At 44.6% G+C, this 72,089-nt stretch overlaps 1 long non-coding RNA gene across 1 annotated transcript; it reads left to right on the top strand.

The window, feature by feature from the left end:
* Nucleotides 1-24,576: 24,576 nt before the first annotated feature.
* Nucleotides 24,577-42,904, top strand: LOC309366098. The gene is made up of 3 exons (XR_014166501.1): nt 24,577-24,780; nt 25,536-25,725; nt 42,820-42,904. It is a non-coding gene; the product is annotated as an uncharacterized lncRNA (long non-coding RNA).
* The last annotated feature ends 29,185 nt before the right edge of the window (nt 42,905-72,089 follow it).

Here is a 72,089-nt window from a genome sequence, read left to right as displayed (position 1 = left end):
AATGCCAAGTAAAAAAGCTTCTGGTTTCTTAATAAATTTATATTTCAACATCTTTTTCATCTCATTATATATCATTTCCCAGAAGCTTTTCACTTTTTTACATTCCCACCACATGATAAAAAGTTCCTTCCGGAGCTGTAGTTTGTTAAGGATGCTGGGAAATACTAGGAGACCTTCTATTCTCCTCACAGAGCTAAAATTCCTAGAGTTTTCCAGGAAGAAGAATTATTAAACCACTCTAGGAATTACAGCTCTGTGACGGGAATAGGGGGGTCTCCTATCACCTCTCTGCAACCATAACAAACTTCAGTTCCCATGATTCTTTGGGGAGAGCCATGACTATTGAAGTGTCCTATAAGTGCTTTGAATGGCACAGAGGTGGCCACCCCTGGCAGCAGTAATAGTGAAATGAATCAGGGTCAGCCCAATGTAGTGCTAATATAGGGTTGTGACGTGTTTCTCAGCTCAAGGGCCACATTCTGTCATGGACAACCTTTTGGGGGCTATAAGCCTTTTGTAGGTGGGTCCTGAACCAAAGCTGAGGGAGACTGGAAGCAAAAGGAAGCAGAACAACAAATGATGTACTTCTTACAGCAGGCCACATCCCTGTCACATGAAAGCCAGAACTTTCTACCCCACCGACATGCATACACATTTCTCCATCCTCCCTCAAGGAAAGCATGAGGCATTATCACAGTTCAAGGACACATCCAGATAGGTAATAATAATAATAATAATAATAATAATAATAATAATAATAATTTATTATTTGTACCCTGCCCATCTGGCTGGGTCTCCCCAGCCACTCTGGGCGGCTTCCATAGAAACCAAAAATACACTAAAATATCACAGATTAAAAACTTCCCTGAACAGGGCTGCCTTAAGATGTCTTCTGAATGTCAGGTAGTTATTTATCGCTTTGACATCTGATGGGAGGGCGTTCCACAGGGCAGGCGCCACTACCGAGAAGGCCCTCTGCCTGGTAACCTGTAGCTTTGCTTCTTGCAATGAGGGAACCACCAGAAGGCCCTCGGCGCTGGACCTCAGCGTCCGGACAGAATGATGGGGGTGGAGATGCTCCTTCAGGTATACTGGGCCGAGGCCGTTTAGGGCTTTAAAGGTCAGCACCAACACTTTGAATTGTGCTCAGAAACGTACTGGGAGCCAATGTAGGTCTTTCAAGACCGGTGTTATGTGATGTTGGCGGCCGCCCCCAGTCACCAGTCTAGCTGCCGCATTCTGGATTAGTTGTAGTTTCCGAGTCACCTTCAAAGGTAGCCCCACATAGAGCGCATTGCAGTAGTCTAAGCGGGAGATAACCAGAGCATGCACCACTCTGGCGAGACAGTCCACGGGCAGGTAGGGTCTCAGCCTGCGTACCAGATGGAGTTGGTAGACACTCAGGGCAGGGCCAGTGAAAAGTATGGTCTGGGGAAAGGCCTGGTGAAGGCCACAGGCTGGGGGTTCCTCACCTCTGATGTGATGACATCAGGTAGGCAGAAGAAGATATTCAACATATTTATTAAATTTGTGTCCTGCCCTTCCTCCTGAAGGAGTCCAGTAGGACAACACATTCAGGGCAACACATTTAAGAAGCAATACAAAATGAAACTTTACCTCAAGGTGTTGAAGGAGATGGGAAACATGACTCAGGGACTCCTGTTTTCAGTATTCTGTGTGTTTGTGCTTGAGGGTTTTGCTTTGTCCACATCCAGAGGAGGGCAACCAAAATGGTCAAAGGCCTGGAAACGATGCCTTATGAGGAACGGCTAAGGGAACTGGGCATGTTTAGCCTGCAGAAGAGGAGGTTAAGGGGTGATATGATAGCCATTTTCAAATATATAAAAGGAGGAGGGAGAAAGGTTGTTTTCTGCTGCTCCAGAGAAGCGGACACGGAGCAATGGATCCAAACTACAAGAAAGAAGATTCCACCTAAACATTAGGAAGAACTTCCTGACAGTAAGAGCTGTTTGACAGTGGAATTTGCTGCCAAGGAGTGTGGTGGAGTCTGCTTCTTTGGAGGTCTTTAAACAGAGGCTTGACAACCATATGTCAGGAGTGCTCTGATGGTGTTTCCTGCTTGGCAGGGGGTTGGACTCAATGGCCATTGTGGTCTCTTCCAACTCTATGATTCTATGATTCTTTAAGCCTGATTTGCACTTCCCAGAGCAACATGTGGCTTAGAACCTCACAATGTGCATCCTTTAATTTCCATACTTCTCTGAATTTTGCAGCACAGTTCTTGGTTCAAAGAATGTACCCAAAACAGACATTGAAAATGAGTATTAGGACTTCACATGTGTACAAAAAATGTGTACTTGTGGGGGGGGGTGTTTGGAATACTTCCAAAACTGCTAAATCTGTGGGTGCATCTTAGGATGAGGCAAAAATGGCCTTGCAAACAAATGCATGCAAAGCTGACAGGGAATAAACAGGAATCACTTTATCCCTGGTATGTGGATATTGCCTTGGGTTTTTTTTGTCGCTCTGGCCTTAGTTTTCAAGATTCATTAAAAAAATTAATTAGCCGAGAGGCCGTCCACAAAAATTGGCAGGAAATTTCATCTTATTTACTATGTAATTGCCTTTGATTTCACATTAAAACAGTCCCTTTGCAAACACAGGAGCTCTTACTGGCCTAAACAAACACTATTGAGCTTCATTGAAGGTTTAAACTGCCCAGAGTACTTTTGTTATTTGGAGCACAATATAAATACTGAAAATAAATAAATACAATCGTGAACAAGGTTACTGTTTAACTGCAATCTGAAAGTGCTATTCTGGAGTGAATTTCACATGCTGGGTTGAAAGGGGCACACTTTAAGCCCGGCTAAGGCTGGGGAGGGCGGGATATAAATAAAAATTATTATTATTTAACTCTAGTTAAAATTGGTGCCACCAATTAAGAGCTTATGGGCAGGAGAGAGGGACAGAAATCTGCTGCAGGAAAGGAAGGATCTTTGCTGAGAGTCTGGCGATGGTTCCTGATATATTAACCATGGTTAGCAATGAGTCCAGTGAGAGATTTTACTTTCTTGGGCTCCATGATCACTGCAGATGGTAACAGCAGCCACAAAATTAAAAGACGCCTGCTTCTTGGGAGAAAAGCAATGACAAACCTAGACACCATCTTAAAAAGTAGAGACATCACCTTGCCAACAAAGGTCCGTATAGTAAAAGCTATGGTTTTCCCAGTAGTGATGTATGGAAGTGAGAGCTGGACCATAAAGAAGGCTGATTGCCAAAGAATTGATGCTTTTGAATTATGGTGCTGGAGGAGACTCTTGAGAGTCCCATGGACTACAAGAAGATCAAGCCTATCCATTCTGAAGGAAATCAGCCCTGAGTGCTCACTGGAAGGACAGATCGTGAAGCTGAGGCTCCAATACTTTGGCCACCTCATGAGAAGAGAAGACTCCCTGGAAAAGACCCTGATGCTGGGAAAGATGGAGGGCACAAGGAGAAGGGGACGACAGAGGACGAGATGGTTGGACAGTGTTCTCGAAGCTACCAGCATGAGTTTGACCAAACTGCGGGAGGCAGTGAAAGACAGGAGTGCCTTGCGTGCTCTAGTCCATGGGGTCACGAAGAGTCAGACACGACTAAATGACTAAACAACAACAAAGCAATGAGTCAGGATTATAGTCTTCCTTTGCAAAATAACCACACACAGAGACAGAGACATTTGCATTCAGCAAATATCCACACAAACGTACGACAATGTGATCTAAAAATATGTCATGTGCTAAGTGACACGCCATATGTTCTCTCTGCCCCATGAAAACAGGTACTTTTCATTGCACAATAGACTTAAATTAACGCGTCAGAGCATCTGACAAGCTTTTAAGTAGATATATACATCAAGGACTTGCATTTCCCACAGCCAGCCTGTCATCCTTGATTATATTTTGCGAGACTTTCCCCCCCATACAAAGATGGCTTTGTTTATTAAACCCAAAATACCAGAGGCAGTTTGCTGTTGCAGCAAATTGCTTGAATTTTTATTTGTGGGAATTTATTTTCCATAAAACACATAATGGAAAGTAATTTAGATCAGTGTCGCAGGCATTACCTGCAGAAGGAGATCTGGAATAGATATCTTTGCAATATGCATTAAACCTGACAAAGTCACCCAGGCAGAGAGAGGACACAGGTATGAGGACACATCCTTTGTTGCTGATCTATGCTACATCGCACCACACTGCTCCTCTAGAGATGGGGACTGTGTTAAACAAGGCAAACCAATCAATACAAATGCATGAAACTGCCATGGACCAAATTGAACTGTTGGCCCCACCTAGCACAGTATTCCCCGCACGGGCTGGCAGCAAAGAAGCAAAAGTGAGCAGAGCAATGGGTGTTTATTTTGCATTTCTGCACCATGCTTGCTTTTAAACACACACCCTTCTCTAAACTTCACCCAAGCAAGCAAAGAAGAATTATCAGAATCCAAGGACACATTCCAGACCAGGGGCGAGGGGAAATACCTGTGGGGTTAGTGAGGGGTGCAACCTGGAAAGAAGGAACGTGGCTGCAAAAGAATATGGCCTGAAGAGACTCCAGATATGGAAGATATCACACAGATACGGAAGGCCACATTCAGAACCTGGGCTCGAGAGTCCCCATCCTTTTCATATAGTGCTCCCAGTATATATGTGCTCATATATGTGCTCCCAGAACATTTCCGAGCACAATTCAAAGTCTTGGTGCTGACATTTAAAGCCCTAAACGGCCTTGGTCCAGTATACCTGAAGGAGCATCTCTACCTCCATCGTTATGCCCAGACACTGAGGTCCAGCGCTGAGGGCCTTCTGGCAGTTCCCTCGCTGTGAGAAGCCAAGTTACAGGGAACCAGGCAGAGGGCCTTCTAGGTAGTGGCACCCGCCCTGTGGAACAACCTCCCACCAGATTTCAAAGAGAAAAACAGCTATCAGACTTTTAGAAGACATCTGAAGGCAGCCCTGTTTACAGAAGTTTTTAATGTTTGATGTTTTATCATGTTTTTAATAATATTTTAGGAGCTGCCCAGAGTGGCTGGGGTATAAATATTATTATTATTATCATCAACATCATCATCATTATTATTATTAGATTGTTCCTCCCTCCCCTCTAGCGTGTGTAGCTGACCCCTTTAAGAGATATGCCTGATCTGTAATAGAAACTGCCCTCTCTGGAAGTGCCCCCCTCTATAGCTACCTGGGGACTGATTGGAGTCTTTAAGACCCCATTAATCTAAATGGGAGAGTTAGGCTGAAGTCCCATGCACACTTACTAGGAAGTAAACCTACTATACACCACCCTGGAGTCTGCAGAGGAAGGGTGGTTAAGATATACGTTGATAAAAAATAACTCCAGCATAGGAGTACTTACATCTCAGAAAACCCATAAACATTTGCACTGGTATGCACATTGCTAAAAGCTCTTTCATAGCTAGAAATATCATACCCAAGCATAATTGTGTAGCCAGAGCCTCTCAAGTTGCACATATTTTTAAACTCTGATGCAATTACATCCACCAGGAATGTAATATATGGTATTCTATTAATAAATGACTTAAAAGAGATTGGATATAGAGATTTATGTTCGTTTCAGCTCAGAAGGGTTATCTCCAGATAAATCATACTCAGAGTAAACCCACCGAAATCAATAGACATTTCTAACTTAGGCACGTTGATTTCAATGGGACTGCTGAGAGTTTGATTTAGTTTGAAAAGAGCTAGGTCAGTGGGACTTGCTTTCAGGTAGATGTCTATAACAGGGGTGGCAGATCCTGAGGACCTCCAGATGATGGTCATCTCCAATTCCTACTAGCCCTAATCAGCATGGTTGAAGGTCAGGGATTATTTAGGTTGGACCATCGCTGTCAATTTACAGATTTGAAAATAAGAGACCAGCAGCCTCGAAAATAAGGGATCAGCAGCCAAAATAAGGGATTTTCCCAGCACAGGTATGTTTGACTTCTGAGCCCCTCCAAGCCAGAGGCAGAAAGCCCAGCCAGCAGCCAAACGAAGCCTCAAGCTGTGGTTCCCATGGCGCAGCAACCTGGCAAAGGGGATGCAGCAACGAAAACCACCATCACCTCTCCACTGGGAAGTGCTGAGCAAAGGCGAGTGCCCAGGCAACGCGGCCGATTTGACTTCTGAGCCCCTCCAAGCCAGAGACAGAAAGCCCAGCCAGCAGCCAAACGATGCCTCAAGCGGTGGTTCCCACAGCGCAGCAACCTGGCAAAGGGGATGCAGCAAGGAAAACCACCATCACCTCTCCACTGGGAAGTGCTGAGCAAAGGTGAGTCCCCAGGCAACGCGGCCAATTTGATTGGCACAAGGCATGCAAGCTCCACCCCCCAGTCATTCTTAGACTCCTTATTGGGTGAGCAACGCAGCCAAGCAACACAGGTAGGGAGGGAGAGGAGCTGCTTCCTTTGAAACCCGGGAAATTTAAGGGACATCATCAATAAGGGACAACAGTGGGACACAGCGTTGGGATAAGGGACTTTCCCGCCAAATAAGGGACGGTTGACAGCTATGGGTTGGACCCACAAGAACATAACACCATTCTAGTTGGCACCCATCTGTCTTGAGAGACAATAGAAGAGTGAGCCTTCCGGGGTGAAGTCAAACCATAGGAGGGTTACAGTGCCTGCTGTGGCTGTAGAGACCAATATGGAAGAGGCATGTTTTGTTGCAGCTGGGGAGATTAAGGTGTCCAGTTGTGTTGATGCATGTGTACCATGCCATTTCTTTCTTCTGCACTGCTCCCAGTGCTCCCACCTCCTCTGGTCACGGTTATGGACCACAACCTGACTGTCTGTCTCCAGGCATTGTGGTTGTCTGCAAGGAATTTCCACACAATGGGGTTGATGTGGAGACTGTCTTTGTAGCACAGAGTCGGTCTGCCAATGAACCTGGTGCCTGAAGTCACCTCCCCTTGGAGCATGTCCTTGGGGATCCTGCCATTTTCCATTTTGTGGACATGACCATGTCAGCATAGACATTGCTGAGACAGGAGTACAAAGATGCTGGGAATGTAGGCTTGGGAGATCTCATCTTTGTTTGAGACTCTGTGCCAAAATCTTCTTGGTGCAGTGCATGTGGAAAGTGTTGCGGTGTCATTCCTGGTGAGTATAAGTTGCCCCTGTCTCACTACTGTCAGATTCATCAACTAGCTGCCTAGGGAAAATCCATCAGCAATGTCTAGGCAACACGATGACCATGTACATACGAAACAGACAATCTTTTATAGAATTCCTTCAAACCATAACAAGTCCAAAATGAAATCTTTAGTCTCAAAGTCTCTGAAAATCTTTAAATGAAGCGAGGTACCAGATTTTGTATGATGAAAGACAAGCTGTGAAGCTTTGTGTATTCAGCAAATATGATGTCCAACACTGAACAGTGATTCCGGATATTAACTACTGTTTCGTAGAATTTAAAGATTTTCAGAGACTTTGAGACTAAAGATTTCATTTTGGACTTGTGATGGTTTGAAGGAATTCTATAAAAGATTGTCTATTGCGCACGTACATGGTCATCGCTTTGCCTAGACATTGCTGATGTTCTCTTTGCAACACAGGGGTTTGTTAGGGAAAATCAATAATAATAATAATAATAATAATAATAATAATAATAATAATAATAATAATAATAATAATAATTTATTATTTGTACCCCGCCCATCTGGCTGGGTTTCCCCAGCCACTCTGGGCGGCTTCCAACAAAGATGAAAGATACACTAAAATGTCACATATTAAAAACTTCCCTGAACTGGAGATGTCTTCTGAATGTCAGGTAGATGTTTATCGCTTTGACATCTGATGGGAGGGCGTTCCACAGGGCAGGCGCCACTACCGAGAAGGCCCTCTGCCTGGTTCCCTGTAACTTGGCCTCTCGCAGTGAGGGAACCGCCAGAAGGCCCTCGGAGCTGGACCTCAGTGTCCGGGCAGAACGATGGGGGAGGAGACGCTCCTTCAGATAAGCAGAACCTGAGCACAGCAGCTTGTGGTTTGCACCAACTGGTACAGAGAGGCAGTAATATATCCATCATGGCTAGTAGCTATTGAGGGTCTTATATTTTACCTTTCAAAGATGCCCACCTTGGTGACCATCAGCACCTTTTAGGTGAGGAAATCCAACTTCTACTATGCATTGTGCGAAGTCTTTTTTTTTTTTTTTTGCTCTCCTGACTCCTGAACCTTCCAACATTCACATAGAATCATAGAATTGTAGCATTGTAAGGAATCTCAAGGGTCATCCAGTCTAACCCCCTGCAATGCAGGAATCTCAACTAAAGCATCCATGACAGATGGCCACCCTGTTGAGATTTCTATTCCACCTTAAGGAGCAGACGTGTGGAACTGTTGTGCCGTACATGTCTGTTTACATTGTTTACATTCCAGCACAGCTTGCTGGGAACTTCCCTTTTTTATAATAAATTTTATTAATTTTCATCCAGTTATACATTTTAACCCGAATACAACAAATTATGACTGTTTTGGACTTCCTTCAGCGTCTCTGACAATCATCCATATTTATACCTTTAATACACATTCCCTTTTTTCATATTGCCATTGTTCCTCCTTACTCCCATTATTTCTAATAAACAATACTTATTTGTTTTTTTACAGTGCCTCTTGAAATCCCACTAGCGTTGTGTTTACACCACATATGTTTTTCAGATAATCCACCAATTTTCCCCAGTCCTCGATGAACTTTTGGTCTTTAGTATATCTGATTTTCCCAGTTAATTTGTCCAATTCCGCATAGTCTAACAATTATAATCTCCATTCTTCTATCGTCGGTATCCCCTCTTGTTTCCACTTCTGGGCCAACAGGATTCTGGCTGCCGTTACCGCATATTGGAAAAGCTTGTAGTCCTTTCTTCTAATGTCCTTTCCTACAATACCTAAAAGAAAAGCTTCGGTTTTTTTCACAAAAGTATATCTTAACATTTTTTTCATCTCATTGTACATCATTTCCCAGAAGCTTTTCACTTTCTTACATTCCCACCACTGATGAAAGAACGTCCCTTCTTTATCTTTGCATTTCCAACATTTGTTATCAACCTTATACATCTTTGCTAATTTTACAGGTGTCATATACCATCTATAAAACATTTTCATCACATTAGCTTGCTGGGAACTTCCATTGTGTGTATTACATTTGCTTTTCCGTTCTCTCTGATAAGACGAAGAGAGAGAGAGATGACATGTTTCTTTCTACTGATTTATGATTAATAAATCTGTAGTTGTAGTATGCTTTCACAAGCCTCACACCTATTTTGTGTGCACAGTTCGATCTGCTGATAATGTGCCCTGGCTTTGAAGACCGGGTCGCTGATTTACGTCAGAGCAGAGGCCAATGGTCTTCGCAGTAGGATGACTGATTTCTATACCTTTCCTTCTTTGAGAGCTGCTCCATCCCCTTAATCAATTTTGCTGCATATTTCTGAACCTTTTCCAGCTCTGCAATAACATTTTTTTTTAATGTGAGCTCACCAGAACTGTGACACTATCCCAAGTGTGGTACAGCAACTTCTGGATAGTTCCCTACACTGGTATACAGGATTGTCACTTAGATTGCCCCAACCCTTCACTTGAGAAAGGCATATTTTTTGCCATTGAGTAAGTTCTTATGTCATGTAGAGTTAAAATTAATGAACTGGAAATGGCTGTCTTAACATCCTGGGAGGATTTCCCTGTCTCAGTTATACTATATACCCTTTCATGCTTTGCTGCCTGGTGATTGGTCCTTGGGGCATTATTTGCTGAATAAAAAGAAAACATCAAGGCAATTATAATGTCCTTAGCAAACTTACAATCAAAGAACTGAGCTGTGCCCAAGACACAATCTCTAATGAAGTCTGCTTCTCACCTCTCTCCACCTTTTCTTTCCTAATCTCCCAAAATGATATCTTTCTTTTTTTTTTAAGGGCACATAGAAATTGTTTCTTTTTAAATCAGTTGGGAAATATAAAGTGAAGATTGATAGGCAGGCTTTATGCAGCAAAACAAAAGGGGGGAAATGGGAAAGTTGGCACAGTGTACAAGGTACATTTGGGATCTCCAGGCAAAGTTCAAATGAAACGATGAAATGCAGCCCACTAGAGTTTCTTATGCCCATCTCTCTGTGTTTCTGTATCCTCTCCTTATTAAGCCATCCTCTTCTGGTTCTCCCTGTTCCATTGCTTCTCATCTCAATGGTCTCCTTTTCACCCAGCTGGCCCGACCCCCCAGCCTGACCACATCCCACCACCTTCTTGGCAACACCTACGCCTTCTGGTGCAGCAAGTCATTCCCTCCAGCCAAGCTGAATAAAGCTGTCCTACATTTTTGTCCTTTCTTCAGTGACTGGCCCTTGTTCCTCTGAAGTTTGAATATTTCATGATATTTTGGGAGTTCAGTCACTCTCTGGGAGAATATTGAATGCAAGACAAGCCCTGCTGCATCCAGCCAAAGGCTCATCCAGGGTGGCACCCTGTTCTCACAGTGGCCAACCAGGTGCCTGTGGGAAGCGCATAAGTAGGACCTGAGCGCAACAGCTCTCTTCCCAGTTGTCATTCCCAGCAATTGGTATTCAGAAGCATACAGCTTTTGACAGTGGAGGCAGCACACAGCCATTATGCCTGGTAGCCATTATTAGACAATTAAGGAGCAGTTTGACGTATATGCATATTGCAATGATCTCTCTCTCTCTCTCTCTCTCTCTCTCTGTGTGTGTGTGTGTGTGTGTGTATTCATAGTGCATGTCTGTGAAATCTGTGCACATAGACCCTTGTAGCCCAGCCACCACCACAACTGAATTCTTTTTTTAAAAATGTAATAATTTTTTTCAAAAAATAGAAATTAAATAAAGAAAAACAAAGAACAATACATAACACTGTAAGCACACTTATATACATATTTTCCAAAATGAAAACTAATAAAAAGGAAAAGGGAAAAAAGGGAAAATAAAAGATGTAAAGAAAAAAGACAAAAGGAAAAATACTTTTCATAACCTGGAATATTACCAAATTCTTGCTTCAAATACTGCAATATATAAATCTTAGCTAAAATTTATAATATTTTATAAACTTATAGACTTCTACCGCATTCACCACACGTCTCTTACTTGTCTTACTGGCATTATATCTGTCCTTCAATCATTTCCCTTCCTTAGATTCTTTCATAATCAATCAAATCTTTATGTTCTCTGTATTCTTCATAAGGTTAGTCTAGACACAACCAAACTTTCGTATTTGAGCCCTGCTTGTATAAATAATCATTTAAACATTTCCATTGTTTCTGAATTATTTTTTTTGACTTATTCCTTATTAAATCCGTCAATTTTGCTAACTACAGGTACTCACATGTTTACATAACCATTCCCCCCTTGTTGGAATATAATTTCCTTTCCAATGACTGGCTACAAACATTCTCGCTGCCGTTGTTGCATACAGAAATATATTGATTTTGTCTTTTGGAATATCCTTATTCAAAATTCGTAATAGATATGCTTCTGCCCTTTTAATATATGACACTTTTATCAATTTTTTAATCTCCTCATGAATCATATCCCCAAATTTTTAAATCTCTGGACATGTCCACCACATATGGTATAGGGTGCCATTCATTCTATTACATCTCCAACATTTATTACTTTTTGATCTGTTCATTTTTGCCAGTCTATCTGAATTCTTGTCAGGGGAGATCAAGACACCCAGAATTTGGTCTCAATGCAACAGTGTTCAGTGTTGTGATAGAGTTTTCCAAACAGGAGTGCTTGCTAACCTTCTTCCACCTTTAGGGAGACGGACCATAGAACGATGGTAGATTGCATCCTTTGTACATGGGTTCATTCACCAGAATCTAGAGTTAAAAGGATCGTGTAGGATGAGAAAGACCTCTGCATGAGACTAGGAATGGCAGAGAATTCAACCCTAGGCCGCACCAAAATTGCCACAGTTCGCATGGCCAGGAAAGGAAATCAGGTCAGCAAATATGATTGGTGTTCACTGTTGCTGTTGTTTTTCACTCCACAAACAAAACTAATTCCAAAGAAAAACCACCCATCTTTTCCCCCTGATGTTTCCTTTGCATCGAAATAAATGACCTTTGCACTGAAGTAAATGGTGACAAATAGAAGGGGAAGAAATGGAGGAAGTGAGGGATTTTACTTTCTTGGGCTCCATGATCACTGCAGATGGTGACAGCAGCCACGAAATTAAAAGACGCCTACTTCTTGGGAGAAAAGCAATGAGAAACCTAGACACCATCTTAAAAAGCAGAGACGTCACCTTGCCGACAATGGTCCGTATAGTTAAAGCTATGGTTTTCCCAGTCGTGATGTATGGAAGTGAGAGCTGGACCATAAAGAAGGCTGATCACTGAAAAATTGATGCTTTTGAATTATGGTGCTGGAGGAGACTCTTGAGAGTCCCATGGACTGCAAGAAGATCAAGCCTATTAATTCTTAAGAAAATCAGCCCTGAGTGCTCACTGGAAGGACAGATCCTGAAGCTGAGGCTCCAATACTTTGGCCACCTCATGAGAAAAGAAGACTCCCTGAAAAAGACCCTGATGTTGGGAAGGATGGAGGGCACAAGGAGAAGGGGACGACAAGAGGACGAGATGGTTGGACATTGTTGTCGACGCTGCTAAACATGAGTTTGTCCAAACTGCGGGAGGCGGAGGAAGACAGGAGTGCCTGGCGTGCTCTGGTCCATGGAGTCACAAAGAGTCGGACATGACTAAACGACTAAACAACAACAACAAATGGTGTGGAATGATAGAATCAATGATGTCATTAATGGCATCATTAAATTCAAGCACAGGCAGGCATCAAGATTAATAGTATTTTTGGCAGAAGCCGAACTGCAACAGAATAGAAACAGCACTTATTGTCATAAATGCAGGTTGGAATGGAAATTTGCTGCCTTCTTACATCTCTAACTGTGACTCTGAAGACCGGTCCAAATAGACAGTATGAAATAGACAATACAGAGTAGACAATAAAGTCTGAGCTGATATAATGTAACTTCCTATGTTTCCACCCATAGATCATTTGAAATCAAGCCTCTTCCTATTTGGATAGCCCTGTTTGTTGACCACACTATAATGAGCTCAGTAGCACCCCAGCAAAGAGTTTATGAGGATGAGTGATTATTGAAGATTTCCAGGATACCAAAATTCAAAATTCAATCCAAGTTCACCTCTATAAAGGCTGCAAAAATATGCAAGAGATTTAGTCTTCTTTTTTGGCAGGACAGACTGGGATGAATAATTCACAATGGAGGTGCCCAGTGGGGAAAGTATTAACCCTTTGTAAGGATGAATTATAGATGCAGGCTCCAAATAGAGATGATTTAATACCGATGCTAGATCCCACTTAATAAAATTAGCCACATTTTTTCATTAAAAAAATGCGGTGGGCTTTTTTCTCTTCACAGAAAGGAAGATTAACCCCATGAATCTCATTAATGCGGGCTGTTGAAAGGACCAAGAAAATAACCCTGTTCAGTAATGGATTTGGCAAGTAATAATTGAGAGAGAGAGAGATCTTCAATAAATTGTCTGTTATTTGTCCTATGATTCAGCTTCATGCCATGAGACACTTGCCAGAATAAACAATGGGGAAGGAATAATACCAGCTCTTAATACCCATGTGGCTTCTTGGGAAGCGGCCGATATTGGCCGCTGAATGAGAAAACAATAGATAAACACTCTCAATGGCCAGATCTAAATGCACAATAACTACCATAGTTCTTATGAGCATATAGCCAGAAGTGGCTCTTTGGGTGGGGCAGAGCAACTATACTAGCTTCCCGACAGATGGGTCCCTATTGCTTGTCAGAAGGGACAGGGGGGTGGGCAAGCAAGTGGGGAAGTTGGTGTGATGCAAACACACCAGTGGAGACAAACCAGCACGCCTGACCATGGATTTGCACTGCATCAACCTCCCCACCACCTCACCCTTCCCCCTTCTACCTTCTACCTTCTGATAAGCAACAATGGCCCACCTGGCTTAGAAGCTAGCGGAGGAGCTCCTCCATGCCAGGCTAGCTACTTCTACATACAGTCGTGTTCAGCAGCTAACAGATCAACCCTAAATGAATTTGTAAAGGCAGGTGGTGGAGCACAACAATGAGCATCATTCTTGCAAGTTTAGAGCCCTCCTCAGTAGCCAATAATTCAAACACAAGTGAGGTTGTGAAAGAGAGGAGTGGCAAATTCATCACCGCATCCCAAGACCTGCTAGCGAGGGTGGAGCTAGGGTGGAGAAGCTTCTCCCTTCTTTTTTTAACTCTGCCTATGTAGTTGAGGGTCACCATGATCAGGTGACTCTGCCCCTCCCAAAAAAAAAAACTTGTTGGGGGGAGATTGTGTTTGCTACCAACTGCGATAGAACCATTATTGGTAGCTTTCAGTTTAGCTCCCAGTACATTTCGGAGCACAATTCAAAGTGTTGGTGCTGACCTTTAAAGCCCTAAGTGGCCTCAGCCCTGTATACCTGAAGGAGCATCTCCACCCCCATCGTTCAGCCCAGACACTGAGGTCCAGCTCTGAAGGTCTTCTGACGGTTCCCTCACTGTGAAAAGTGAAGTTGTTGTTGTTGTTGTTGTTGTTGTTGTTATCTGGGTGCAGCTGGGGGACCCTGCATGGCAGACCTTCTCCCTCTCTGGCAACACTTCTATCTACTAGCAGTGGCTGATACCGAAACACCAACCCCACCCCATCAAGCTATCAACTTCAGGGATGGTAGGACTGTAGCCTGAGGCAGCAAACCTATGCAATAGCCTTCACCACCTGATGCACTCCAGCTGTTTGGAAGACAATTCCCATGAGCCCCTTCCCAACCAGCAATGAGGTTTAGGTAAGCACTGTTGTCTTCTTCAGTGGGGTTCTTCCATGACCGATCACAACACCTTCACAGCTTCTGTCCTACTGACTGTCAAACTTTGGGATTGTTGAAATATATACAACAATAACAACAACAACAGCAACAACAACAACAATCAATTTGAGTTGCGCCACTCAAGGTGGGTCTACTAGACCCAAAATTTTAGCAATGTGGACTTAAGTTGCTTCTTTGGCCCCTCCAGAATTAGGGGCGTTGAAGCTTAAGTTTCTTTAGTTTCATAGTACTAAATCAACCTCTGATTATGGCACATGGGGCGCTGCCCCAACAACTCAGCCTGCCCTCAGCCAATATTAGAATTCCTGGCTCCATGATTGCAGTCATGGGATTGTTGTCTTTCACATGATGGTTTATGTTTTGACTCCACAGAGCGGGAAGTGACAGAGACAGGATGTTTGTGTTACTGTGTTTCGTGAAGTGGGACTATTGTCCTTTGTCTTTTTCTCTTTGCTGTCTGATATTAGAGAGAGGGAGCCATGTTGCAGTCCTCCATGTGTGTTTATATGTAAATAAAGTAGATTATCCAAAATGCTTAGTTGCTGGGGTTCTGTTACGCAACTGCGCAGACTCTGCGGATCCCTAAGAGTTCCAGTGATGGTTGGCTGTGATGTTTGGGCAGAAGAAAGCTTTTGAAGCTCCCAAATGAAAGACCAGGAGGGAGAGAACATGCCATTCGGGCATGTGTCTCTGCCAGGGTCCTACTCAAGTGTAGTGCCCCAACAACTCAGCCTGCCCTCAGCCACTGCCCACCTGCCTGCCTTCTTACATGCAACTAAACAGGGAGTGGCTTTGCCCGTCATTGGTTTTCCCTCAACCTACTGTTGGTCTCCTTGCTTTCTACCCTACCAGTCGCAATCAGTACCAGCTAGCACTGCTCTGTAATATCGGCTCCAATCACTCTAATACTTCTTCCACCCACCACTTCTCATCTGTGTGGGCCAACAGTCCTATTTGGGCATCTGATTCCCTCACGAAATTAGAAAAGCTTGAGTAAGAGTGGCACCATTGGATTCTGATAATGCAAACAAGAGAATTTCAGAGGGAGGGAGGGAGGGAGGGAGGGAGGGAGGGAGGGAGGGAGGGAGGGAGGGAGGGAGGGAGGGAGGGACAGGCGAGCCAGGCCACTAAGCTCACATAGCTGGCCACTTGAATTTGGTTGGTGGGGGGTGGGAATGAATGTCAATATAGAAGCAAGGCTCCCACTTTCAGCAAAGCCTTTTTATTCTTGTCTTACACCTTGTAGGTACTGATACAATCTAGCTCTCTAGTCAATTGGCATTAGCATAATGCATATATTTGCCCTGGTTTTAATTTTAGGAAATATTCCCACCAGGAACGATGCCCAATTAGGACATACATTTAAATTCCGTAACATTAATGAAATGGGGGGGGGGGTGTTTCAAAGCTGTCTAGGTGGAATTATACCTATTCACTTTATGAAATTTTAACTGGCTATTAAAGAGCTCATCTTAACAACCTGACAGACAGCCTTATATGCAGAATTCAGTATATAGTTATTGCAGGCTTGATTCCACATTTTGTCAGCCAGGGGTTGCTGTGGTTAATGTTAGTGGCTTTTGGACCTTTGTGCAATGGTCTTGCTGTAGTGGTTGATATGTGGTGGTTATTCCAGACTTGCTAATGTAGCATTCAAACAGAGATGATTGAAAGGACAGCCTGGCCTTACCTGTTTTCCTGCTACAGTACTTAGTTGTCAGCGACTGGCTGGATTCAGAGGAGTAGTGCAAACCACCAGCTGCGGAATCCCTAAGGGAAACCCCAGAAGAGGAAGGCTCAGAGCCAGAGGATTGGTGGTGGTACAGAGCAGAGGTCAGAGGGTGAAAAATGGTAGGAGTTGTTAGATTATGGCTACCAGATTTTTTCAAAGAATCCGGGGACACTTTTTTTTTTAAGAGAAAAAAGAGTTATTAAAAAGAGTTGTTGTTTTTTAAAAAATTAAGAAGTAATATCTTCTCTTCTGTGGTCTCCTCTGTTGCATGGCCTACCTCTGGGCCCCAACCTGCTTTCTTGGAGTGCTAGCCACCATGGAGTAGGCTCGGGTTGGGCCTGGGCTTGGCTACGTGTCCTTGCCCACCCGGTGCTCTCCTACCTCTCTCCCTCAGCGGCAGTGGCAATGGCACGGCAAGATCGGGGCTCCCCTCTTTTTTCTGCTTCCTCTTTCTCTCTCTTCCTTCTCCTTCTCCTCTCCTTTTCCTCCCTGCATCGGCTCCGGGGTTTTTCCTGGCCCCGGAGCGCCACTGGGCAGTTGGCCAGGTGGCCAGGTGCTCTTGCTCCTGGCTCGATTTGGGTCATGGGAGGAGGGTGTCAGTGGTTCCCCTAGTTGACGTGCCAGGTGTCCCTAGTTCCCCTTCAGCAGTGGTGGCAGCAGCGGCAGTCTCAGCAGCCCAGAGCCAGCCTGCTGGCACAGTTGGCTATGGCTGGCTTCAGGAGCTGCTCACTGCCATGGCGCCCACCATTTTGCCTCGCCTGAAGTCCCTATATGATGTGTCTTGTGCCATTGAACCAATGATGCAACATTCATTCCCTACTAATAAATCTACAACACTTAAAATATAAATCTGGGGACATTAAATGAAATCCAGGGACATTCTGGGGACAGATTTTGTCCTGGGAAGGATTTGTAAATCTGGGGACTGTCCCCAGGAAACGGGGACATCTGGTAACCATATGTTAGATACTTAAGGGGCAACATGATTTGGTGAACACAGAGAGCCTGTGATAGGGAGCAGTTTAGACTCCGAGGCTGAAATAGAGGAGGAGGGCCAAGAGGCTTCAGAAGAAAACAGGGAGCCTGCCTTGCCTACTATGGCAAGCTCCCCTCCACCCTTGTCTCCAAGGACGCACAGAGTGATGTACAGAGTGGAACAGAGATTAGAGATGCCCCAATGCAGTTTGAGACTGCTTGGGAGATCCCCCAGGTGCGCAAGGCTTGCCGACACCTGCACGAAGCACGGGGCGTCCTCCGGAGGGCGCCCCGTGCTCCGCGCTGCAAGGTGCTGTGCAAGGCTTGCGGATAGCTTCCTGGAGCCTCGAGAGCGAGAGGCGTCGGTGCGCACCGACGCCTTTCACTCTCCAGGCTTCAGCGAAAGCCTGCATTCACCCCATAGGACGCACACACATTTCCCCTTCATTTTTGGAGGGGAAAAAGTGCATCCTATAGGGCAAAAAATACGGTACTTAATTCGTTCCGGAGGTCCGTTCTTAACCTGAAACTGTTTTTAACCTGAAGCACCACTTTAGCTAATGGGGCCTCCTGCTGCTGCCGCGCCGCTGCTGCATGATTTCTGTTCTCATCCTGAAGCAAAGTTCTTAATCCGAGGTACTATTTCTAGGTTAGCGGAGTCTGTAACCTGAAGCGTATGTAACCTGAAGCATATGTAACCCGAGTACCAATGTACTGTGTTGTATACTTTTTATTTTCCCTTGTAAACTGTCCCAGGAATATTTTGTATTTTACATCGAATGCCAGCCTGAAAGTCTTAAAATAATGAAAGAAATCCCTCCTCTCGTTTCACAGGACTGGGGCAGGACAAATCGCTTGACGCAGACACACATATTCAGTGCATGCTGAAAATGTCTCAGGAGGCAGAGGCCTGTCACTATTAGCATATTTTTATGTTGTTGATGTATAAATATTTTATGCAATGATAACACTGTTATTGTTAGCGAGCCAGAAAAAAACCCGAGTACATACATCATGACTTGCTGTGCCTGTAAGAGCATACCCTCCAATATTTCTCCTATGAAAATAGGGACTTCCTATTGCATAATAATAGTAATTTTATTATTTACGCCCCACCCATCTGACTGGGTTACCCCAGACATTCTGGACAGCTTCCAACATATATGAAAACATAATAAAACATTTCTTAAAACCCTTCGCTATACAGGGCTGCCTTCAACTGTCTTCTAAAGGTTGCATAGTTACTTATCTCCTTGGCTCAGGGGTCACATAACTCCATACCCTCCAACATTTCTCCTATGAAAATAGGAATATCCTAAGGAAAAGCTCACTGGAAGGACAGATCCTGAGGCTGAGACTCCAATACTTTGGCCACCTCATGAGAAGAGAAGACTCCCTGGAAAAGACACTGATGTTGGAAAAGATGGGGGGCACAAGGAGAAGGGGATGACAGAGGACGAGATGGTTGGACAGTGTTCTCGAAGCTACCAGCATGAGTTTGACCAAACTGCGGGAGGCAGTGGAGGACAGGAGTGCCTGGCGTGCTCTGGTCCATGGGGTCACAAAGAGTCGGACACGACTAAATGACTAAACAGCAACAAGGAAAAGAAGGACATTCCAGGATCAAATTAGAACTGTAAATCCAGGACAGTCCCTGGAAAATAGGGACACTTGGGGGATCTATAGGAGTTTGTTAAATCCACTGAAGTTAGCAGCTATTGGAGAGAGATCTGCTTTTAGCTGCAGGGAGTGGGGCAGTAAGTTAGTCTGAGGTCCTCAGCCACGGGTTACAAAACGATTCCCTCTGATGCCCAAGTTTTCCCCTAAGTTTTAAAAATCTAGCACAGGGAGGGGAATCCTTTCCCAGTCTGAGGGCCACATTCATTTCTGAGAGACCCAATGGGGTCCACATGCCAGTAGTAAGTGGGGCCAGAGAAAAATGCATGTATTTTTTCCCCTTTGTACAGTAGGGTGGGACGCAGGTGGCGCTGTGGGTTAAACCACAGAGCCTAGGACTTGCCGATCAGAAGGTCGGCGGTTCGAATCCCCGCAACGGGGTGAGCTCCCGTTGCTCAGTCCCTGCTCCTGCCAACCTAGCAGTTCGAAAGAACGTCAAAGTGCAATTAAATAAATATGTACCACTCCGGCGGGAAAGTAAACAGCGTTTCCATGCACTGCTCTGGTTCGCCAGAAGCGGCTTAGTCATGCTGGCCACATGACCCGGAAGCTGTACGCCAGCTCCCTCGGCCAGTAAAGCGAGATGAGCACCGCAACCCCAGAGTCGGCCATGACTCGACCTAATGGTCAGGGGTCCCTTTACCTTTACAATAGGGTAATTTCTAGACACACTCACACATCCTTCTCTGTGGGGCGCTCGGTGCTCAGTGCACACCCCTGAGATGCTCGTTGTTTGCTGCACACACTCCTGATGTGTGCCACGCCCCCACAGGCGGCGCCCCACACCCCCTGGGACACGCACCACGCCCCTTGGGACGCGCATCAGCCATGCCCCCCGGGTTGTACACCACTCCTGGTGCCGGAGCAGGTAGCTTCGCCACAGATTATTTCAGTTCTCGCCAGGCAAAACTGAGGCATCTGATCAAGTCCTGTATTTTAAAAATAAGCTTAAAGATGTTTTTATGCCAGGCAGAAGATCAGCTGGGTTTGGCATATGTTTATCTTCCCGGACAAGGGCCCCCCTGATTTATAGCAGGAGCCAAAATTCTCAAAGTTGTAAAAAGGGAATTACAGGCTGAGAGCAAAGGTTACTAGGTTACTGACCCTACAGAATACAATCAAGCTGCAAAAGCACTCATTGTTTAACAAAATATAATACCGTGTGTCTTCCATTAGAGATTTGAGCCACAGGTTAAGGGCAAGAGCTAATGGGAAAAGCAGCTGGCCAGGAAAGGGGTTGTAAACTGAAGAAGTTGCTTCTAAAAATCTATATATGTTATGTATGAAATATATTGGCTTAAATGTAATTATGCAAAGGATTTAGAAAGTAAGAAATGTTAGATTCTTATGTTAGATTCTTATTTCATAGAATCATAGAATCATATAGTTGGAAGAGACCACAGGGGCCATCGAGTCCAACCCCCTGCCAAGCAGGAAACACCATCAGAGTACTCCTGACATATGGTTGTCAAGCCTCTGCTTAAAGACCTCCAAAAAATGAGATCTTTCATTGATGATGTGTGAGAATGTGAACCCAAGATCTCTTACATCTGTTTAAAATAAAAATTTAAAACCATTAACCATCTGTTTTGGAGGGCAAGGAGGGCAAGAGGTGAGCTGGTAATTAAGGTACCTTGTTGAGGCAAATGTAAGATATATGACTACTTATTTGCCATTTATAGATAGAAGGAAATATAGCTCTTTGTCTCCCATAAAAGGTAATAGGAAATGGGTGTATCTTTTATTATTGGTTCTAGCAAACAGCCAATAGGAATTTCAACCAGGCTGATTGGACAGAGGCAGCCAAAGGAGGAGCAAGGGGCTGGGCTGAGGAAATATAAGTGCTGGCCATCAGGGCTGGAGTGGGCAGAGCTTTGGTAACCATATACCACTGTGTCTCTCATTTATTTGTCTGACAAATAAATTATTATTTTAATATCTCTATTGCTGTGTTGAATATTTCATTCCAGCTAAGCGTTAACCACAAGCAGGGTGCTACAAAACCATGTGGGGTTGCCTTGGGAAGTCTTCTGAGGCCTGGAGGCCTGTACTTGGTTCCCGAACCTAAGGTTGCTCACCTCTGATCTAGCAGATACATTAAGAACCACTTTCCCCTGCTCATTTCCTCTTGTCCTGTCTGATCAGCATCTGCAGACCTACCGAAAGTCCACCGCCTGGCTGAAGTTCGGCAGATGGCTGCAAGAACTGCAGCCTTTCTAGTTGCGGGTTGAACCAAAGGCAAGATTTTTCCGGAAGGCCTGCAGACGCCATTTTGGTAGTCAAGATAAACCTCAAGGCTAATAGGTAGCTGTTGCAAGGATAAGCTCACCTAGGGTCATGCACTTGCTTTCATATCTTTGCATTTTTAAATAAATTAACGGATCATGGCAAACAGGGCAGGTTCCATTTCGCTGGGAGCTGAGTCAGGCCAGATGGAGTTGGCTGTTGCTAAGGCAACAGGGGAATTAGGGAGAAGAGATTTGTCTGAAGAGAATTGATCTCAGGTAGATTAGCAGCTTGCTCTTTGAACGATAGAGGTGTGTGCAGACTTGGGGAGGGAGAAAACGTCCGATTGCAATTCCTTTGAAAAATATTAGGTCCTAACAAGACAACTTTACAATAATGAATGTTTCTTCTAAAAACAAACAAACCCCGGTTTACAACAGTTTATGATTCATTCTACTCCCCATCATCTGCAAGTCTGTATTGCCAGAACATCATTATACACTTATTCTGGCATTTAGTATAATTATTGTGAGAAACAAAATGGCTGAGTAAGGCATCCTGTAGAAAACCTGTGTTCCTTCTGATGTTGTTGGACTGCAATTCCCATCACCCCCACCAATTGACTATGCTCACAGGGGCTTATGGGAGTTGGGAGTCCAACATTGTCATGTTCCCCATCCCTGTCCTAAAGATTCTCATCCTATGAAAATTAGACTCCTTGCAGCAAACAATTTATTTATGTATTTAAGCAATTCAATTTTCGGAAATACCCAGAGTGGCTTACAATAAACTATAAAGCCCTAATAATAAGATCAGCAAACTGAAAACAAGAACAGAAAATTGGGGCTCATTGTCCAGAATAAAAAGTGGGAGGTGATCTTTAAGGTAACAGGAGAACCTGCAGCCCTACAGAGGTGGCCAATGATCAGGGCAGTGGTGGCCTGGGTGGTGATAGGTCAGAGCCACTGAGACAGCCTCCCACCTTACTTGGATGTGACTGAGAACAGGAAATGCATGGGTTTGCAGGTGTACCACTGAAGCCAAGAGGTGGTCCTTCTAACCATCACACACAACCCTGACATCACCGGTGCCCTGCTCCAGCTCTCTCCAGGGCAGGATCAAGACACATCAAAGAAGCAATTCCACCCAACATGTTGTAAACTTCATAGAGGGAAGTTCTGTTGGCAAAAAATGGTACTCCAAAGAGCCATCTGGTGTCATAGAGTTATAACGCATATAGTGGTACCTCAGGTTACATACGCTTCAGGTTACAGACTCCACTAACCCAGAAATAGTACCTCGGGTTAAAAACTTTGCTTCAGGACTATATGGGGCTGGCAGAAATGACGGGCAGAATCCGAGACCAGGGGAGAGAGACAGCGGAAGAAGATTGGAAGAAATTTAAGGACTATCTTAAGAAATATTGCAAAATTAATGAATGTTAGAATGGCGTTGGCTTAGAAATTGCGTGGTTTTCAGCTGAATTGGATAAGCAACAAGAAAAGAAGGGTTAAAAGTTTAAATGAAATTAAGGGGAAGGATTTGCTGAACTAACATAATAGAAATTGGAATACAGAGAGGGGAGGTATGGAGAAGTCGGGAAAGTAAGGTATAAGAATGAAATTATACTTGTTCTTTTTTGTTTTGTTTTTTTGTCTGTGTTATATTATTGTTTTATTTTGCTTTTATACAATTATTGGAAAACTCAATAAAATTCTTTTTTTAAAAAAAAAGAACTTTGCTTCAGGTATGCTGGACCAAGTGTATATGACAATGTGTATGGAATTTTGTGCCGTTTTTATTTTTATTTTAAGGGGATGGGAACTGCAAAGTGACTGGGCAAGCTGAACTCAAAAATGTGAAAGTGATCAAAATTGGAATGAATAGATTGGGCCATCCCTGTTCCCAGCCCCTGTATTTGACTTCCTCTCGGCCAGAACTTCCAGGGACTGAGGTGCTCAGACCTTCATGTAAGGCACCTGCTCTGCTGCTAAGCTAGGGCCTTCCCCTCCTAGATCTTCTGCATTTTGGATTAGGTTGCTGATGGGAACAGATTCCCTGACATCTCTCCGACAGGATAATGTAGTGTGTGGCACGGCCTCCTTGCCGAGGAACTAATTGAATGTCTTTCCAGCTCCTCAGCTTTCCATGGCCAAATTATGGCTCACCTTATCACTTACAAAATGATTAACAAACTAAAGATTTATTACTGTACTCACACCGCTTTACAACTTGGAATGAATGTTTGTGCCATGTTCCGGAAACCTTATTATCTTATTTATTGCTGGTACCTCATAAATACTACCCATTAATCTTCTTCTGAACTGTCAGGTGACAGTTAGCTCTTTTCTCACATGCCCCCTCCCCATCTCAGTTTGTGTCGCTGTAATTAGGTACCAGGAACAGCTGATAATGGAAACAGAAATGCCATTAATTGTAGGGTTATTTTCTTCCTGCCAGACATCCGGTCATGGCAGGTTAGGTAACTTTATCACCTTTCAGCTCCAGTTAAAATCAATAAAATAGCTGTAGCCGTCAGACTGCAAGCATTGCATATTGATATGTCACAAGCTTCTTATCAATGCATACATGTGCAAATGCATTACTGCTTCCGATCATGAATGAGGGGGGAAATAAATTTGACTTTCTACATGTATCACATCATGGCGTGGGGATCTAGAATAACCTTCCATTCCTTATAACCTGTAATCAGGAGTGGACATTGGTAATACAGTTGTACCAGTGTGGTGTAGTGGTTAAGAGTGGTGGACTCGTAATCTGGTGGACTAGGTTCGATTCCCTGCTCCTCCACATGAAGCTGCTGGGTGACCTTGGGCTAGTCACACTTCTCTGAAGTCTCTCAGCCCCACTCACCTCACAGAGTGTTTGTTGTGGGGGAGGAAAGGAAAGGAGATTGTGAGCCACTTTGAGACTCCTTCGGGTAGTGATAAAGCGGGATATCAAATCTTCTTGGATCCTGAATGCCTTGTGACTCAAACATTCTGGCTCCTGAATGCCACAAACCCAGAAGTGAGTGTTCCAGTTTGGAAACGTTCAAACTTCCGGCGCGGGTTCCACGGCTTCTGACTGAGTGCAGGAAGCTCCTGCAGCCAATCGGAAGCCGCACCTTGGTTGTCGAACATTTTTGGAAGTCGAACGGACTTCCGGAATGGATTCTGTTTGACAACCAAGGTACGACAGTGTGGTGCCCTGTGAGAGGCCAAAATTTGACACAATCCCCACCATCATCACCCAGCGCTTACTCTGCCTTCCCGAAACCAGGTAAGTGAAGGGGGGTTGGGAAGGAGGTATGAGGGCTCCATCAGGGTCCCCAAAGCTGGGGAAATGCAAAACAAGTGATCGCTAGGCTTTGAGAAGGAGGCGGGAAGGCATGCCCTCAGCTCAGAGAAACTGGTCTCACTGCCCTAAATCCCTCTTTGCTGTGTGGTGGTGCTAGAAAAATATATCATGCGGGACACGGAATGAGGAAAACATAGTTTGGGGAGGTGGAGCAAGCACTGAACCATCCTTGACCTCACTCATTTAAGCATGCCTGCATGGGAACTGCAGACAGTGTGTAACACTACAAAGCCCATGGTGCAAAACTAAATTCCCTGGATATGATAGACACACACTCTTCTTCTCAGATGCTTCCCCTTCCATGACTCACCCCCTTGCATATTGTTCACCCAACCAGCAAAAAACAACAGTGAGGAATATAGGAGTGGGGTCAAGTGATGGGCAGAACTTGGAGGACGGACTCAGGGACTGGGGAGATTAACCCCTAATAAAACGTAGAGCTGTGCAAAGCCCCCACTTTGGTTTGGAGCCCAAGTCAGATCAGGTCTGGCTCATCCTGAGTCAGATGAGGCCAGATCCAAGGTACCAAATTGGGCCCTGAACCAGATCTAGGTGTGGATGTGCACAGACTCACTTTATGACCTCCAAGTCTCCTTCCTATGCTATGATTTTATGAAAATAGAAACACTCCTCCTAAGCATTTTCACCCCCAGGTTTCTGTTATTTTTCCCATGTAGGTCCTAAAACCTTGAAAACTCAGGTCAGATGAGGTGAACTGGCAGGTCCTGTCCCAGATTAGCTACCTCACAACCAAACCAGGCTAAGGGGGAAAAAATCCGCAAGTTTCCTTGCTGTGAATTGAGAGCTACTGAAGAACTCCAAACAAGATCATTTGTGTGCGGAACAAAGGCTGCATTTAGTACCAAGGTACAGTAGCACAAAAGAGTTAATGCCAGAACTTCAGAAAGCCTATTATGAATCTGTGAAATGTCACAACTCCTTTGCAGTCTGCGAAACACTTTATTTCCTTTTCCTTCTAAAACATCATTATGCTTCAGTAGGCATCGCAGAGTTGAAAGTAATGGAATGAGATCAACATCGCTGTTCTTTTCAGCTAGCGCCGCTTTTTCCCTCTGAGAAATTAATCAGGGTGTGTGTGTTTTAATACAGTATTTCTTTAAATACAGCACATTTTATATTTGGTGTTATGTCCTCATTGCAGATGGACTGGCAATAGTGTGCCTGGGTCTTAAATAATGGCATGGAATCAGAACTAGTGTTACTTCAAGAATGCAATGCCTCTGAACCATCTCTTTGACCATCTGCCAGAGATCCTTTAGCTAGGATTCCTGCATCGCAGGAGGTTAGACTAGATGATTCTTGGGATCCCTTCCAATTCTATAGTTCTGTAATTCTTTGGCAAAATACCATTACCAAGGCCCTGCTGATGATAGCACAAACACCATGGCATTGATAGCTAAATAACACATGTAGTTGGATAAAAACCCATAATGCCAGTTCAAACCACAGGTAATAGAATTGAATTCCCTGATAAATGGCCGTTCAGTTGACAATGAAGCTTTTCCCCATTTGCAAGGTATTACTTGTATTTTTCACAAACCCAAATATGCCACACAAGCATGAACACTATACTTCACCTGTTTGATGTATTACAGTATTTTAATATTTTTTTGGAAGCCGCCCAGAGTGGCTAGGGAAGCCCAGCCAGATGGGCGGGGTATAAATTATTATTATTATTATTATTATTATTATTATTATTATTATTATTATTATTTCTCTTGTTTATGAAGCTATGTCATGCAACATGTGACCGCAAAGGGCAATGAAAAATGAGAGAGCCATGCAATGGGTGGTGCTTGACTTTTACCAATAATGTACACTTGTATGCGCAGCTCTGCACTTATGCAGAGAGCTCCTGCAGGTTAATGGAAATAATGCAGAAGGCAGAAGGGCAATGCCAGTGAATCATTTTTGAAGATGAGTGGGTGAACCATCTCTCTGTGTTGTGACCAACAGGATTAGGTCCTGCAATAGTGTTGCCTGTGTAGATTTACGGGGATAGAGCAGGGATCTGGGTTTGCTGGAGGTTCTGGTCCCTGTGTTTGTGGATCTGTTTTGTGAGCTGCTGCTGGTTTCTGATCGGGAGGCTGTCTGTAAGCAATGGCAGACCTGTCACCAGCATGGTGGGGCTTCGCCACTCACCTGACCTCCATATAGCTGAGTCACAGCAGGACAGAGAAGAGGAGGGGTGCAGTGGTGAGGCCCGTGTGGTGCAAACAAACCAGTGGTGTCCATGTGGAGCTCCTGCTGTTGTGTTTGCACCTTACTTGTTTATTTAATTTATCATTCAAATGTGTATACCACCCTTCAAAAAGAGATCCCAGGGCGGCTCACAGAATAAAATACAAGATAAAACACCAGCAAATAATTAAACCAAAACAACAAAACATTATCCTCTCCCCTTCCCACAGATACATTTAAAAGGCTGTTGGATATTAATCAGACAAAGGCCAGGTTGAAGAGGAACGTTTTCACCTGGCACCTAAAAATATATACAGTGGTACCACTGTAATGAATATAGAATAATATATAATGAAGGTACCAGGCGAACCTGCTTGGGGAGTCCATTCCACTGTCAGACAGCTCTTGCTGCCAGAAAGTTCTTCCTGATGTTGATTTGGAATCTACTTTCTTGAACAGAGTTACCTCGGGTTAAGAACTTAATTCTTTCCAGAGGTCTGTTCTTAACCTGAAACTGTTCTTAACCTGAAGCACCACTTTAGCTAATAGGGTCTCCCACTGCCACCACACCGCCGGAGCACAATCTCTGTTCTCATCCTGAAGCAAAGTTCTTAACCCGAGGTACTATTTCTGGATAGCAGACTCTGTAACCTGAAGCGTCTGTAACCTGAAGCGTATGTAACCCGGGGTACCACTGTAACTTGAAGCCCTTGGATAAGGTCCTACACTCTGGAGCAAGAGAAAACGAGCTTGCTCCATCTTCCATAAGACAGCCCTTGAGATATTTGAAGGTGGCTATCATATCCCCTCTGAGTCTCCTCTTTTCCAGGCTAAACATACCCAGCTCTGTCAACCATTCCTCCTAAAGCTTGGTTTCCAGACCCTTGATCATCTTGGTTGCCCTCCTCTGCTCCAGATTGTCAATGACTAGCAGGTGGTTAGGGTTTGCAGGAATGGACCCAGAAGGTTGGATTGAGGGATGTGGTGGGTCAGATTATGCTCACAGCCCAAAGGTTTCCACCCCTGCTGGAGATCATTGGTGCTGTATTTGTCAACCACCTATGTAAATAAAACGTTTTGACTATCCTTGGAAGCAACTTGGAAGCAACAGCCTTTAGTTTCAAAACGACAGTCCTTGGTGGTGATGTTCTCCTCTGAGATGCTTGCCCCAAACAGGAATGAGGGCGAAAAGTTCAGGAACACTTGCAAACTTTGACTAGCCACTGTGGGATTATTTCTTTGAAGCTGGACTCTGCCAGGTCTGATGTTAATTACCAAAAGCAGAGGAGGTCAGCAAAGGCATTGACACCTATCTGGAGGTGATGATGCTTAATCATCACCACTTACTGAACACTTGAATTGGTCTGCCAGCTGAAGGAGGAAGCTTACTGAGGTTTCTTGGAGACAATAGGTACCTTAGACCTCCTTGGGACACTTTTTGCTGTTTCCCAGAATGTGATTACGTTCGCCCCGCTTTGGGAGAATCTTGAGGTGAGTTTTAATTTAGAGATAACTACTGGATCAAAAACTATAGCCAAATAAGCTGTTCTATCTCACTTAGCCTCACAGAATGAAAATGTCTAGAGTTACCCTGAGGGGAATGAATGAGTATTACACCATCTTAAACTCTGGGCTCCAGATGTTTTCTGGACCCCAATATCGACAATATCAGAAGTTCCAAAATATGTTAACCCTTTGCCTAGGAAGGGATTTGTGTGATGTAGCTAGCAGCCTCTAATTGTTGGGTTCTATCCAGAAGCAATGAGAATTGGAAAAATAAGATGTTCCCAGGATCTATTTCCCACTTTATCAACACCATTTCCAACCAAGCAAGCTTGCTTCTCAGTGATCACAAAGACCTTTGCGTGGACAGGCGGAGTCCCCCAAACCCTGGGCGGCTCCTGTGTGGAATAACAACTCAAGACAACGTGCTATGGGATTAAAATTGGCCACAACTTTATTATGTTTCAGATGTGGGTAGACCTTGGCTCAGACACTGGGCATTTATCGCTCCCAGTCCCCCACTGGGGATCTGGGGAACATCAGGGTTATCCAGTGTGTCGGGGGGATGGGCTGGCTCTGGAGAACATATGTGCAAGCAGAGAGAGACTGCCCTCATTACGCTGCCGTAGCAGGGGAGAGCAATGGCAACCTCTTGGCGTACGGCCAAAGCCTCCCCTCAAACAACCCCTTTAACGGGGAACCCTGGTATCGCTGCCGCAAAGAGGGGGGCATGGGTCACTGCTGCACGCCACACACCCCATTCAGGGAAGATAGACCAAAGGATTCCACCCAAGGCCTGATACTGCCAAAGTGGTGACATTTTGCTATGAGAAAGGCAAACCTGCCAATGCAGGGGAATTCCCTTCCGGCCCTTCAACAGCGATCCTGACGTAGCAGCGCTCACATACGGTGGAGAAAAGGTTAACCTGCAAAAGAAGTCTTAACTGAGGGTGGGTAGGGTGGGATAAGCTGTGGAGCCAACTGATGTTTCCCAGGTAAGATCCTCCCTCTATTGTGTGGGCGGGTAGTCCCTCCCCCTACCTGGCCTTATCACCTTGGCAACGCTTCCCCAGGCGGGATTGGGCAACTGACTGAGGTAGGCGGAGACCTCCAGGTATCCCACCTGGGGAGAGGCGAAGCCAAGCCTGTGCTAATGGAGCTGCATAGGGTCCAGGGGCTGCGTGCAACCACGCAAAGGGTGCCCCCATTTAATGTGGGGAGCGGTCATTGTTGCTTCCATCCTCTACTTTGTAAAGAACTCATCGGTATATTTAAAAGAAAGTGCTGAACCTGCCGCTCTGCACTCTTGTTTTTTTCATTGCCGAAAAGCTAGCTTGTCATGAATCTGATAGAGGCCCTTCTGCTATGTAGAATAGATCAATCATGGCTCCATCAGGGAAAGCGTTTATTTTTGGAACAAAGGAAGGGTAACAAATTGAATCAGAAACTCATCACACTGGAGCCATTGACACTTGTTGTCAGCATGCAGCTTTTACTAAACATGGTAAAGGCTAGAGACAGTTTCATCTGCTCTAAAACCCAGACTGGAACCATGGTGGTAGTGTTTCCAGAGTGAATCCAGAACATGCTGTTTTTTAGCAAGTTCTAGTCCAGGTCCAGAAATAAAGGAAAGCCTTCTGTGACGGGAGGGAGAATGCGAAGGAAAGCACGGTTGGGGAAGGGCCTACCCAAACCTATATCTTCTTTGAAGGCCCTGTTCTATGTAACACCACCAAGATGGGCAGTGGCACCCCAGTTATGAAATAGCCTCCCCAAAGAGACTCACCCAGTGCCTTCTTTGTGGTCATACTGGCATCATATTATTGTTCATCCATGTTTTTTTCTTTTAAATCTAGCCTGTTTTGTGCAATTTCACGTTTAATTTGTATACCACCTTCCTACATTACTACACGCAAGGCATACTTTGGCCACCTCGTGAGAAGAGAAGACTCCCTGGAAAAGACCCTGATGTTGGGAAAGATGGAGGGCACAAGGAGAAGGGGACGAGGTGGTTGGACAGTGTTGTTGAAGCTACCAGCATGAGTCTGACCAAACTGCGGGAGGCAGTGGAAGACAGGCGTGCCTGGTGTGCTCTGGTCCATGGGTTCACGAAGAGTCGGACACGACTAAATGACTAAACAACAAAATTGTTATGTATTATATTCTGAACTTCAACCACACTCTATCAAGAAATTGAGTGGTGACACTTCTCAGAAAAGTCCAGTCAAAGCAAAGAACCACTAATTATGTATTGTGCCTAATTTGTGCCTTGCAGAAGGTATTATTTTGCTTAACTGAGCAAATGCCTATTCCATTATAACAATTATGGATGTTACATGCCATGTTGCATGCTGCTAGCTGTCAAATGCTTGAAAATCACTAAGAGAGGTTCATTGGTCATCGTGCACTCCTCTGCAGCTTGGCCTAGCGCAAGGGTGACCTGCAGAACTGGTGGATTCCAAGTCCCACCAGCCCTAGCCAGCATGGCTATCGGTTGGAGTCTGCAATCTCTAGAAGGACCACAATGGCTGCCTCCAGCCTAGAAGGACATTAGTGTCACCCAGGCAGCTTACCTGGTCTTGGCATTTGTTGCAACATCCATGATTACTCATGAGGAAATCTTTGTGGAAAGAGATCTTGCAATAATAATAATAATAATAATAATAATAATAATAATAATAATGTATTACTTATATCCTGCCTCCCCAGCCACTCTGGGTGGTACCCAACAGAATATTAAAAACACAATAAAACATTAAAAATTCCCTAAACAGGGCTGCCTTCAGATGTCTACTAAATGTCAGGTAGTTGTTTATTTCCTTGACATCTGATGGGAGGGCGTTCCACAGGGTGGGCGCCACCACCAAGAAGGCCCTCTGTCTGCTTCCCTGTAACCTCACTTCTCGCAGTGAGGGAACTGCCAGAAGGCCCTCGGCGCTGGATCTCAGTGTCCGGGCTGAACAATGGGGGCGGAGACACTCCTTCAGGTATACTGGGCCAGACATTAAAACTCAAAGTGGTCATATAAGTAAAAAATCTTCATCAACAGCCCCTGATGTTTTCTCCTACATTCTGAGAGTGAGGTATACCTCAAATGATTGTCGAGAGAGAGAAGAGAGAGATTAAGTCCTTTGTAGCCTTAATGAGCAAGATTTAAATATCCTGAATAGCTCCAGAAGGGCTGCATTTGAACTTTGAAAGTAACAGTACTGGACAGCATGGTGGGATGGCAATACAAACCTGACCTCCCAACAGCTGAGTTGCTATTGGGTAGGGGCATGGCAACAGGGAGGCCCATGCAGTGCTAACACACCAGTTCAGCCACTGCAGGATGCTCTTGGTGATGTGTTTACACCACACCAACCTCCCTGCCACCTTGCCCCTCCCAGTGAATGAGAGAGATGAAAGAGAAGATGAATTTGCTAGCGTCCATATAGTCTTTGGGATTATATAGGAGCCCCGCCAGCTCCCATCTCAGCCTGTCCATGTATTGTTGTTGTCTACTAATTGTCGGTTGCCTGCTACCATCAGAAGAAAACTCACAGCATCCCTCCAGGAAATTCTATATTGCAGGTCACATATTATGTTCCTTAACATGATTGCAAACACAGTAGAAGCCCTGCCTCTAAACTTTGGGCTGCCATACATCTGGAGTTCCCCGGACATTTCAAAGGTGTAATTGACATCTGGGGAAAATTTCAGAAATGTGGTGCTTTGTACTGGATTTTAGGCAAGTCAATCAAAAAATCATGCTTTTCCTGGCATTTTTGCAACCCTACTCTAAGCCTCAGGGAAAATGCAATGAATATCAAATTTAGCTTCTATTTGACTTCAATAGGTGATGCTATAATAATTTTCTGATAAAATTTAGGTGTTCACCCTCCTTCTTTAGCAGCACTCCAAGGCCCATTATAATCCATGGGGGTCCTTTTTCACTCCTGAGCTGAAGCTGCTTTGATCTTAATGTTATTGTTTTTTGTCTTTCTGTGAGCATTTAATTGTACAAGATGTATTTCTGCATTAGCCATGGTAATTCACATTGCTTTCCTTTCTTTTCTTTTTAAATGGCTTTCACACAGAGGCAAACTTGGGATGGGAGGGCAAGAGAACAATATAATAAACAAGCAATTTTTTATGCCTATAGCCTTTTCCTGAAGCCCTCTCATTTCTAATTATGAAAACCAGTCTCTCTCACACTTTTGCCCCTAATTCTGCCTGGTTACTTGGACTCAGTCAGATTAGAATGTTGGGTTTGTGACATCACCTTCAGCTGCCATGGCAACGCTAGGGTACTCACCTGAGGATTCCACGGCTTCATGAAGGAGGAGACTAAAAGGAAGGAACCCCTTCAGAACAGGCTTTTTTTTAAAAAAAAGTGATTATTACTCAATTATTAAAATTGATGGTCATTTTCTTTCACCATTTCATGTGTTGCTTACATCCTGCTCTCCCTTCCTGGGCAGCCAGCAACGTAAACAGAAATTCAATTAATACAAAATACCAGACTAAAAATCAATGCAACAAAAACTCATATCAAAATATAGTATTCAAAAGCCAAATGCAGACTGAAACAGTGTCAGCAATACAGCGTACCTGGTTAAAACTGTAAGAATTAATTTAGAAACATGGCACTTTGAGAATTTGAAGAAATCGGAGACATTTTATGTAGCAAGCAACAAATAAGTGTAACATTTTAAAGGAGGGGTCTCCTTCTAACTTTGATGCTTCTACAGCATATCCCTATATCCCCATTTTTCTAACCATATAGGAGAGACCAGTCACATGTGCCTTTCCCTCCCAATCAGAACCCTGATGGAAGAGTAGATGCTAATCAGGTGGGAGATTCAGGCAATCTGCCCCACTCATGTGGTTGGAATATTTACAGTCACTCATCAGCAGTATGGGATTCCACCACAAGGATATATGGATCCCCTACTGCAAGTGGCATAAGAAAAGGGGAGTTCTTAAGTTTCACAGTCAGCTCCAATGTTGTTAGACTCCAACTCCCATTGGCCCCAGCCAGCATGGCCAATGATCAGGGATGGATAGTAGTTATTAAGGCAGCAACATCTGGAGGACCAGAGATGCTCCCATCCATGGTCTATACTGACTGGCAGAAACTCTCCAAAGTTTCAGATAGCAGTCATTTCCAGCACCACTTGGAGATGCCCAGAACTGAATAAGAACTTTTTGCATGGGAAGAATATGCTCCAATAATGGTATGTCCCACGGAGGACCTTGCGGTCTTCAAACAAAAGCGTCTTGGAGGTCCTGGGCCACAGAGAGGTTAGGCTGGCCTCAACCAGAGCCAGGGCTTTTTTGGCTGTGGCTCCAATCTGGTGGAACGCTCTGTCACAAGAGACTAGGGCCCTGCGGGACTTGACATCTTTCCTCAGGGCCTGCAAGACAGAGCTGTTCCACCAGGCCTTTGGCCAAGGCACAGTCTGACCCCCTCCTTTGGCAATCCTTACAGGCCTCTAGCCCAATGGTTGCCATTAATCTGATTTGAACTGATTTTAGAATGAAATGATTTTAGAATGTTGTATCAGTTTACTGTTGTTAGCCGCTCTGAGCCCGGCTTCGGCTGGGGAGGGCAGGATATAATTATAATTTTTTTAAAAAAATGGACCCAAATGCATAAATATTCCCTGTGCAAATCTAAAAATGCTTTAGAATCATAGAATCATAGAATTGGAAAGGACCCTGAGGATTGCCTAGCCCAACCCTGTGCAATGCAGGAATATGCAGCTGTCCTATACGGGGATTGAACTTAGCAACCTTAGCATTATCAGCACCATGCTCTAACCAACTGAGCTACCCAGGCTGACTAGTCAAAAGTGATTCTTGGGGATTTCTTGGTTGGGGAAACTTTGCAAATACCTGGAACTAGCAAAACTGACGGATTTAATAAGGAGAAAACCTAAAGCTATGGTTATGAAGCAACGGGAGTTCTTAAATGATTATTTACAAAACCAGGGCTCGACTATAAAAATCTGGTTGTGTTTAGAATACTCTTGTTCGTAATATAAAAAATACAAAGTGAGACATTAAGGAAATCCAAAGGGGAAATATGAAGAACAGAGGATCTGATGAATGGATTATTAAAAACGCGTGAGGCAAACGGTGGAAGTCTTTTTTTAAAAAAAACAACAACACTTTTTAAGGTAGATGAGGACAAGATGAAATTATACAATTGAATATAAATATAGATGGGAAATGGCTATGTATAGTGAATACTTACCTATTTTTTAAATTTTTCACCTATGATCCTTTTCTTTTACTTCTTTATTTTTTCTTTGTTCTTTTTCTCTTTTTTCTGATATCTTTCATTTCACTCCTTTATTGTGAATAGCATTTTATAGAGGTATAAATAAAGTATTCTCTAATTTTTTTCCTTGGTTATATGTGCTTTCTTTTGTTGTAAATATGTATGTTTTCTAATTTGTACTTAATAAAAATTAAAAAACAACACACAAAAAAACAAAAAAACCCCACAAAGGTGCTTCTTGTTGAGGCCAATGTGACTTACTCCCAGGTCAGTGAGTGCTTAGGCTCATATTTTACAGCCTACCCTATCCTATGTATGCCAACTTGGAAGAAATTGTATCCCGTGGGGCTAGCAAGCAGAGAAGATAAAGTGACTCTGGGTAATACTGAATCAGCCCATTGGCCCATCTAGCTCAATATTGTGCCTAAAGACTGGCAGCAGCTCTGCAGGGTTTGGGGCAGGGAATATTCCCAACCCTACCTGAAGATGCTCAGGATTGAACGAGGGACCTTCTATATGTAAGCAGATGCTTTACTGTTGAGTTGCAGCTCTTCCCAACTTAAGTGTGTCTTCTGTATGCATTTCCTTGGGATTAGGCCTGGGGTTTGCTTCAGAATAGACATTGATTGCCTTCGATGCCAAATTTGACACTTTTACCCTCTTTCCTTTCCAACACCCTTCAGTCGAATAGCATCCATCACTGGAGATAACAGGGGATGAGAAATTAAGAGACCATAAATCATTTTGTTATAAATACCAGTCTGCAAAAATTGGCACTTTTTGCAAGGAAGCAGATCAGAAGAATTTGCTTGAGAATTCCCTCCCGACCTAAGAACATTAAGACGAGTCTGCTAAAGTAGACCAGCGGTCCATTTAATCGAGCGTTCTCCTCTCATGTGGCTAGCTAGATGCCTGTGGAAAGCCTACAAGCAAGACACGCTGAGTGCAGCAACACTCTCCCTTCCTATGGTTTCTAGCAACTGGCATTCAGAGGCATTGTGTCTCTCACAGCGAAGGTAGAACATAGCCATTATGACCAGTAGCTGTTGGCTAAAGGTAAAGGGACCCCTGACCCTTAGGTCCAGTCGCAGACGACTCTGGGGTTGCGGCACTCATCTCGTTTTACTGGCCAAGGGAGCCGGCGTACAGCTTCCAAGTCATGTGGCCAGCATGACTAAGCCGCTTCTGACAAACCAGAGCAGCGCACGGAAATGCCGTTTACCTTCCCGCCAGAGTGGTACCTATTTATCTACTTGCACTTTGACGTGCTTTCGAACTGCTAGGTTGGCAGGAGCAGGGACCCAGCAATGGGAGCTCACCCCGTCACGGGGATTCAAACCACTGACCTTCTGATCGGCAAGCCCTAGGCTCTGTGGTTTAGACCACAGCACCACCCGTGTCCCTAGCACTTATTTCTGCTTGCCCATCCCCTCCTTTCTTTTCAGCTCTACTGCATGCCAGTGGCATTATTTGGAAAACCCGGAGCAAAATGAAACTGGCCTGAAGGCAGAGGCAAAGTTAGGAGGGCATATTTCAGAAGGCCATCCTTGAAACCAATTTTACGAACCAGCTCCCTCGGAGCAGAGCACAGCTGGGATGCTGCACAATTTTGCATACAAAGGACCCTCTTGTTCTCTGTGTGAACTATCGCACATCTCTTAATAAAAAGGGGAAAGAAAATTGCTCTTCGATGGCCATGATGAGCCCTTGGATACATAACAACTCCTTTAGCAACTACGATATTGCTAGACACAAATCCTGCCATATTATTAAGCAGTTCTAAGCACCCGAACAATGTAATGGTTCCTTCGAGACATATTATATAACACAAGGTAAAACATTATGGAAAATTGTCTTTAATTTATTCATAGTTTGGGGAATCAGAAGGGAGCACTGAGGAAGTGGAGGGAACCGATACAGATTATGCGGAAGAGCTGCACACTATGTCAAAGGACGCCTTATTTGCTCACCGTGATGCCTGCTCCATATGTCAAGACATTAGTGGGAAATAGGTAGCAGGAAGGAGCCGTAGCTCATTGGAGGAGAACTTGCTCTGCATGCATAAGAGCATAAGGAGAGCCTTGCTGGACCAGACCAAAGAGCCCTCAAATCCAGCATCCTGTTTCTCAGACCAGCCAATCAGATGGCTTCAGAAAGCCCACAAGCAGGCCATACAGGTGTTAGCCCTTTCCCACTGGTGCTCCCTAGTAAGTGGTATTCATAGGCATGCCGCCCGTGAACCTGGAGGGGGTGTGTGTCTCAGGTTCAGTCCTTGCATCCATCACAGGTCAACAACAAAAGCTAATGCTATTCTAGGCTTTATCAACAGAAGTACAGTGTCCAGATCAAGGGAAGTAATAGTACCACTCTATTCTGCTTTGGGACACGGGTGGTGCTGTGGGTTAAACCACAGAGCCTATGACTTGCCGATCAGAAGGTCAGTGGTTCGAATCCCCATGACGGGGTGAGCTCCCATTGCTCGGTCCCAGCTCCTGTCAACCTAGCAATTTGAAAGCACATCAAAGTGCAAGTAGATAAATAGGTACCGCTCCGGTGGGAAGGTAAATGGCATTTCCGTGCGCTGCTCTGGTTCACCAGAAGAAGCTTAGTCATGCTAGCCACATGACCCGGAAGCTGTACACTGGCTCCCTCGGCCAATAAAGCAAGATGAGCACCGCAACCCCAGTCGGTCATGACTGGACCTAATGGTCAGGGGTCCCTTTACCTTTACCTTTATTCTGCCTTGCTCAGACCACACCTGGAGTACTGTGTCCAATTCTGGATGCCACAATTTAAGAAGGTTGTTGACAAGTTGGAGCATGTGCAGAGGAGGGCAACAAAAGTGTTCAAGGGGGGGAAGCCTTATGAGGAACGGTTGAAGGAGTTGGGTATGTTTAGCCTGGAAAAGAGGAGACTCAGAGGAGATATGACAGCCATCTTCGAATATCTCAAGGGCTGTCTTATGGAAGATGGAACAAACTTGTTTTCTCCTGCACTGGAGGGAAGGACCCGAACCAATGGATTCAAGTTACAAGAAAGGGGATTCCAACTAAACATCAACTAAACTTTCTAAGGGTAAAAGCCGTTCAACAGCGGAACAGTCTGCCTCATGAGGTTGTGGATTCTCCTTTCTTGGTGGTTATTAGCAGAGGTTGAGTAGCCATCTGTCATGGATGCTTTAGCTGAGATTCTTGCATTGCAAGCAGTTGGGCTAGATGACCCTTGCGGTCCATCCCAACTCTACAATTCCATGATTCTGTTATACTAAGTGGTCCTGCCAAACCTCTCTCCAAACTGCTTACTTATAACTTCCCAGCCATCTTCAAAACGTCTGTTCAACTGGGACAAGGTGTACTGACACGTGCATGTAGAACATGCAATCTGTGCCCAATCCTTGCAGCCGTAAGGTATTTTATTATTCAAATTGGAACACCATGTCCACTTTTTCTGCCTCCACCACAGTGATGGCTACGAGATATTCTCACAAATGTACTGCTCACAGGATGACAGATTTCAAAAAATGCAAAAGAACGATATTTCCTATCTTCTCCCTTCTTCTCACTGACATGTTAATTGACATGCCAGATAATGAAGTCATCAAGTTATAATAATTTTATAATAATGCTAATTACTTGTACAGTTCCTGCGGCTAAAAAAAATAAATAATGATTCAGTTTTATTTTATTTTTAACAAGGGACTGTCCCTGCTTGCTCTGCTTACTAACCACCCTGCTATTTCCCCATATTAACTTCCTAGAGTTTCCCCTTTCCACCCCATGCAACTACTAATCTTGCTTTTCACCTTCTCAACCCCATTTCTGAAGCCACTTCTCTCTTCTATTCTGCAGCCCTGCTTTACATCCTTGTTTTCACCTTCACCCCATGTCCATCCCTTCTCCCCCTCCTTTTGTGCAAACCCCCCATGCACACAAACCAGCCCCAAAATAACCTCCTGCATCTTTCTCCTCCCTCCACCACAGCAACTACAAAGCACCCTTTTCACCTTCTGACCAATTCTGAGGTTACCATCCCCTCCTATTTTCATGACCCAGCTTTCATCTTCAGCCCCATCCCCATGCTTCCTGCTCCCTCACCTTTGCACACACACACCCAATTTTCCCCATCGCTCCCATTTTTCTTCCTCTCTCCTTGCTTTTTCAGCTTTCATGGGCAGCTCCATTTCCATGCCTTATCCTTACACCCAGTGCTTTTTTCTGGGGGGGGGACGCAGGGGGACGCATACCCCTAAACATTTTGTGAATCTAAGTTTGGCCTCATTGAGGGACAGTAGTTCAATATGCGTCGGAAAACGAGAGTAATAATTATAATAATAATAATTTATTATTTATACCCCGCCCATCTGGCTGGGCCTCCCCAGCCACTCTGGGCGGCTTCCATAGAAACCAAAAATACAGTAAAATATCACACGTTAAAAACTTCCCTGAACAGGGCTGCCTTAAGATGTCTTCTGAATGTCAGGTAGTTGTTTATCACTTTGACATCTGCTGGAAGGGCGTTCCACAGGGCGGGTACCCCTAAACATTTTTTAAAGAAAAAAAGCACGACTTACGCCTATTGTGCAGTCTCCCTTTTTACACACGCGTGCACACGCACACACAATTATCATCTTCACCCTTTTCCCCTGCCTCCTCCTTTCTCTGTTTTCAACTCTCTCTCACAGACAGACCACCTTGATTCCGATCACCAGGTCTCCTCCTCTCTCCCATTTTCCACTTCCCTTTGTGCACACACCCTATGCTGGTCAATGTTACGGTATCTTTTAGAACATGGGTAGGCAAACTAAGGCCCAGGGGTCGGATCTGGCCCATTAGCCTTCTAAATCCGGCCCACAGACGGTCCAGGAATCAGCATGTTTTTACATGAGTAGAATGTGTCCTTTTATTTAAAATGCAGCTCTGGGTTGTTTGTGGGGCATAGGAATTTGTTCACCCCCCCAAAAAAAAATTATAGTCCAGCCTCCCCCCAAGGTCTGAGGGACAGTGGACCAGCCCCCTGCTGAAAAAGTTTGCTGACCACTGTTTTAGAATCTTTAAGACCAATCCTGTCAGTTATCGTTTTCAGTTTGAGAAAGTGATGTTCCTTTGTTGGATGTTGATATGTATATGAGTGTTTGTTTGTTGAATCTGGAACTTCATGTTGTAAACAGCATACGGAGTGAAATGCATTGTGAGAAGGTGCTATTATTATTATTATTATTATTATTATTATTGATGCAGAGCCCTCAGATGTTGCATTGTAGTGAGGTATTTCACTGAAACTTCTGCCATTGTTTAAAATTGCCATTTCCCTCTCAATTTCCTCCATCCCTGCTTTGCTCAAAGTTCAGCTGTTATTTTAAACCACTACTTGCCCCCTCTCAGTGTTCCATCCTTCTCACGCTTATGCCATGGCCACTGTTGTCGTGCAATCTGCCTTCTCTTCTGCTGCCCTACCCAGCCCCGACTTCTCGAAAATTGAGAGCTGTGATGCAGCACTGCAAATCCTCCTTACATTTTTAAGCAAATAAGAAGAAAAGCTGTCTCTAACCACAGACTCGAGTAGATACCCTAATAAATTTAATGAGCTATAAGAATGTCATTTTAGCCACCAAAGTCCAACTGGAAGATGTTAGAAAAACCGAATTCTTCTTCTTTGCCACTTGGCTGAAGTGACATTTTCAGGAATGTTGTTAGCAAGAATCCTGTGTGTCATGATTTTATTATAACCAAGAAGGACCAATAATGTAACACAGAAGTGGAGACAGGAAGAGGACGGTGTGATCCAATTTAAATAATGAAATATTTTCTCCTCGTGGTGGACAGACTAAAAGTTCATGTCCTGCTTATAAATGCCAGCATTTCTTCCTGCACTTTAACAGTCTCTCTCTCTCTCCTTCCCTCCTTCCCTCCCTCCCTCCACCCCCACCCCAATAGCTGGTAGGTTACAAGCAATACATTTTACTATCTGAAAAAAGGTTTGACATGGCTGTCATCCCGTTGAGCTGACCTATGGATGCTATTGATCCATTTACTCATTTCAATTTCTAATCCACCCAATCACAAAATGCCTGGAGCAAGTGGGGAACACTTAAAGCAATGAGCCAATAAATAAACCAGTTGATTAAAAAAAATACCCCATTACAGTACAAAATACTGTGCACTGACAAAACGCACTATTTGCTTATCTCAAGAGTAGCTAATGTGAAGTCCTCTAAGTGATGTAGACTACAACTCCCATCATTCCTGGTCATTGGGCATGCTGGATGGGATGGATGGGAGTTGTAGTCCACACATGTTCTGAAGGATCCCATGTTGGCTACCCTTGCACTAGGCCAAGCTGCTGACTGAGTGCAATGAGCAAATCACCTTTCATGGGACCAAAATCCCGATGCAGCAAGAAGCAGAAAGCACTCCTGCAGAAAGATCTGTTCTCCTATATACTATACATTTTAGAAAGTGTTCTATTTGTCCATCTGTTTGCTCAATGTACATCTCAATGTACTGTCACCAAACTTGGCATGAAGGTTCTCACAGTCTTCATTGATGTTCAGATGCCAGGCACCATATTGATTCAAGATGATGGACCAAAATATGACATTGGCATGATTTCACCTTTTTTATTTTTCCTTTTCTTTTTCCTTTCCTTTTCTTTTTTGCATAGGTGACGATGTCTCTTGAAATAATAAAGTGGGAGTGGCAATTTACATCAATGTTTGAGTGCAATTTTGAATCACGATGGCAGGACAAAATGTGGCTTTGGTGTGAATTTGCCCAATTTTTGGCATGATGGGGCAAATTCGCAAATTTCACTACCCATTTGAAAAACACAATAATTTATGGTTCTACAAATTCCCAGGCAGTGACAGGCAGCCTCCGCTACTTCACCATACTGGGGAATCTAGAAATGGCTCTAACATGTCCTTCTTTTGACCAAAGTGGATGGAATTTACAGGCACAGTAGCCCCTCCAAGTTGGATTAAGCGTGTAAAATTGCAAACAAATAGGTCCAAGGGCAATTGTGGTGGAAGCAAAAGGAATTCACTTTCCTCCATAGTTCATTGTGGGGGTGGAAGAGAAGAAGTCTGTCTCTTTCTTATGCTTAGGAGATGAGCAAGCAGTGTGTAGTCCTACTTGTACATTAAAAAAAAAACTTTGCAGCTTCACAACAGCCCTTCCTTTCCAGTGCTTCTGTCCTCCAGTAGACATTATAGGCTTGAAAAGGTCTTATATTTCTTCAGTGGACTTTGGACTTTATAACATGGGGCTTTCCAAAACACTGTCTGCAAAGTTCTGAATTGTTGTTTTCCATGAAGCAGAGCATTTGTTTGTTTGAAAAAAAGAAAGCTTAAATGAAGCTTTTAACTTTCAGAACTGCAAGCATTCCACATCTGGCAGAACATTGGTTGGATTACAGGCCCAGTGCATTATGGGAAACTCCTTGCTAAGCCTGGTTCCCTCTGCTAGGCCTAAGGCATCCCAAAATAGAGGAGAGTCCCTACTACATAGATTGACAAGATAGCAAGACGAGAGAACCCCTTCCTGCTGCAAAAGTTAGGAGTCTGGAGAGACGGGATTATTAAAATGTATTTGAAAGAAAGATTGAGTTTTGTGCTCCCGGCATTTGCTGCAAATACAGTCGCTTCCGATTTGCATCGTGAGGCAGCAGAACTATTTCCTTGTAATTATGTGAACGTCAAAGTGATTGGCAGGGGGAAACGGGCTGAGCTGCTTTGTGACAGCACACCTGCCTGCTTGGTCTGCTGCAGAACGAGGATCTGTCACTGGCGGTGGACACTCGCTCTCAATCCTTAGTTCTCCGAGAGGCGGTTGCCATGGATACAACCCAAAGATTGCCTTTGTTCAATATGAGACTTAGTCTTGATGCCTTGGAATCAGAATTAGGATAACATTGCGTTCAGGTGGGGGGAATCGTTATCATGCAATCTGCCAGCCCAAATATCAGGCCCTTGTTTTTGTTTTGTTATTAAGGATACGTTGATAAAGGACCTACCTGTGCTCCAGAACCAATGCCTTCATTCTATGCTAGACACATGGAGATGGCAGTTGGTATCAGGACATCTGTAAAAGGTGAGCCAGGAATGCAGGAACCAGAAACTAGGAATCAAAGTTCAGGGGACACACAGGGATACACCAGATGAAGGAAGTCCCAAACCAAAGAGGAACTTCTGTGTATCCCTTCCTGTCCAGGAGGGCCCATTGTGTGGTGCCAGTCCAGGGTCTATATAATAATAATATAATAATAATAAATTTTATTTATATCCCGCCCTCCCCAGCCGAAGCCGAGCTCAGGGTGACTAACAACAATAAAATAATACAACATGCTAAAATCATTTCATTATAAAATTAGTTCAAATCAAATTGATGGCGACCATTGGGCTAGAGTTCTGTGAAGATTGCCAAAGGAGGGAGTCAGGCTGTGCCCTGGCCAAAGGCCTGGTGGAACAACTCTGTCTTGCAGGCCCTGCGGAAAGATGTCAAGTCCCACAGGGCCCTAGTCTCTTGTGACAGAGCGTTCCACCAGATTGGAGTCACAGCCAAAAAAAGCCCTGGCTCTAGTTGAGGCCAGCCTAACCTCTCTGTGGCCTGGGACCTTCAAGATGTTTTTATTTGAAGACCTTAAGTTTCTCTGTGGGACATACCAGGAGAGGCGGTCCCGTAGGTACGAGGGTCCTAGGCTGTAGAGGGCTTTAAAGGTTAAAACCAGCACCTTAAACCTGATCCTATATCACAGTCAAAAGGATGTTTCAAGTTGCAGGACTGGTAGTTCATCACATGGGGCAACTATTGAAATTGCAACAACAGGGGTCATTCAGTTTGTAACTTGAGGGTTAACTTATTGGTAAGTCAAGCAGGAGAGGTGTGCACTATTTTAATGTTTATTTATAAATCGTTTGGATGCCACCTTTCTGAGCACAGCCCCTCCAGAGCAGCTCACAACATCACAAAATAGTACATCTATAAAATCCAATAGCAATAGCAAGGGAATTATAGCAAGGGGTTTTGCCATCCTTTAAAAACCGAAGCCACTTAAAACAGATATCTATATAAATTACCACCCGGCCAACATGGTCATCGATGTTAAAATAGCCAATTCTGAAAAAACAACCACTGGGGATAAGCGGCCCAAAATAGACATGTTTTCAAGGCTTGCTTAAACATGTACAATATTGTAAGTCAGGTGGAACCAGACTAAGTGACAGCAGTGGTGGCAGGTGCCCATTGTGACTCATAGGAAAGAAGGCAAAGAGAGCAACAGTAGGTAGGGCCTAAGCCAATGACAGGCAGAATCGCCATCTGACTGGTTGTGAACAAGAAGGGAGTCTGCTTTGGGGAGGATAAGGCAGATTGAGGTTGGTGGGACACTGCCACCCCATTCAACCTAATGGAACAGCCTCCACTGCTTCCAAGGACCACTTGCCAGTGGTGTTCCAAAAATGGGCGGAGCAGCAAATGTAAATTTTACCTTTGTCCAGCCCTTTAACTCAATAGTGACCACTGATGCCACACAGGTGGGGCACCATTGCTCTCCCAGCTTCTCCAAACACCAGCCTTTACCCAGAAAGTGCAGGAAGGAGTGAGACATGGTGTCAGGGACTGACTAGATGAGGAGGAGTGGTGGAAGCCACCTGAGTGTCAGGAGCTCGTCCTACACTCGAGTAGGACTCTGGCAAAGACACATGCCCGACTGGCATGTTCTCTCCCACCTGGCCAATCGTTCGGGAGCTTCTAAAGCTTTCTTCTGCCCGAACTTCACAGTGACCGATGCCAACAGACATTGGCACACTTGGGGATCTGCAGAGTCTTCGCAGTTTGCGTAACAGACCTCAGCAACTCAGCATTTTGGCTAATCTACTTTATTTACATATAAACACACACAGAGCACTGCAACATGGCTCCCTCTCTCTCTAGCATCAGACAGCAAAGAGAAAGGACAAAGGACAATAGTCCCACTTCATGGAACACAGTAACACAAACATCCTGTCTCTGTCACTTCCCACTCTGTGGAGTCAAAACATACACCGTCATGTGATAGACAAAAATTCCATGACTGCACTCCTGGAGCAGGAATTCTAACATTGAGCCCCTGGGGAAAGCACAGAGGGAGAGGATTTGGATCCTGGCTTCTGGTGGTAGGAAACCAGCCACACCCAGAGGAGGGGATGAGCTGGGAAGTACTGAAGGCAGGAAGCTTGAGAAATAGTGAAGAGGAGGAAACAGGCAAGGAAACAGGACAGGGACAGGAATCAGACTTGGCAGAACCACTCTGATAGCTTCTCTGCTGACAGCTTGCAGCCTCCCCTTCCAGAAGAAGGTGTTTGTTGCACATTGCCAGGCAGAGAGCCAAGCAGACACAGAGAAGGTCCCTTGGGGATTGCCGTAGCCAGAGGGAGGGGCCTGAGATAGAGGGTTAGGGAGTGAGGAAGGGGGAGCTAAAGGCAACAACTGCTTCATCAAGACTGGAACAACCTTCAGAAGCCTCTGTGTGTTCTTTGTTCCGCTTTCCTTAATAATCATTATACAGTGGTACCTTGGGTTACATACGCTTCAGGTTACACTCTCCGCTAACCCAGAAATAGTGCTTCAGGTTAAGAACTTTGCTTCATGATAAGAACAGAAATCAGGCTCCGGTGGTGCAGCAGCAGCAGGAAGCCCCATTAGCTAAAGTGGTGCTTCAGGTTAAGAACAGTTTCAGGTTAAGAACGGATCTCTGGAACGAATTAAGTACTTAACCCAAGGTACCACTGTAATAGTAATAACTAGCTGTAAGCTAGCCAAGTGTTTCACTCACTTTCTCTGATCTACAAGCAACCTGCTCTCCTTGTCGGCTTCCTGACACATGGGAAGATTGGGCCAATGCAGTGCAGTGTTGGGACAGCCCAACAGGATGCTGGACTATGTGGGCCATTTACTCGTCTTACGATCTTAAAAAAAAGGGTAAAGGGCTCCCAACAGTTAAGTCCAGTCATAAACGACTCTAGGGTTGCAATACTCATCTCGCTCTAGTCTACAGGCCGAGGGAGCCGACGTTTGTCCGAAGACAGTTTTCCGGGTCATGTGGCCAGCATGACTAAACCACTTCTGGCGAACCAGAGCAGCGCACGGAAACGCCATTTACCTTCCCGGTGCAGTACCTATTAATCTATTTGCACTTTGACGCACTTTCGAACTGCTAGGTTGGCAGGAGCAGGGACTGAGCAACGGGAGCACACCCCATCACGGGGATTTGAACCGCCAACCTTCCAATCGGCAAGCCCTAGGCTCAGTGGTTTAGACCATAGCGCCACCCACGTCCCTTATGATCTTAACCCCTGGTCTAAAGAATGGGGTTCCCACAATGCCATTGAATTCAGAATCTAAGGCCATAATCCTTTACTCAATTGCCTGAGCAGATAGACATGTATAGGACTGCAGTGTACATTTTCCTACTTGTGCTACCGAAACCAAGTACAGCAATCCTAATTAGATCTTGCCGTTTCCATCCCACGACGCTTGGAAAGAGACACGGTGTAAACCTTCGGCCATATCTATATCTACTTACATCAGCATACATATTTTTTGGGGGGAAGCAACGAAGTTTGCTCACATTCGTCCCTCGGGGGATCCAAACGGTAAAGAAGATAACTGGAGGAAGTTGATTTTCCTTAGAGCACCCTAAGAAAAGACAGCACCAGATCGCTTCCCGAAAATTGCACATATAAAAAACAGAAGACTCTGTTTACTGAAAACAAAGCAACAATGTCAGATTCTGAGTCTACTTCACTGCCCCCTCAAACCCCCGCTTGAGTGCTTCATCTCCCAGAAGACCAACTAACTCCAATTACTTTGCCAACAGCTGCCACTGGAAGGGGGAAAAAATATGTGACAAGCTTGAAAATATTTCCCCTCCTTTGGCGTTTTCAAATTTTGAGAGATGGGCAGAAATTGGAGGCCAAGGAAAGTCTGGACAGTGTTATTCAGAAATTCCTACATTCTTTTTCTCCAAAGGTTGAAGAAGGGACAGGAAGTGGTTGTGTGGATTTGTGGCTCAGTGATGATCTGGCTACAGCTTCTTTAAAAACACAACACTTAATTGAATTTCCTGCAAGGATCGCCTGGTTATTTTTCTCAGTTGTAAGACATTTAATTAAATATTGTGCATGGGTAGCATCAACATCACATATTATATTTAATACCCATCCTTCACCATAAGGTGTCAGGGCAGGTTACATCTGAAAAAAGATGTTGCAGTATAATAAATCAAGCGAAACAAGCACGTCCCCTGATATTCTTGTAAAGAAGCTGGTAAAATGCGGTCTTGACTATGCTACCACTCAGTGGATTTGTAACTGGCTGAGTGACTGAACCCAAAGGGTGCTCATCAATGGTTCCTCTTCATCTTGGAGAAGAGTGACTAGTGGGGTGCCACAGGGTTCTGTCTTGGGCCCGGTCTTATTCAACATCTTTATCAACGACTCGGATGATGAACTCAAGGGCATCCTGATCAAATTTGCAGATGACACCAAACTGGGAGGGGTGGCTAAGACCCCAGAGGACAGGATCACACTTCAGAACGATCTTGACAGATTAGAGAACTGGGCCAAAACAAACAAGATGAATTTTAACAGGGAGAAACGTAAAGTATTGCACTTGGGCAAAAAAAAATGAGAGGCACAAATACAAGATGGGTGACACCTGGCTTGAGAGCAGTACATGTGAAAAGGATCTAGGAGTCTTGGTTGACCACAAACTTGACATGAGCCAACAGTGTGACGTGGCAGCTAAAAAAGCCAATCCAATTCTGGGCTGCATCAATAGGAGTATAGCATCTAGATCAAGGGAAGTAATAGTGCCAGTATATTCTGCTGTGGTCAGACCTCACCTGGAGTACTGTGTCCAGTTCTGGGCACCACAGTTCAAGAAGGACACTGACAAACTGGAACGTGTCCAGAGGAGGGCAACCAAAATGGTCAAAGGCCTGGAAACGATGCCTTATGAGGAACGGCTAAGGGAGCTGGGCATGTTTAGCCTGGAGAAGAGGAGGTTAAGGGGTGATATGATAGCCATGTTCAAATATATAAAAGGATGCCACATAGAGGAGGGAGATAGGTTGTTTTCTGCTGCTCCAGAGAAGCGGACACAGAGCAATGGATCCAAACTACAAGAAAGAAGATTCCACCTAAACATTAGGAAGAACTTCCTGACAGTAAGAGCTGTTTGACAGTGGAATTTGCTGCCAAGGAGTGTGGTGGAGTCTCCTTCTTTGGAGGTCTTTAAGCAGAGGCTTGACAACCATATGTCAGGAGTGCTCTGATGGTGTTTCCTGCTTGGCAGGGGGTTGGACTCGATGGCCCTTGTGGTCTATTCCAACTCTATGATTCTATGATTCTATGATTCCAATTATTTCGCACGCAGAATCATTTAATTGGATACAACACAGAGATATTTCTTTATCAAAATACCTGTATACCACAATTTCATTAAAAAGGTTATAAATACACATATATATACCATTTCAGAAAATAAAATTAGCCTAACTTCTATTGCATATCCTGTATTTGTCCTCCAATTATTTTTCTGATTTGCAGGCTCCTACTCACACACTCACACACCATTTCAAAGAGTAAAGCCAAACTAGGCTGATATCAGATATTCTCTTTAATAATTTCTGCTCTTGAACTATTCCAGATTTATAGTTGTAGGCGGATTTGTCCAGATTAAATGACCAGCAGATTACTTACTCAAATAGCATACATTAAGAAGAGTGAATATGCCGTTGATGTTTCTGGAGGTTTTACTACTCCATCCTGTGCATGCAGTTGAATATGAGAGGCCATGCCATTCCATTACAGAGGTTGCTGTACTTTTAGATGGTTGGACCATTGGAGAAACCCAAAGGGGAGGGCACAAATCAGAAACAGAGAGCACTTATGCCAGCCTTTCTCAACCTGTGGGTCCCCAGATGTTGTTGAATTACAACTCCCATCACCCCTAGCTAGCAAGGCCAGAGCTCAGGAATGATGGGAGTTGTAGTCCAACAACATCTGGGAACCCATAGGTTGAGAACTGCTGACTATTTGGTACCAACAGTCAAAACACTGCACCATTGAAAACCTGTGATGGAGAGACCATCACAGACTGCAGCAAGCAGATGTCACAATGGGAAGATCACTATTGAGAATTGTACTCATGGGGAAACATGGTCTTTGACACAGCAAATCACAGCATCCAGACTCTGCCTGTCTTGGAAGAGCTAGATGTCTCTCACTTGATGAGCAGAAGAACGTCATCGACTCTCAAGCATGTGAGAAAGCCCCAGGTAGGACAGAATTGCAACAGAAGTGTGGGAAGTTGACCTCAAGTCCCCTCTCATGACGCACCTCCATGGCTTTCTCTCGCAGTGTTGGGGAATAGGAGCCGTGCTACAAGACATGCACAACTCCAGCAATGTGACCCTCTGCTGGAACAAAGCTGACCGCCAACTTTAACAACTACAGTGGTACCTCGGGTTACGTACGCTTCAGGTTACAGACACTTCAGGTTACAGACTCCGCTAACCCAGAAATAGTACCTCGGGTTAAGAACTTTGCTTCAGGATGAGAACAGAAATCGTGCTCTGGCGGCGCGGCAGCAGCGGAAGGCCCCATTAGCTAAAGTGGTGCTTCAGGTTAAGAACAGTTTCAGGACCTCCAGAACAAATTAAGTTCTTAACCTGAGGTACCACTGTACCATGCAATCTCCCTGCTGAGCACCTGTGTACTATTCAACAGATTTAAAGTCACTCGCTGAAAAGGTCTACCCAGAGTCACAATGCAGCTTTTGAGTTCAGAGGTCAACAATCAACATGTTTTTTTCACTGTGTCAGCTGCAGGAGAAATGCCGGGAGCAGAGACGTCATTAATAATAATAATAATAATTTATACCCCGCCCATCTGGCTGGGTTTCCCTAGTACATTGCCTTCTTACACCTGATGATTGCCTTTGACCTCGTCAGTGAAAAAGGACTTCTCACACTGCTCAACAAGATAGGATGCCCTATCTTTTGAGAAGTGCAAATAAAGTAGATCCACATTAAAATGCCAACTGGGCTGAATTTCTCCCCCACCTCTAATTCCAGGGCATTCCAAGAAAACTAACATGCAGATAGGAGCTGGGTGTATGGCACCAGACGGCTGCACACACACACCGTCCTCAAATAAAAACCCTGCCCCACAAAATAGCTGAAATGCCTCCTCCCCGATTTCACAGCCCGGGAATGGCTCCACTCAACTGCATTTCAATTCAGCACCAAGGTTGCGGAGACATCTTGATTTATGCTCATAGTTTTAGCCTGCTGGAACGTAACTGTGTTTTGTTGCATTGTAAGATAACAATTTTCAATAGTCCACTTAAGTCAACAGCAACCTAACAGCCTTGGATACCATTAAATAAAACATGGAAAGCGTATTTGTGTGAGAAGAGGATATGCAGACATAACACTCAACAATGATTTAGCATTATGAGAGGGTGGAGCAGCAAGCCTCAGGCTCATACGCTTCCCCTTCATTCAATCCTTGCATGCAAGGGGGTAGAGATTTAAAGCTTCGCATCACATTTATCGCAAACAACCGTTTCCCATGTAGAACCACTGCAGGAAACTGTGGTTTGCCCAAGCCGTAGCTAACAAATCAGAGCATCCAGCTACAGGGATTGCACTGTTTTGATAGTCTGGTTTCTTCGCCAGTTACAATTCAAATGACACTGCAAGCCTGAGGCTCCCTGAAATGGGCTCTCATCATGACAGAGCAAACCACAGTTTGCTCCATTAATCTTCCCTGCATGTTGGTGCTGAAAATGCAAAGTTTGGTTTAGCAGCACCAGGCAAAGACACTTTGGGGGAGTTGAAGGAGGGTGACATCAATTTTGCATGTCATTTCCCTCGGCTAGTAAACACATCAGATTTTGGAAATAGTATGTTTTTCTTTCTTTCTTTCTTTCTTTCTTTCTTTCTTTCTTTCTTTCTTTCTTTCTTTCTTTCCCAAGACAAGCTGATTCCTCCTTTCCCACCCATCCTACCTCCCCACCCATCCCACTTCCATAGCTTAGGCTGATGGGCTGTTTAATTTCCCTGCCCAGACTTTGATGCCATTAGTATCTCTGCAGCATTATGTGGGTGATTTCTTATTCAATGGCTCAGGGTGACTCCAATCTCTGTTAGCAGCTACTGAAGGGTTTTCATGATGTGACAGCCGAGTCAGCTAGCCGAATAACAAAGGCAGAGCCATCAACCTTGCATGGTGTGGGATGTCGAATTAGATTCGCAGGCAACAGCATCTATATTGCCTGCGAGAGAAAGCTGCACTTCATTAAGCCGGTGGGCGATGAGGTGATATGTGCAAAAATAGGGCTAGATGAGGAATTTGCATTCCATTCACACAGCAAGCAAATACATGAGCCAATGTTCTGATGTGAGCGCAGCAAAACTCAGGACTATCCATACCAGTGACCAGAATGACCTGCCATGTAGTGAATTTGAAGATGCTCAAGATATGTTTAGAGACACCAGAAGGCATGGACAAAGCAATTGGGGCTTTGTAGCTTATGGAAAAAGGACCAGTAAGAAGCAATATGGCGTAGAGAAAGTGGACAGAGAAAATATATTTTCTCTTATAACACTAGAACTCATGAACACCCAAGGAAACTGAATGTTGGAAGGTTTGGGACAGACAAAAGAGAAAATTTGTTCACACAGCACAGAGGTGAACTATGGGGTTTTTCCCTCGCAAGATGTAGTGAGAGCCACCAAACTGTTGTTGTTTAGTCATTTAGTCGTGTCCGACTCTTCTTGACCCCATGGACCAGAGCACGCCAGGCACTCCTATCTTCCACTGCCTCCCGCAGTTTGGTCAAACTCATGTTGGCAGCTTCGAGAACCATCTCGCCCTCTGTTGTCCCCTTCTGCTTGTGCCCTCCATCTTTCCCAACATCAGGGTCTCTTCCAGGGAGTCTTCTCTTCTCATGAGGTGGCCAAAGTATTGGAGCCTCAGCTTCACGATCTGTCCTTCTAGGGAGCACTCAGGGCTGATTTCCTTAAGAATGGATAGGTTTGATCTTCTTGCAGTCCATGGGACTCTCAAGAGTCTCCTCCAGCACCATAATTCAAAAGCATCAATTCTTTGGCGATCAGTCTTTTTTAGGGCCCAGCTCTCTCTTCCGTAGCTTTAACTATACGGACCTTTGTTGGCAAGGTGATGTCTCTGTTTTTTAGGATGCTGTATAGGTTTGTCATTGCTTTTCTCCCAAGAAGCAGGACTCTTTTAATTTTGTGGCTGCTGTCACCATCTGCAGTGATCATGGAGCCCAAGAAAGTAAAATCTCTCACTGCCTCCATTTCTTCCCCTTCTATTTGCCAGGAGGTGATGGGACCAGTGGCCATGATCTTCGTTTTTTTGATGTTGAGCTTCAGACCATATTTTGCGCTTTCCTCTTTCACCCTCAATAAAAGGTTCTTTAATTCCTCCTCACTTTCTGCCACCAAACTAGGTAGGTCTAAAACATTAGACGAACTGGCTTCTAATAGGCATTTGGGTGGCCACTGTGAGAACAGGATGGTAAACTTGAAGTGACACTGGTCTGATCCTGCAAGCTATTTGTATGTTCTGAAATCTGTCTATTTCTAATCTGTGGCACTTACAGGTGGTTTTACACATTATTGCATTCTGTTTCCACATCAATCTGAGAATTTTTTTTTTTATAAAAAAAAAACCTCACAAAATATGTCCTGCAGGGCATATTCTCAGATGTATTTAAATGTGTCACCTCTCTATAAATAAAAATAGAAATTCAATGACTATTTCCCCCCAAAAAAAACAACCACCACAAAGTCTTATGAGGAACAGCTGAAGGAGCTGGGTATGTTTAGCCTGGAAAAGAGGAGACTGAGAGGAGATATGGCAGCCATCTTCAAATATCTCAAGGGCTGTTACATGGAAGATGAGCAAGCTTGTTTTTTCTCCTGCTCTGGAAGGCAGGACTCAAAGCAATGGCTCCCAATTACAAGATGGTAATACAACTGTGGTACTCCATCATGCTCATAAGACCTGGATTCTCGAACCTTTCTTCATAGAAGGTTGATTAAGTGTCACTGGAAACTGGAAACTTGTTTTACGTAAAGTGCATGGTTTGAGGGCCTGGGAGAACTGGCTATGGGAGAACTAATCTTTTATAATAAAAATATAAGGGATATCTTGGTGCATTTGCAACAAGCGTTTTGGAGAATCCTTGTCCATGCTTCTTTTTACTGTGTCTTCCCATTCCGGTACTATTTATTACTATTTATTATGGTCACTCCATGTTTTGGGAGTGGCCTTCCCTCTGAGGTGTGCCATGCTTCAACATTACTGTAGGTGAGGACATCACTCTTTGTCCAGGCCCTTCAAAGGTCGAGGGGTGCATTGTGATTCATTTCTGCTGCCTTTGGATTTGGCCATTGCCGGTGATTTATACTTAGTTTGGCTCGGTATTATATTTTGTTGCATCAGATTTTAAAATGTTTGTTGCTGTCCTCCCACCCTGTGACCCAGGCAAGGGTGGGATATAAATATCTGAAATGAATAATTTAGCCAGGATACGTTTGGGGACGGGCTGCACAGATATCATATATCAGAGGTTGTTATAGTACACTGTTATAGCTTCATTTCTTAACCCATAATAAAAGGGGTTGTTATTTGTGTGTTTTTTGGTTGGGGAAGTCTGCTGGGAAAAAATCAAGGGGGAGACATTGTATTCCCCCCTGCTGGATCAGGCAAGATGAATCTGTAATCCTGCCTTAGCATAAGCAGAATTTGTTCTTTTTGTGACATTTTTGTGACTTTAAGTACTAATGTAAATTAAAGAAGCCATGGTGAATGTTCCCGTATTGTGACTGAGAGAATAACCTTTTATTTGATAGTCTCAGAGCAATGCTCAGCTGTTAAAGATTCATTATGATTCTTCAGCAGAATTATTTTTCTTGCCTTTATGCGTAGCACTACTGCAAATATCAAAGTTCATATGCAGTATTAGCAAAAGGTCTATCCATACAATGGACTGTGGGTGCCATAAAACCTCTTGCCTCGCAAGCGGGTCGTCTCATCCTCTGCTTGCCTCAGACTTGCAATGGACCCTGAAGCCCCCATAGTGCCCTGCCATTGGCTGATTTGCTCTGATGTCACAGCACCCTGGGGTACAGTGCCAATCTCACTGTGTCATCACCTGCTGAGTGCTAAAGGGGCTGTGGAGGTGTCATAATTTGAATTTAAAGGTCTGCAAGCAATTTGTCTTAATTTTTGCCTCTGTAATCAGAATGCCCAAGTCTCGAAGCTCTTGAGTAAATGGAGGCTCCAAGAGGTCCTAGAAGCAGGGATAAGGGACAACTGTCTATCCAATTTGATCCGAAGCAGTTGAGCATCCCAAAACAGGCAGGAACCAGCTGGCTGAATGCTCAGGCTAGCTTGGTACTGCAGCCTAGGACAGGGGTCAGCAACCTTTTACAGCCATGGGCTGGTCCACCATCCCTCAGACCATGTGGTGGGCTGGACTATATTTTGGGGGGGAAATGAATGAATTCCTATGCCCCACAAATAACCTAGAGATGCATTTTTTTAAAAGCACACATTCTACTCATGTAAAAACACCAGGCAGACCCCACAAATAACCTAAAGATGCATTTTAAATAAAAGGACACATTCTACTTGTGTGAAAACACGCTGATTCCTGGACAGTCCGCGGGCTGGATTGAAAAGGCGATTGGGCCACATCCAGCCCACAGGCTTTAGGTTGCATACCCCTGACCTAGGAAGTGTCCTCAAAGCACAGAGCTTGGTCTTCTTGGATTACAGTAGAAGCAAAAGTTCTAATAATGCAACAATAGCTTGGTTATCGGGAGCTTGGGCTCGATACACACAAATAAGCATTTCACCTTACACTTTGCGATGCAGGCAGGAGGTGCCCTTCAAGATGGTGCCTTGAACCGGAGAAATTTGAGAAAATGTGTCTAATACTGACCTGTAAGCCTGTTTCCTGTCCGATCCCCAACAACAGCACTAGCCATTACTAACCAACTATGCCTACCCCAGTGAACTCTGAGTTTCCTGATCCATAAGAATATAAGAAGAGCTTGCTGGATCAAGCCAATGGTCCACCTATTCCAGCATCCTGTTCTCGCAGTAGCCAACCAGATGCCCCAGTGGGAAGCATGCAAGCACGCAGCAACTTTCTCCCTACCTGTGATCCCCAACAACTGGTTTTCAGAAGCATTACTGCCAGCAACCGTGGAGGCAGAGCATGTAACCACAGAGAGCCTTCTCTTCCATAAGGATTCCCACAAGCAGACCCCAGTGTGGGGTTGTTGTTGTTTAGTCGTTTAGTCGTGTCCGACTCTTCGTGACCCCATGGACCAGAGCACGCCAGGCACTCCTGTCTTACACTACCTCCCGCAGTTTGGTCAAACTCATGCTGGTAGCTTCGAGAACACTATCCATCCATCTCGTCCTCTGTCGTACCCTTCTCCTTGTGCCCTCCATCTTTCCCAACATCGGGGTCTTTTCCAGGGAGTCTTCTCTTCTCATGAGGTGGCCAAAGTATTGGAGTCTCAGCTTCAGGATCTGTCCTTCCAGTGAGCACTGAGGGCTGATTTCCTTCAGAATGGATAGGTTTGATCTTCTTGCAGTCCATAGGACTCTCAAGAATCTCCTCCAGCACCATAATTCAAAAGCATCAATTCTTCAGCGATCAGCCTTCTTTATGGTCCAGCTCTGACTTCCATACATCACTACTGGGAAAACCATAGCTTTAACAATGCAGACCTTTGTCGGCAAGGTGATGTCTCTGCTTTTTAAGATGCTGTCTAGGTTTGTCATTGCTTTTCTCCCAAGAAGCAGGCGTCTTTTAATTTTGTGGCTGCTGTCACCATCTGCAGTGATCATGGAGCCCAAGAATGCATAATCTCTCACTTTCTCCATTTCTTCCCCTTCTATTTGCCAGGAGGTAAGGTAAGGGCACGTAAATGCAGCCAACCCATGTGCCTTTTGCACTAGACCATCCTCCCCCAACCAGATGCCCTTTGGATATTGTTGGACTCCATAAACCCCAGCCACAGTGGCCAATGGCCAGGAGTGATTGCACAAAACAACTGGAGGGCACCAGGTTAGCTAATGCTAGGCACTGCCAGGAAGACAAGAGGAACAGTTACGGGTCAGCACTAATCACATATCCCTTACAACATCATATTTGGCCCCAGGTTATGAATATGCATTGCATTGTCCTTTAATGCTATGTAAGGTAAAGGGATCCCTGACCGTTAAATCCAGTCGCAGATGACTCTGAGGTTGCACGCTCATCTCACTTTACTGGCCGAGGGAGCCGGTATTTGTCCGCAGACAGCTTCCAGGTCATGTGGCCAGCATGACTAAGCCACTTCTGGTGAACCAGAGCAGCGCACGGAAACGCCATTTACCTTCCCGTTGGAGCGGTACCTGTTGATCTACTTGACTTTGACGTTCTTTCGAACTGCTAGGTGGGCAGGAGCAGGAACTGAGCAATGGGAGCTCACCCTGTTGCGGGGATTTGAACCGTCGGCCTTCCAATCGGCAAGCCTTAGGCTCTGTGGTTTAGACCACAGCGCTACCCACGTCCCTTAATGCTATGTACATTAACTGTATTACCCAGTATGGATGGTGGAAACAAATGCATTTAAATCTGTAACAACCAATATGGTGCCCTCGAGCAGCTGTTGGACTACAATTCCCATTGTCCCTGACTATTGGCTATGCTGCATGGGGCTGATGGGAGTTGAAGTCCCATGGTACACTTGGAGGGTACCATGTTGGCTACCATACTGTAGCACAACTATAACTCTTGGCTGCTGCTGATTCTCTGTGCATGTGTTTTTAGAAGATGATACTGAATTTCTACCTTTATCAACATCTGCTTGCAAATGCAATTATCACCTTTTTTAAAAAAAACAACATTCTTTTGACCCTGGAGGCCACGAGGAATTAGGAAACCCCAATTTCCTGACATAATTCTGCTTTCTGGCTGTAGATCAAGGAGCCGAGGGAGCAAAGGTGTCACAGGAGAGCAAATTTCACGTGGTGATTTGAAATTAGCAACCAGGCCATTGGTTTGCAGGTATCGAATGCAGAAGCAGTCAACGCTAAAATACCAAACAAAAACCAAACTATATAAAATGCTGGAGGAGAGGCAGCAACATTAAAAGCTATAAAAAAGATTTATCAGGAGGTTGCAATTGAACTATATGGATTTATCAATGGTGCATTAAAAGCTGGGATGCTTCACACACACACATCTGGTGAAATAGATCAAAGGGTATCTCTTTGAAATAATGGTGAAGAGCCTGGGCCAGTTAACATGGAACAAATAATGCAGCAAAACCCTGGTTTGGTTTAAGTTAGTAGCAAAGACTGTATTCTTTGTAAGTTTCTTCCAGCTTTTTCTGAAATACACCCCAGAACAAACCAAGAACAGCCGGTTCTGTCTTTATTCTGGGAAAGTCAGTCCCTCATTAAAGAGTCCACAGACATTTCAAGACACAGGAACATAAAAGTTGCCTTACACTGAGTCAGACTTTTGCCCCATCAACCTCAGTAAGCTCTACATTGACCTTGAATAAGTGCCAACTAAGAGATGGTCTCTTCTGAATTCTATCTAACTGCAACTACTTTGAAATACCCAATTTCCCCCTTGGTATCTGCTCCCAAGAACAGAGCATTTCAGAGCTAGTTATCTGACCAAACTCTTGCTGGTTTCCTGAAGAAATGCCATTATTGAGCTGCGTTTCCAAGTGACGCCCACCATTGTCTTGGATGGCCGCTATAGCAAGTGGCGTTGGTGGTCTCTGATACCTTCTCTCTCTTACATCACATGGATGGGTGTTCTACTTCAAATTTGGGGAAGCAGTTCTCCAACGAACACAAGGGTGCAAACATGTGTATATTGGAGGGGAAGCGCATAATAAAAATGCACAAATTGGTGAAAACAGCACGCAAAATGAATTATATTAGGAGGGAAAGACGCTTGAAAAAATGTAAAATTGCATGCAAAAAGCATTATTATTAGGAGAAATGCATACAAAAATACTAACGACCTATTTTTTTAAAAAAAAAAAGCTGCAAAGAGATGCAAAAATGTGAGAAACTGAACTGAATAACTTGCCTATTGAACAATCTGCCTATTTTGAATGATGGTTTTGGGGTTAGCTCTTTGGGACCTGTCATGTTCTTCAGTTGAGCTATCTATTGTCGATATATTTCTGCCATGCCCTGGCTTGGGCTCACTAATTATCTCAAGCTTTACAAAAAAATTCACTCTTCTTTACTGTAATATCAATGCAGTTGACTTTGTAATAGATATTGATGCCAGTGAACATTAAATGTTTTATAGCAGAACATCATCTCAGTAACATATCCTTCCCGACTGCTATTTATTATGGTGTGGGGTATGGCGGCTGTTGTTGTTTTATGGATTCCTCTGACCACTGTGGAACTAAAATACAGGCTCTCCTCACAGGACTAGAAATCGACTGGCAGTACTACCCTATATGTGCCTGCCAGGAAGTAAGGCCCACTGAATTAAATGGAGTTGACTTCCAGGTAAGTACATATAGGACTGTAGCCATAAACTCTAAGACAGGAATCCCCAAACTCGGCCCTCCAGCTGTTTTGGGACTACAATTTCCATCATCCCTGACCACTGGTCCTGTTAGCTAGGGATCATGGGAGCTGTAGTCCCCAAACAGCTGGAGGGCCGAGTTTGGGGGTGCCTGATCTAAGACATTAGTTCAGTGTTCAACTGAGAAAACAAAGTGTAAGAACAGCTGTTTTAACAGCCTCCTTGTATGGGCCACGATGCAAAGCAAGAGTTGTATTCAGTGGAATAATCGTTGCATGAATCGCTGTCTTGCATCCAGAAGTGGTTTGGTGTGGAGCTGCTATGATAATTTATTGGCAGGTGGATCACTGTTGCAGTGTTGCTTACTGGAATAGGGTGAGGGAGCAGGGAGGTGGGTGCAGTGCAAATGCACCTGCAGGAGCACCAAGCAGTCGTTTGCACCACAGTGACTGCCCTGCTGCCTCTCCAACCCCCCAAGAAAGCAACAGCAACCTACCTGCTGGGAAGCTAGTATATTGTGGCTGCACCCTGCCCACCGAGCCATTTCTGCTTGCATCCGCGCAGGAAACCCACACCCCAAAATGTTACCTCAACTCAGGCACACCTTCATTGTGCAAAGTATGTCCCTGGTAACCTGTGAGGTGAAGAGGGGGTGTAGTGGTAGCAATGCAACCAAGTGGCAATGATAAGAGCTAGTTCACAAACATGCACAATTCCTCCTTCCTTTTGTTGCTTGTGATGCGGGTGGCGCTGTGGTCTAAACCACTGAGCCTCTTGGGCTTCCTGATCAGAAGGTCAGTGGTTCAAATCCCCGCGATGGGGTGAGCTCCTGTTGCTCGGTCCCAGCTCCTGCCAACCTAGAAGTTCAAAAGCACATCAAAAAGTGCAAGTAGATAAATAGGGTCCGCTCCGGCAGGAAGGCAAGTGGTGTTTTCATGCTCTGGTTTCGGTGTTCCATTGCGCCAGAAGCAGCTTAGTCATGCTGGCCACATGACACAGAAAAACTGTGGACAAACACTGGCTCCCTCAGCCTGTAAAGCGAGATGAGTGCCGCAACCCGAGTCATCTGTGACTAGACTTAACTGTCAGGGGTCCTTTACGTTTACCTTTTTTGTTGTTGTTGTTGTTGCTTACTGAACACTTGGCTGTTAGATGCTAACTGTGCGATCTGACTCAGTTGGAATGCCGAAGTTCCATCTGTTGCATTGTATATCTGTAATGGCAGGTTTACACAAACACTTCAGCACTGGAGATTGCAGTCAACTGATCAGCATGCATGGCTTGAACCAAGCCAATGCCACACCAGTAAAATCATGAAATGTAGGAAGCCACGTTGTCAAACTCTTTCTCCAACTAACTCAGCATTTATAGCAGAGGGTCAAACAATCTACGTGCACACACATTTTTGCAAGGCCATTTGTCCCCTGCAAAAGTACAGCAGCTTTTTTGGCAGTATGTATAGGTCTCCCATGGAGCTATGGTCCTCCTCCATCTTACACTAGGCAGTCCATCAAATGAAAAAGGGAAACCAGCAAGCCTCCCCTCTCTATATTCAACATCCAGAATGCATTTCCTGTTGGAAGAAATTAAAACAGAGAAACAAAGTAGGGACTTGTCAGGCGTTGTTACAGCCAGAAGCAGTTTATTGGGTGGGGTGGAGCTCCTACTCTTGCTTCCTGGCAAATAAAGGTAAAGGGACCCCTGACCCTTAGGTCCAGTCGTGGCCGACTCTGGGGTTGCGGTGCTCATCTTGCTTTATTGGCCGAGGGAGCCGGCGTACAGCTTCCGGGTTATGTGGCCAGCATGACTAAGCCACTTCAGGCGAACCAGAGCAGCGCACGGAAACACCGTTTACCTTCCCGCTGGAACAGTACCTATTTATCTACTTGCACTTTGACGTGCTTTTGAACTGCTAGGTTGGCAGGAGCAGGGACCAAGCAACGGGAGCTCGCCCCATCATGGGGATTCGGACCGCCGACCTTCTGATTGGCAAGTCCTAGGCTCTGTGGTTTAACCCACAGCGCCACCCGTGTCCTCCTGGCAATAGTGGGTAGCTATTTCTTACTGGGAGAAAAAGAAGGAGGGGCAGCAGGGAGGTCAGCTAGGTGCAAATGCACCACGGAGCCAATCCAGCGGTCTTGCTGGTGAGTTTGCTCCATACCAACCTCTCTGCCTCATCACCAGTTCCCCATCACTCCTGGCGAGCAACAGTGCCAGGAACCTAGCATAGCAGATCTGCCCCACCTGGCAAGATGCTTCTGGCTGCAGGTATCTCACACAAGGTTCCCTGAGATCATCTGATTCTGGATCAAGCTGTAGGCTTTTTCATGTGACCTTGTGAGTGAAGCCTCTTTACCACCTTCTTAAATTCCTACATGAGTCTGTTTTCTGCACTCCCATTCTTTTATTGCATCCTCTTAACTGCTCTTTGATCCTAAATCTCCCATTTCTTCATGGTCTCCTTGCAACCTATACGTGCTTATCTTAAATTTACGGTTCTCTTTCTCAATGAATGCCGTTCCCATAATATCTATTTTACCATAAATTTCAACAGCCTGCCATTAACCGTTCTTAAAGTTTGCAAGTTCCCCACTTATTCTTCCCGTCAAGTCAGAAACCTTACAACACTATTTACTTTAATGTGTCCATGATTGATCTTTTTGCCTTTCTGCATGTATGTATAAATGAATATATTTCACTACACTGCTAGAGCTCCCATCCTTTCTCCTTTTGATTCCCATACAGAGTCTTGGAGGATTTCCACGGCATCGTTTTACTCCACTTACTTATTTATTTTGACTATTTCCAAAAGGCTGTTGCCACATTAGCTCCTTGGTGTTCCGACACGTGTGCATATCTAAGCAAATTCCATTTGCAAAGAGCTTAGCTCTGCATATACTAATTCCGTCAGAAAGGTGTTTCATATTCCTTTAGCTAATAACACTAACCTTGCAACACTGAATTAATGGCTCAGTTGGCATAGTCCCAACTGTGCAGAGTGGAATCCAGCATCAAAGCACATTTTTATTTCTTCTTAACTTCCCCTGTATCAAAAAGAGGTCAAGTGACAGTTAGGGATGGATGGATATGTCTGTTTCTGGTCTATGCCACTTTTGCATGGTGTTTGTTCATAAGTCTATTCCCTCCTGTTTCTGCACCAATCTGCATTTAAACACACAAACACGGCTTTATTTTTGCACATATTTTCCCCACAAACATAGAGATACAGGAAGCTGCCTTATATTCAGTCAGAACATTGGTCCATCTATCTCAAGATCAGAGTTGTCTACTTTCCTTAACAGCATCTCTCAAGGATGTCATATTGGGGACACTCCCAGCCCAATGCCAGAAATTGAACCTGGAATTGAAAGCAGTTGATCCATGACTCACCTGCTGCCCTTGCCTTAAAACAAGCATTTGTGTACACATTTCAACCCAGACAATGTCTTTAATTTGCCACATTCTTTTGGGCCAAGAACTGTATTGCCAAATTCTGGAGGACAACTGAGTTCCTATCTCCATATTAGTCCAAGAAGAGTGAATCTTCAGTAGTAGAGCTTGGTGAAATGAGGCCTTGTGTTGTCCCGGGTGAGTACTTTGCCTGATAACTTGTCCAGTTCTCTGCTGTTTTTGTTCTTAGGGCCAAGGGGATGATTGTGAACAATCCTAAGACTCAGAGGAAGGCCAAGCATTCTGTAAAACATATACACCCATGTGTCTGGGTTTAGGCCACAGCGGTTCTCAACCTGTGGGTCCCCAGATGTTGTTGGACTACAACTCCCATCATCCCTGAGCTCTGGCCTTGCTAGCTAGGGGTAATGGGAGTTGTAGTTCAACAACATCTGGGGACCCACAGGTTGAGAAAAGCTGGACTTTAGGGGGATCAAAGGATAGGCTGGCTGTCAACTGAGTCTCCACTAGGGGAAGGCAGCACCTTGGGCTCCCAGCATGTACAAAGGAGGTGGTTATTAATCTTTGACCCTTCAGATGTTGTTGGACTCTCATCAGACCCAACAGAATGGCTGGTGGTCAGAGATTATGGGAGGTGGGTTCCAGTAACCATTTAGAGGGCCACAAGTCCCCCATCTCTGTACCAGTGGCTATAGGAGGCTCCCTAACCAAGGAGATCCCACTTGACCTGGGTTTCAGAAGCTGGCCAGTCATAAGATGTATCCAAAAGGAAAGATTTGTATAACTTTGACCTTCAGGGTCACCTCTTGAACAAAAAGCATTCCCCCCCATTCACAAAATTTCTGGGCAAATTTGAAGGTTCCAGCTTGGGGTGCAAAAAATCTCAGGGTTTGGGAGGTTCAAGAACCACATTGGGGAAAAGATTGCCGCAAATTCTTCACGGCGCTTTAGCAGAAATGCTCAGAGTTCCAGGTTCTTTAGTGCAGTATATTTATTGTGAGATTATACACACACACACACAAATATCTACAGGCTATAATACATGAGCAGTTCATACAGTCAAACAGAGTACCTGGCTGCACCTTAAGGCAAATAGGAAGACTCTCTCTCTCTCTCTGACAACACTCCTCTACACCACCATCTTTACTGCTGGACAGAGCCTCTCCTCTTGCAAAGAGGGGAGGGGTTGTGGGCGGGACCCGATGTCTGCCTCGTGCAGGGGGCGTTGCTCCCTGCTCCCCCCACTCACCTGGCTGGCACACCTCGCCCACAGGTAAGCCCCCAATCGGGTGGCTTGGAGGGGGCGGGGTTTGCAGCTCAACTTGCTGCTGTGCCAGCCATGCGGCCTCATTTTCCACCTTCCCGTCCCGAGTCAATTCTCGTGATCCAATGCCTAAGCCAATACCTTTTCACTTGCTGTAATCAATAAAGTTGTGGCCTTTTCTTGCCCATTAACCTTATATTATGTGTTCGTGTGTCTTCATTTCACTAAGCGGGGATCGGGTCCTCGAACCACAAGTTTCCCTTTTAAACCGATGGCAGCCAATCAACTGACAGCACATTACTGCTGGGTCAGAATCAGCCAGTTGCATCAGCTAGCAAACTCAAGCCTGCAGAGTTATTATCTCTCGCAGCATTCTGTGGATCCCAACAAAGATTTCTACATTGCATGGGGTTGGACTAGATGTCCCTCATGGTCCCTTCCAACTTTCCAGTTTTACGATTCTATGATTCTAAAAGACCCTGAATAAGATGAGCCCAATTTCTCATGCAGCAATTCACACATCCCATTCAGTGACATACAGTATGGTTCTTTTTGAAACATAATGGCTTCCTACACTGAAAGAGGCAGCCTTCAAACTCTGAACGTGCTGCCTATGTAACTTTTTAAAATGTTTTGACAGAGAAGAATGTGTGTGACTTAATCCAGGGTGGAAAAGGGAAATGGAAGTCATACTTCAGCTGAGAGCAGTTAATGATCAATAGCGACAGGTAACAATAAACACAGTAAGAGAGTCCCCCTCATTTTCCTCTCTCTTCCTGCCTGCCATACAGCCCTATCATAACTATTCTTGAGGAAAATTAATTTGGCTGAATCTTAGAATGTTACTGTAAATACAATAGGAAAGGGAAAATGAGCTGGAGGAAGGGAATGAAAGATATCTGGTTGAGGACCAAACAAGATGAGACTATAAAGGCAAACAGTTTGTCTCTGGAAAGAGGTGTTGTTACTGAAAGACCTGGATAAAAATAAATCATTCTTCTTGTTGTCACTGCTGTTAAGACAGCATCAGAATGCTTCAAAAATTCCCACACACCATAACATCTAGTACCAGGTGTGGCCCTTCAGATTACCTCTGAATACTAGTTGATGGGAATCACAACTGGGGAGAGTGTTGTCGTATTCGTGTCTTAAGTGACTCAGGACCACAATATCTCAGGAATATCTCAGGATATCTCAGGATTCATATCTCTCCATATGAATCATAGAATCATAGAGTTGGAAGAGACCACAAGGGCCATCGAGTCCAACCCCCTGCCAAGCAAGAAACACCATCAGAGCACTCCTGACATATGGTTGTCTAGCCTCTGCTTAAAGACCTCCAAAGAAGGAGACTCCACCACACTCCTTGGCAGCAAATTCCACTGTCGAACAGCTCTTACTGTCAGAAAGTTCTTCCTAATGAACATGAACCTGAGCATGAAAATTTGAGTGCGTTTCTGTGCTTATTTCTCTCAATTTTCTTAATTCTCCTTGATTCAGTTGGCATTTGAAAGCCAACTTACCTTTTTTGTACTCGTGGAAACAGTAAGAGAAACAAAACACAGCCATCTCTTGAAATTCACCCATCTCTAAATTTCGCAAATTCTCCAACTGAGCAATGTTGCATTAAAATTCAACATATTAAAGTGTGTCTAAAAATGCATATATTGATGGAAATAACATACAAAAACACATTATACTAGTGGGAATTGTTTTGCAAATATCTGTGCATTGGGGGAAATTGTATACAGTGTGCGTTAGAATAAATTTGCAGTAATATTCTGATGAATTTTCAAAAATGAAAACCGAGAAAAACTAAAATTGACAAATTTGCCCATCTGTAGCTGTCACTGTGCATTATTTGTCACTTCTTTGTTTGATATATATTGAAGTGCTTATGTTTGCTCTAGTCTTTTGCTATCAAGGATGCCATAAACTAAATATGAACAGGACACAACTGTTTTTCCACCTTTTCCCCAGTCCATGCTTCCATGTGTTTTAAAGGAAGCAGCAAAGACCACGCACACAAATGCTTTGCAACTGACCTGATGTGCATATGAATTTGCATATGTGAATTTGTGCTCAGGAAGCCCTGCATGGGTGCGAATTACCACAAGGTAGACTAACACCTGTAAGAAAGAAATCTTGGTGGGTTTGTATATTGCCAAGTCCCTCCGTGCTCCAGTGAGTCTGCGGTTCCAGCAGAGCTTAAAGACGACAGTGTAGAAAATTATCCACAAGTGAGGAGAGGAATCTCGTGAATTGCCGAGATGGTTCAGAAACAGACGGAAATTGAGCGAAAAGCACATGAGCTCCTAGGGAAGTTAGGCAACGTTAGCAGAAAGAGATGCTTCATTAGCTCAGTTAATAAAACGTGTCCCTTCTCCCACTTTGATTGTCATGGTAAAGAAAGACTTTGGGAGGGGGGGCAACAAAGGTTCTCTCGATTTTTCTCCTTTTCTTATTTCAGCTGAACTGAAATGTTGCAGAAAAAAGAATAAGAAATATAGACAATGGCTGGTTTTTCACACACAACCTTTCATAACCCAGCAACACCTGGTATAAAGGTAAAGGTAGGAGACCCCTGGACAGTTAAGTCCAGTTGAATTCAACTTTGGCAGGCAGCACTCATCTCTGCTTCCGGGCCAAGGGAGCCGGCATCTGTCTGCAGGCAGATTTCTGGGTCACGTGGCCAGCATGACTAAACCATAGCTGTCAAGTGTCCCTTATTTGAAGGGACAGTCCCTTATTTCAGCGCCATGTCCCACTGCTGTCCCTTATTGATGGATGTCCCTTAAATGTCCCTTAAATGATGTCCCTTAAATTTCAAAGGAAGCAGCTCCTCTCCCTCCCTCCCTGCTGCCCAGGGAGGAGGGAGTCTCCAACTGTGTTGCTTGGCTGTGTTGCTCACCCAATAAGAAGTCTAAGAACGACTGGGGGGTGGAGCTTGCATGCCTTGTTTGTGGCTAGTTAATGCAAGCTGAGGGGTTTTTTGAATGCTAGATGCCATTTTGTTGCACGTGCTGCTGCAAACTTTGCAGTGCAAAGCCAGGCCGCGGAGCAATCTTAAGTTGAGGCTGCATAGGCCTTGTGGTGCATGTGATTCAGATTCTATTCAATTGAACCTCTGGTTACAAAGTTGGTTGGACAGTGTTCCCAAAGCTACCAGCATGAGTTTGACCAGACTGCAGGAGGACAGGAAGACAGGAGTGCCTGGAACAGGTGAGGCTGCAGGTCCCTTATTTTGGCTGCTGGTCCCTTATTTTCAAATCTGTAAGTTGACAGCTATGGACTAAACCACTTCTGGCACACAGAGGACCATGACGAGTGCCAGAACGTATGGAAACGCCGTTTACCTTCCCACCACAGTGGTATCTGTTTATCTGTTCATACTTGTATGCTTTCAAACTGCTAGGTTGGCAGGAGCTGGGTCAAAGCAACGGGAGCTCACCCCGTTGCGTGGATTCAAACTGCCGACCTTACCATCGGCAAGCCCAAGAGGCTCAGTGATTTAGACCACAGCGCCACCTGTGTCCCAGATATCTGATATACTTAGAGCCAAGCCACACAACCAGTGGGTCCACACGGGGTAGGTCATGTAGACTGTGTCACTACAGAGTGCAGGCGGAGAAGCACCTCTGCCAAATGAGAGCCCTGTAGGATTGGGCCATCTAGTTGGACTAGATGATGCTCGGTGTCCCTTTCAACTCCTCAATTCTATGACTCCTGGTCCAGGGCCATAACATTAAGAAATGCAGAGAGTCTAGCTAGCCCCAAAAGGGAATGGAGTGCCGCTGTCAGGATGCTGTCAGCAACTCTCGGCTGATTGCCAGGAAAGTATAAAGACAAGGGAGGTATCTTACCATCCTTTTTTATTTCAGTCTTTACAGAAAGAGGCTATAGAACCCAGCCTCTTGGATAATGGCGTTGTCCCAAGTGAATCTCTCCCACTTCCACATTTGTCACTTCTACGGGTGCTACTATGTGCCCTCTGTCTTTGAGCTCTTTGCTCTCCTACTTTCAAGGCTTGTTGGGTTCCTGGAGAGGGATCTGGAATTCTTTCTATTATTATTTTTTAAATTTTTATTCAAAATAAAAACAAAACATATTATCCAGAAACATATCCTTATTTTTTCCCCATTTTTCCTCCCTCCCCCCACAAAACCCACCCACCCCCACCCCCAGCTTCCCTCAGTTCCAGTCTTTGATTTCTCTAAGAATGCTGATTTCTGCATGTTACCCAGTTGTATAGATCCTTAAACTATTTAACTGATTATTATCAATAAAAAAAATTGTGAATGTTTATTCAAAGTCAGCCAAGGAGTCCAGTTCGCTTTGTTGTGTCTTCAAATACTTTGTAAAGGGTTCCCATTCATCTTTAAAGTCACAGTTATCCTTGTCCCATAGCTTATATGTCAGTTTTGCCAGTTCTGCATAGTCCCTCAATTTTTCTTTCCATGATTCTTTAGTTGGAGTTTCTTCAGTCTTCCATCCTTGTGCTATTAGAACTCTCGCAGCCGTTGTCACATGCATGAAGATGTTTTTCAGCTTTTTGGGCAGATATTTCCCTACAATCCCTAACAAAAATGCTGCAGGTTTTTTAACAAATCTGGAATGCTTTCTAAAGACATTGTGTCAGTCAGCTGTTGCCCCTCTGCTGCTTCCTCCTCCTCTGCCATTATTTCCCAACTTTTCCCTTCATCTGCCTCTGAGCTGCGACCTCCCACAAACTCCTGTTGTAAATCTATACTGTCTCCTTCTCCCTTCTCCCTGGAAGGGTCAGGCTAAGGAGGCAGTGTTATGTACTGAGTTGAATAGGACCCAAACTGCAGCAGTCTGATTGGTCCTAGAACAATAGGATCCAAAAGGCAGCAGTCTGATTGGTCCTAGAACAATGCAGCAGTATGATTGGTTGGCAGGAACCACCCAATCATGCTCCAGATAGAAGTGAATCCACAACCTGATTGGCTTACAGTAGAATTCCGGAATTAGCCAATCATGTGCAGCCCATTGTGTAAATAATGTATATAAAGCAGATACTTTGAGGGGACATTCATTCATTCCTCCTCACAACTATGAGCTGAATACACAGCATGAAATCACTTTGCGACTCTGAGTATATTTCAGGCAGCCTCCCCCATTCCTCCTCTGCCCAGCCCTGACAGCCACTCATGGGAGGCGCAGGCGGTTACTGAAATTGTCTGGGTTTGGTAGAGGCCTCAGCACATATTGGCTACAGGCAACTGCTGGTCCTTCAGTGCCCCAGCATGACTTACCACCGGCACCTGCCTTGAGCACTCACTACCTGGCACTGCAAATGCACCACAATGGCCTGGAATAATGCTACATGATGGTCAGTGAAAACAGTGGCTTCTGCTCCATTCATGGCGGGTAAGTTGACCAAACTGCAGGAGGCAGTGGAAGACAGGAGTGCCTGACGTGCTCTGGCCCATGGGGTCACGAAGAGTCGGACACGACTAAACAACAACAACAACAAGTTGATCAATGGCAGCCAGGCATGATGGACAGAGCCGTCTTTCCCATTAGTGTTAGTGGTTCGTTGTGCCAGGGCGCTGGCCTCTCAGGGGCGCCCTAGCAAGTGGCTTTGCCGGCAGCCTCCCCTTTCCCAGCACGCCCACCAGCTGCGCCCCGCCAACTATATGGCTGGTGGACATGCAGCTTCCTTCCCAAGCCTCCACAGGAGGAGAGTGATCCCCACAGAGGCTTAGGATGGAAGCTGCTCCTAGTCGTTGTCCTCCTCCAGCTTCCTGGTGAAAGGCGGAGCACAGCCTTCCCAGGCTGCCTTCTCGGGCACCCCAATGCTGGAGAGCATGTCCGCCAGCATGTTTTCCTGATCGCCGCCACCATGCCGGGGAATGGGGCGGTGGGGGAGGCAGAGGACATTTTCTTCCATCCCCTCCCTTGTTTTGGAGTTGCTGGGGGGGGGGGAACCAGAGGGATCTTTGCATCACGGCACCAGATATGCTTAAGAAGGCCCTGATGAAGGGTATGTTCTACCACTGTCAGGCAGTATGCAGCTGAATGCTAGTTGCTAGGAAGTAGGAATCAAAAGTGCGAAGAGGGTTGTTGTGCTCAGGTTCTGCTTCTCATGGGCATGTTGGTCCCTTACCTTTCACGCCCCGACCTGGCCACAGTGCTCCATGCAACGGTCACTTCCAGGCTTGACTACTGTAATTCGCTCTACACGGGGCTGCCCTTGAAGCTGTTCCAGAAACTCCAACTGGTGCAGAATGCAGCAGCGAGGCTCCTCACGGGGTCTCTGTCATGGGAGCATATTCACCCAGTGCTTTTCCAGCTGTACTGGCTCCTAGTGGGGTACAAGGTCAGATTTAAGGTGCTGGTTTTGACCTTTAAAGCCCTTCATGGCCACGGACCCTTGTACCTATGGGACCGCCTCTCCTGGTATGCCCCACAGAGGACCTTAAGGTCCATAAATAGCAACACCCTAGAGGTCCCGGGACCTAAGGAAGTCAGATTAGCCTCACCCAGAGCCAGGGCCTTTTCAACACTGGCTCCGGCCTGGTGGAACTCTCTGTCTCATGAGACCAGGGCCCTGCAGGATCCGATTTCTTTCCGCAGGGCCTGTAAGACAGAGTTGTTCCACCTGGCCTTTGGCTTGAAGCCAATTTGATTCCCTCCCTCTCTTTCTTTTTTCCTTTCTCCTCCTGTGATGAGGCTGCATTTTAATGTTGTATTTTAATCTTGTTTTTTAAGTTATATTTTAAACAACTTGTTTTTATTATTGGTGGTTAGCTGCCCTGAGCCCGGTCTTGGCTGGGGAGGGCGGGGTATAAATAAAAATTATTATTATTATTATTATTATCATCATCATCATCATCATCATCATCATCATCATCATCATCTAGTTGGCCACTGAGAGAGCTAATGTGCCTTAACACATTTCCTGTGTTTTTAACAAAGCATGGATGGGAGTGTGCTGCTGCTGCCGCTACCCACCTATGGATGCTGAAGGGCACTTGCCAGGAGGGTCTGTCAAATACAGAGACCTACATCCACAATTACGGTAAGTCCCAAGGCATGGAGTTGCCTTACAACACAGATCTCAGCTACCTGGGGGTTCCTCAGAGAAATGGAACAGCTTTTAAACCAATTTAAGTCCAAGATATTGCTATGCCCTAAGTCTTTTTTCTCTATTTTCCCTAAGGAAGAAGGTAATTATCAGTTTTCTGCATTTGCTCTTTGAGCTTACATTGAAATAGTTTGCGACTTTCCAAACATCCATTAAGAGAAAGGGGAGGGGGGAGAGAGAGAGAGAATGATCAATGAAACCTGCCTTGAGTTCCTAGCAAGATTGCAAATGGTTACACAACAAGAACAACCCACAACAACAACAAAGTATCATGGGGGCAGCTCTCCACGGCTTTCCCACCCCCCTTTTTCATTATCAGTTTGCCCAAAGGATAATGACTCGAAAGGTCACTGCGGTGGAAGGAAATGGCTTAGGTTTTCAATTCAGATAGAACATACAGCTTTGCCATTTAAAAATAAAATAGACTAAACCAGATGGCTTAAACCAAGCACACAGACTAATCCTACAGACACTCGATCTCTTGGTTTCCCCCCCCCCCGCCTTAAACCCTCATTTCTGATTTAAAATGTTGGCTACATAATGAGAGCATGTAAAGTACCACACCAAAAGCACATCCAACAGATGGAGTTGGAAGGGACCCGAGTCCAACCCCGTGCAATGCAGGATTGTCAGCTAAAGTACCCATGATCTCTGCTTTTAAACCTTCAAGAAAGCAGAGTCCACCACCTTCTGGGGGAGTCCGTTCCACATTCAAACAGCTCTTACCATCAGAAGGTTCTTCCTGATGTTACGTCTACCTTTACGGAAGCCCCACATGAAGCCCTCAGGAGTCAAGCTGTATTTTAAGTTGGGCCTTATTACCATCTGAAGAGAAGAAGAAGAGTTTGGATTTGATATCCCGCTTTATCACTACCCGAAGGAGTCTCAAAGCGGCTAACAATCTCCTTTCCCTTCCTCCCCCACAACAAACACTCTGTGAGGTGAGTGAGGCTGAGAGACTTCAAAGACGTGTGACTAGCCCAAGGTCACCCAGCAGCTGCATGTGGAGGAGCGGGGACGCGAACCCGGTTCCCCAGATTACGAGTCCACCGCTCTTTACCACTACACCACACTGGCTCTCTGCACTCTTGCATCATAATAAAGCAGTCTTCCTATATCCAGGGATCAGCATACTCAGGTGGGATTACCTACAGAGGAGAAGCAGCTCGTGTGGGGACGTCAACCATGTTTCTTTACACTAGCTGGCTATAGACCAATTAGGCAACACCCCATGTCTTGTGATGCTGACTCATTATATGTTACTGAGGGTGGATCTACACATGGGGGAGGACACTATAAATAAGTCAGAAATTAGATCGTTATAACAAAAGGAAAAAATCCCAGGCATTAGTGACAAAGTTGAAAGGAACGTGCAAAGATGTCTTATAAGTAACAAGTAAAGAAACATAGCAAAATTAATCAATGATGAGGGATTAGAAGATAAGTGGTTAACAGTGGTAATGGTTAATTTAAAAGAAATTAAGTAACACTAAAATTAGACGAAATAATGGAAGAGTTTGCTGAAACTAATGTGGAAATTGGAATACAGAAAAGGGAGCTGTGAGGAAGTCGGGAAAGTAAGGTACATGAAATTAAGAATTGAACTTATATATTTTTGTTTGATTTGTTTGTGTATTATCTGTTATTGTGTTGTTTTGTTTTGTTTGTTAGGATAAAATTTGTTGAAAACCTAATAAAAATATTTTTTAAAAAAAATAACAAAAGGAAAAAATCCCTATGGAAAATCGTGTTTTATAATTTCCTGCTCTCTGGCACCACCTGGTGTTGCATGTTTATAACTGCATTCAAATCACTGTTTCTTTACTA

Source organism: Podarcis melisellensis, assembly GCF_964234715.1.
Source record: "Podarcis melisellensis genome assembly, chromosome: 3".
In the NCBI taxonomy this organism is placed as follows: domain Eukaryota; kingdom Metazoa; phylum Chordata; class Lepidosauria; order Squamata; family Lacertidae; genus Podarcis; species Podarcis melisellensis.
This window is presented reverse-complemented; position numbering and strand designations above follow the sequence as displayed.